We start from the raw sequence: 72,089 nt of genomic DNA, 5'->3' as shown, positions 1-72,089 counted from the left end.
ATAATACTAATATCTTGATATATATTATTGACACAATACAATATTGTTGAATTTCTATAATATGGGAAGTTAAATGCTCTGTTTTATTGAATTTATTTTAGCTCAAAGTAATAGTTTGTCCTAATAATCAAAATGTACTACTGCATCTAGAAAACTGTAATTAACATTTTAATTCATGTCTAAACCTTACCTGGAAACGTATCTCGTGTGTGTGTCCAGTGTTCGTGTGTCCAAAGCTCGAAGCACTCGTGCTATTATAATAAACTTCAGCCAATCAGAATATGGACTGGAATTATTAATTAATTCAAGATTCCGTATTAGATTCTTATTAGCTATGGCGGATCCACAGGTGTTCGAAACCCCAGCAAATCTATTTATAATCATGGTGAACAGTATAGCGCAAGGAGAGGTTGCAAGATATATATAGCGCTTTCCACAGAGTACACAATCATACATTATACAGTTGATTTCCACCATGGCCATCTTGAATTTAAAGCTGCAGTGTCTGGAATATTTTTATTATTTAAGCATTTAGAATAGATGATCCAGTTCTGTTTGGTACATAAAAGGCCCACCACATCGCTATAGTTTCGCAATGCTCGCTTATCTACATTATGTAGATCGACTGCAAACCCAATGGCCAGCATGTTTTTCTTCAATTCGCGGGACGCCAGTAGAACTGGGAATTTACACGATTTTCTCAGGCGCTGAGCTTCTCACCTGATTTTGAACAAATTAAACTGTCTTGATTGAGGGGTCGTCTCATACCACCAAACTATATTTATATCCATAGAGGTATGGTACAATACCGTTCCAGGGGTCGGTGGGGGTTTTGCCTTGAAATTTTGACAGTGACCAGCGGTTGGCATACGCGTTACATGTAAGGAGGTGTTAATAATTAATTAACGCTTTAGGGGTAGAGGAAGAGGGCGGTATGTTTGATATACGTAACATTTATGAAGACTATATGTTATTTCTATTCATTACTTAGACCTAAAAATGTGGTGTTTTTTTTAAATGCGCGGTCGGTCTAGGATCGCCCGTTTCCTCTCTTAGATTATATGTCAAAATTACTAAACGTTTGACATCCAAAAGCAGATGATTATTAAATCAATATGCTCTAACATTGATGTCGTTAAACAAAACAAACTAACTTTACCCTTTCCAAACGAAATAATATTTGTTTGAATTTGTCGATTTTACCACACGTAAAATTAAAAAGTGAAAATGGTCATTTTCTACTTTAGTATATTTTATTAAAAATATATACATGATCAATGTGTTATGCAAACTAAACTTTGAAAGTTCTACTAACACTTTATGAAATATTAATTCTTAAATAGGAAGGTACGATTGTCGATAGTACGTTGTCAAGATCAAAACCGGTTTTAACGAAAGAATAGTACGTATCCTTAACCGATCGTTCTTTGTACAGTGCAAGAATTCTCATTTTATTTTTTGAGACGAACCCTACAATTTCAAATCCGTAAACGCACCTGTTAACTGACATTGACAACAGGATGTCGTGTGTGGCTTGCCGAGCAATGGCCGCACAGGCGACGAATCGAGTATATACTTTTGACGTTCTCCGTTCATAGCGAACAAATACGATTTTTTTTTAAAAGTGCAGTTGAACTTGTATTTCATATTTGTACATGATATTATTATATGGTAACCAGACACTGTAACTTTAAATGGTGATGCTATATCTCAACTAGCAAACTGTTGTTATAAATGGATCTCTTGGCTCACAGAACTCAATTGCTAAAACCCCAGTCTCACATACACGAATTATATCCCGAATGGCCCGATTTAAGAATTCTTGGTGATTCTTGGATATACGTGCTGAGACCGTAGGGTATTCTTGGCCTTTCGAACATGTTCAAAACTGTCGAGAGCAATCGTGAATGAAGGGATATTCGTGGTTATACGTGGGGTATTCGTACGACTATTGAAGGGTATTTCTCTACCTCTGGTTCTCCAAGGGTACGCTGGCTCTTCCCTCGTCCCTTGCAGCCCGTTGCTGACTTCTTGAAGAGTGGCATGGTGATGTTCCCTGCATGCAGGCAGAACGTCGAATGAAATTTGGCCTGTTCGGCAGCCTTCATATAGGCGTCTTGCGGCAGCCTTCATATAGGCGTCTTGCTTCAGTCGTACTGATTCGTGAAGCAGTCGTGTGGATTCGTAGTCGTGTCGTAGTAATTCTTGACGCGTTCCGCATTAATCGTCTTGATTCGTAGCGTATTCGGTAAGGCAGAATAGAGTTGAACTGCGAACTCAGCCCTTGATGTTATAACTCTTGCAGCTGTCGAGCAGTGAACGTTTAATGTGTTGGGCAACGCTCACGGAATATCTGCGCCTGATTAATGAAGTATATGTTATAGGAAGGAAGGAAATGTTTCATTTAACGATGCACTCAACACATAAGAGAGAAAACCCGCTGTCGCCACTTCATGGGCTACTCGTTTTGATTAGCAACAAGGGATTTTGTATATGCACCATCCCACAGACAGGATAGTACATACCACGGTCTTTTTGTATTTTGTGGAGAACTGGCTGGAATAAGAAATAGCCCAATGGGTCCATCGACGGAGATCGATTCTAGACCGACCGCGCATCAAGTCCCGCCCCTATATGTTATAGACGTGCAGACTGAGGCTCATTTGGGAGGTCACGTGGTAACTACTCTATTACGAGCTAATTTAGGTATATGTTGATAGTATTATGTCCTGACTGTGTCACAGATGAAAATTACCCAGAATTCCTGTGTGGGAACATGCTCAAATGATGTCATCAAAATGGCGACCATATTTCGTATTTTTTTTTCAAGCAGCCTAGTAAAACGACGTGAACATTCCAGACAAAAACATCCAATTTCGTCCTCGAGTTGCCCATTACCATAAACTTTTAATATGAACAACTTGCCCAAATTACATTATGGTGGATAAGTTGAATTTTCAAGATGGCATCCATGTAAAATCTATTAGTACCAATATCTCAGCACCATGCCACCTAGGATCGTAATTGTTTGGTCTAGCCTAACACATTTAGGGGCAAGGAACTCAATTTTATAATTACAAATATTACTAGCTAGATTTTTTATAAAAGGAACGAAATACAGAGAAATACTATCGAGGAAAACAAAAGTCTATTGTTCATTACCAGCTTCTCGCTTCAGTAGTGTTGTGTTTTAGATAGTCTTTAAGACGAAAAAATTTACAAATAAAGAAAACAATCTTTATTGAACGGCGCACAAAAAATATAATGACGTCTGGCATATCGATAAGGACCACATAGATAATTAGAGAAGAAACCCGCTGCCGCTGTCCATGGACGAGCCTTTTCCATATCCGATCAATACATTCATGAGAACACACTTGAAAATAGATCATATATTGTTGTCGCAGCATAGATTTACCCAATTAAAAATTGCAATATGTATATGTATATATATATATATATATATATATATATATATATATATATATATATATATAATTGACGATGCTTTGCTGATTTGATATGCCACCTCACAGGCATGGAGTTTCTATTGAACCTTTAATTATCACAGTAACAGATACATTCCAGTAGACTCTGGTGCATGCACAGCTATTGCCACATCCCCTCAGACTTGAAACCACACATAATGGTTCACTTCCATTTGGTTGGACAAAATATAAATTGTAGAAATGGACGGGTGAATCGCTAATCACCAGTCCACATTTTATTAACAGAATAACAAGAAAAATATAACAATAACAATTTACAAAACTATTACAAAACATTACATTTTAGTGAAACTTTTAGTGAATAATAATTGATGAATTGTTTGACGCTTGAATTTGAATGTTTGATTAACGTTAATGCTATCCGACTTTAATATTAATATGAAATAATATAGTATTGCAATATACGTTATAGGATAAATAGTAGTTTACAACAGAATAGAGTTGAAACTGCGAAATCAGCCCTTGATGTTATAACTCTTGCAGCTGTCGAGCAGTGAACGTTTAATGTGTTGGGCAACGCTCACGGAATATCTGCGCCTGATTAATTAAATATATGTTATAGGAAGGAAGGAAATGTTTTATTTAACGATGCACTTAACACATGAGAGAGGAAACCCGCTGTCGCCACTTCATGGGCTACTCTTTTTGATTAGCAACAAGGGGTTCTTTATATGCACCATCCTACAGACAAGATAGTACATACCACGGCCTTTGTTACACCAGTTGTGGAGAACTGGCTGGAATGAGAAATAGCCCAACGGGTCCACCGACGGAGATCGATTCTAGACCGACCGCGCATCAAGCGAACGTTTTGCCACTGTGCTAAGTCCCGCCGCTATATGTTATAGACGTGCAGATTGAGGCTCATTTGGGAGGTTTTTGAGCAAGTATTCATTCAATGCCACCATGCGACTACGATGAATCACACACCACAGTTTTAATTCATGTACAGGACGTTACTCTGAACGGCTGTACCGACTCTTTTGTGCACACTGTTCACACAAATATATGGGCATTTCGCTGATATTTTCTTATAGAAATAGTATATCATCGATATTAGGCATGCAGGCAAATGGCATATTATTGGTATCAACTGTAACTGAAAGAAGATATTGTTCAAATCGGAATTTTTTGAAAATAAAATATGGTTTTAAACAAAAAACACAACTAGTTTTTTGGGGGCAATAAAAGAGCAATTTTTTTTTTAATTACTTACCATGCCACATTAAGAAAAGATAGAAAACACAAATAAAAGGTTGTTTTTATAGGGAGACGAGAGCAGGCAATGCACATGCAAAAAGATTTCCATATGCAATGTTGTGTTGTTGTATTAAACACACCAGTTATGTTTTTTGCTGAAAACTCATTTTATTAAAACCATTTTTTTATTTGACCAAAATCCTATTTCACTTACAGTTGTTACCAATATATCTTTTGTCCACATACTCAGTATGTATGATTTGATATTGCTGTAAGAGATTATTCGGTGAAATGCCCATTGCGTTATTTATGCCTCTCAGTATATATGTCGTCGCAATTGGCAATTCCCATCATTTGTTTATCATGGGTAAAACATCTTGAGAATATGAGTTGCCTTTGCTACACAAGTTCCATATCACACGAGTGGTATATAACACGTCCTGGGTAAAGAGTAATATCTGTACCTGCTTGTTTACCACAGCTTAACATGATGACATACTACTTCTGCTTTCTTTGATGGAAGATAAAAGGTAACCAGTGTCTTTACCAAAATATTTGCAAATGATCCGCACTCCATCTACTAAAACGCTTCACAGTAAGATTGTATGTACGACCAATGCCCTGGAACATGTTGACGTAGCAAATAATATATATACTATTCCAATTACCTAGAATACAGCACTCAAAACGAGTTGCCTACCAAGCTGGAATATGGTTCACCAGTGTACAGAAATAATATCTTGCGTCTACCTCAGAGGGGTTGGGATCATCTTCTGATAAAGCCAGTTTTGAGATCCTGTATGCAGTACCATATATGTGATCCCAACCCCCAAAAAGCCTGCAGTGTTTTTTTTACAAGAGTTTAAGCGGATGTGACACTAGATGTATATGCCAAAATAAGCCCGATGGAAGTGCGCTGAACTATGTACTTGCTATTGTAAGAAGTAAAACGTTCATTAGAAACATCGTACATCTTCATGAGTGTATTGAATCAGTGACGCATTTTGTATGATGTATGCTTGTACGTATTGCAATTCTTAATAGGGTTAACATATGACATGACTATATTTTATTCTTTATTTCCAAAGGAAGTTCTCATGCATACATTGATTGCCTAGTGTTCTGTACTTAAAGAACAAAATGATACCAAAACAAGAAACTGGCAAGACTCACAATAAACACTGCAGCTTTACAGACATCAGTACCCATTTTATTATCCACATTGTTCAAGATAACCGAGTTAATGATAATCACACGCAGCACATGTGTAATACCAAGTGTAATGACGTAATTTTGGCAAGCGACGTTATAACATGACGTTGTTTTCCCCAGCCCTAGCCCAGACTGTGCATGTGGAATATAACGCCATTTCGTCGTCTCCTTCTAGTTGTGGTTGAAACATTTTGAGACGGCCCTTGGGCCTTGCTATTCATAAAAAAAAATTGTAATAATATTATGGACAATAAAGAAATTATTACACTCGCGTGTGTGTCGTACTGATTTCAGGAAACACGTGTCAGGATTTATGTATTACCCTCGCTCTCGCTCGGGCAATAAAAAAATACTGACACTCGTTTCGCAAAATCAGTACGACATACACGCGAGTGTACTAATTTCTTTATTGTCCATATTATTATTATAAATTTATAACAATAATATATATGTATTACTCGATGAATATCTTCTTTACATCACACATATGATTCACAATAGTTCACAGCTCATCCTGAAGATGATGTTGATCTTCCAATTATTTCAAAATATTTGTAATAAAGATCTGTATAAGGGCTTCATATACCAGGGTAAGACTTCTTGTGTCATGATGAATCTAGAAAACTAAAACCGGTGACAGGAGCATATGTTCTCTCTCTCTCTCTCTCTCTCTCTCTCTCTCTCTCTCTCTCTCTCTCTCTCTCTCTCTCTCTCTCTCTCTCTCTCGCCCTCTCTCTCTCTCTCTCTCTCTCTCTCTCTCTCTCTAATATTATATGATTGCATGTGTAGGAGTGTTTGAAACAAAGTTATTTACATGACTGCATGTGTAGGAGTGTTTGAAACAAACTTAATTACATACATAGCTAGATATCTTCAAACGTACACACGCTTTTGACTAGATTAATACTAACATATTTCTTATGAGGATACCATCGGTCACTAAATATCAGGAACCAAAGTATAAAACAATGTTTTTAAAATGAATTTGTATTAGTATCCAAGACATTGTAGTATCTACAAGCTTACAAGCTAGTACGGATTAATTTTAATAAGTTTTATTTCAGCATTATTGGTCTGGAGACAGCCGTATTGGAAACGCTCTCTACTGTTTAAAAAAATATTAACACCAAAAAATTAACAAATGTTGTTTTTAAACTGTAATATAACATGTTCAACCTTTGAACAGGCTTAAAATGTCAAACAACTAAATATAATGAAGACCCTATCGGAACTAGATGTAAACATATCAAATTCCAGAATGCCATATTGATGACGTCATTTTACCAGATTCCCCCACAGGCATTCTAGGTATGTTTTTACCCAGGAAATGGTCAGGACCTATACTTGAATAATAATTTTACAAAAAAATAGTTGGTAGTATGATAGTTGCCACTTCGGTAATTTTTAGAGCACTTTTGACCATCAGGCTACAACTGTACGCTTTCCATGTAAAATTCCAATTGTTTAACCTGTCATTTTAATAAAAACTATTTTTTATTTTATTAAATTCGCTGAGTGAAGGAAGGTATGAAGGCAATGGTTTAGTTAACGACACACTCAGTACACTTTATTTACGGTCATATGGCGTCGGATATATGGTTAAGGACCACACATATATTGAGGGAGGAAACCCGATGTCGCCACTTTATGGACTACTCTTTTCGATTAGCAGCAAGGGATCTTTTGTATGTACCCTTGCCTCTCTCTCTCAATACCTATATGATTCTTAACCATATCTCCGATTTTAATATAATCGTAAACTTTATGGACTACTCTTTTCGATCAGCAGCAAGGGATCTTTTGTATGCACCCTTGTCTCTCTCTCAATACCTGTATGATTCTTAACCATATCTCCGATTTTACTATAATCGTAAATAAAATGTGTTGAGTGCGTCGATAAATAAAACATTTCCTTCCTCCCTTGTCTTTGTTACCCCTGCGCGTGCTGTAACCTCACCGTGGTGCAGGGGTGTAACATTCTCTTTGAGAACCCCTGCGCGTGCTGTAACCTCACCGTGGTGCAGGGGTGTAACATTCTCTTTGAGAACCCCTGCGCGTGCTGTAACCTCACCGTGGTGCAGGGGTGTAACATTGTCTTTGAGAACCCCTGCGCGTGCTGTAACCTCACCGTGGTGCAGGGGTGTAACATTCTCTTTGAGAACCCCTGCGCGTGCTGTAACCTCACCGTGGTGCAGGGGTGTAACATTCTCTTTGAGAACCCCTGCGCGTGCTGTAACCTCACCGTGGTGCAGGGGTGTAACATTGTCTTTGAGAACCCCTGCGCGTGCTGTAACCTCACCGTGGTGCAGGGGTGTAACATTCTCTTTGAGAATGGCCAATACAGCACAAATTGAAGTTTAGAGTAAAATACAGTTCTTTACACTGTTTTTGTTTAGACTTTGAATTTTTATGTTGATGTTGATCATCGCTTTGTTTATTTGCATTGCCATGGTGTGACGCCCGGTGGCCGGTGTGTTTTTCGTGCTGGGGTGTCGTTAAACATTCATTCATTCATTCATTCATTCATTCATTCATTCATTGTCTTTGTTAATTTCCTTCACGAGGTCGAGAGCACCATTGCAGATCACGAAGGCAGATCACAATTGCGAGAACTGAATAAGCAATTGTATACAAATTAGGACTACACTAATCATGATATTCGTTGGATAACATATTTAGATCTATAGAAACAATAAACGTGATTTTCGGTGAAAAGTAATATATTCACTGTTCTTTCGTTGGATTTATATTTTAGTGAACAAGTTCATGATTGAATTATCTCCCTTGTAAATGATTAGGATACATATATTGAGGTCAGAGTTGCATCGTTGATTTTGAGTTTGATAATCACCAATGCATATGATCGAATTTGAAAAAAAAGAGTAATTTAAACAAGTGTAATTTTAAAAGCATGGACAAACTTCCCATCACCTCCACATGACATGGTTGTTTGTGTCGTGCGATATTTCGTAACGAAGTGTAGAGTTGTTATAAAACCACTCTCTACAGAGCTCTGTGTTCGCGTTGCTGGCTAGAAGCACCAGGAAGCCAGGATCCAGTTTCTACAGAGCTATGTGTTCGCGTTGCTGGCTAGAAGCACCAGGAAGCCAGGATCCAGTTTCTACAGAGCTCTGTGTTCGCGTTGCTGGCTAGAAGCACCAGGAAGCCAGGATCCAGTTTCTACAGAGCTCTGTGTTCGCTTTGCTGGCTAGAAGCACCAGGAAGCCAGGATCCAGTTTCCACAGAGCTCTGTGTTCGCTTTGCTGGCTAGAAGCACCAGGAAGCCAGGATCCAGTTTCTACAGAGCTCTAAGTTCGCTTTGCTGGCTAGAAGCACCAGGAAGCCAGGATCCAGTTTCTACAGAGCTCTGTGTTCGCGTTGCTGGCTAGGAGAAACAGGAAGCCAGGATCCAGTTTCTACAGAGCTCTGTGTTCGCGTTGCTGGCTAAAAGCACCAGGAAGCCAGGATCCACTCTGTACAGAGCTCTGTGTTCGCGTTGCTGGCTAGAAGCACCAGGAAGCCAGGATCCAGTTTCTACAGAGCTCTGTGTTCGCGTTGCCGGCTAGAAGCACCAGGAAGCCAGTATCCAGTTTCTACACAGCTCTGTGTTCGCGTTCCTGGCTAGAAGCACCAGGAAGCCAGTATTCAGTTTGTACACAGCTCTGTGTTCGCGTTGCTGGCTAGAAGCACCAGGAAGCCAGTATCCAGTTTCTACAGAGATCTGTTTTCGTACAGAGATCTGTTTTCGCAAGGCTGGCTAGAAGCACCAGGAAGCCAGGATCCAGTTTCTACAGAGCTCTGTGTTCGCGTTGCCGGCTAGAAGCACCAGGAAGCCAGTATCCAGTTTCTACACAGCTCTGTGTTCGCGTTCCTGGCTAGAAGCACCAGGAAGCCAGTATCCAGTTTCAGTTTTTTCGCGTACACCAGCTCTGTCTGTTTCGCGTTGCTGGCTAGAAGCACCAGGAAGCCAGTATCCAGTTTCTACAGAGATCTGTGTTCGCGTTGCTGGCTAGAAGCACCAGGAAGCCAGGATCCAGTTTCTACAGAGATCTGTTTTCGCAAGGCTGGCTAGAAGCACCAGGAAGCCAGGATCCAGTTTCTACAGAGCTCTGTGGCTTCGCGTCTGCGCGGCTAGAAGCACCAGGAAGCCAGGATCCAGTTTCTACAGAGATCTGTTTTCGCAAGGCTGGCTAGAAGCACCAGGAAGCCAGGATCCAGTTTCTACAGAGCTCTGTGTTCGCGTTGCTGGCTAGAAGCACCAGGAAGCCAGTATCCAGTTTCTACAGAGCTCTGTGTTCGCGTTGCTGGCTAGAAGCACCAGGAAGCCAGGATCCAGTTTCTACAGAGATCTGTTTTCGCAAGGCTGGCTAGAAGCACCAGGAAGCCAGGATCCAGTTTCTACAGAGCTCTGTGTTCGCGTTGCCGGCTAGAAGCACCAGGAAGCCAGTATCCAGTTTCTACACAGCTCTGTGTTCGCGTTGCTGGCTAGAAGCACCAGGAAGCCAGTATCCAGTTTCTACAGAGATCTGTTTTCGCGTTGCTGGCTAGAAGCACCAGGAAGCCAGGATCCAGTTTCTACAGAGCTCTGTGTTCGCGTTCCTGGCTAGAAGCACCAGGAAGCCAGTATTCAGTTTCTACACAGCTCTGTGTTCGCGTTGCTGGCTAGAAGCACCAGGAAGCCAGGATCCAGTTTCTACAGAGATCTGTTTTCGCAAGGCTGGCTAGAAGCACCAGGAAGCCAGGATCCAGTTTCTACAGAGATCTGTTTTCGCGTTGCTGGCTAGAAGCACCAGGAAGCCAGTATCCAGTTTCTACAGAGCTCTGTGTTCGCGTTGCTGGCTAGAAGCACCAGGAAGCCAGGATCCAGTTTCTACAGAGATCTGTTTTCGCAAGGCTGGCTAGAAGCACCAGGAAGCCAGGATCCAGTTTCTACAGAGCTCTGTGTTCGCGTTGCTGGCTAGAAGCACCAGGAAGCCAGTATCCAGTTTCTACAGAGCTCTGTGTTTGCGTTACTGGCTAGAAGCACAGCACGTAGCTCAGTGACAGCGCTTGCTTTGTCTACACCAGAGACAATATGTAGCTCAGTGACAGCGTTGGCTTTGTCTACACCAGAGACAGTACGTAGCTCAGTGACAGCGCTTGCTTTGTGTACACAAGAGACAATAAGTAGCTCAGTGACAGCGCTTGCTTTGTCTACACCAGAGACAGTACGTAGCTCAGTGACAGCGCTTGCTTTGTCTACACCAGAGACAGTAAGTAGCTCAGTGACAGCGCTTACTGTGTCTACACCAGAGACAATACGTAGCTCAGTGACAGCGCTTGCTTTGTCTACACCAGAGACAATACGTAGCTCAGTGACAGCGCTTGCTGTGTCTACACCAGAGACAGTACGTAGATCAGTGACAGCGCTTGCTTTGTCTACACCAGAGACAGTACGTAGCTCAGTGACAGCGCTTGCTTTGACTACACCAGAGACAATACGTAGCTCAGTGACAGCGCTTGCTTTGTCTACACCAGAGACAATACGTAGATCAGAGACAGCGCTTTCTTTGTCTACACCATAGACAATGCGTAGCTCAGTGACAGCGCTTGCTTTGTCTACACCAGAGACAGTACGTAGCTCAGTGACAGCGCTTGCTTTGTCTATCCAGAGACAATACGTAGCTCAGTGACAGTGCTTGCCTTGTCTACACCAGAGACAATACGTAACTCATTGACGGCGCTTACTTTGTCTACACCAGAGACAATACGTAGCTCAGTGATAACGCTTACATTGTCTACACCAGAGACAATACGTAGATCGCTTGGGATACCATTTGCCATTAGGTGCCTCCCCCTCCCCGCTCCCCCTCTTCCCCGATACAAACGAATTGATGGATACACTGTGTATTTCCCGGTCCCAACGAAATCGACGTTCCTCGTGGGCCGATATTCTAGTTCATGTCATGTATTGTCTTGTCTGTAGGAAAGTACAGATAAAAAAATCAACTGCGGTTATTGCATTGTTTCAACTATGCTAAGATTGCATTAAAGGTAGTGTCAACTCAAACAAGAGCCGTATATGTTGTAAAGATGCATACACGGACCACCAATAAATTATGACACTTTAACAAATGAAAAACGCGTAATTTTAGAGTTAATAAAAAAACAAACATGATTATTCCAGCTAACTGGGGGCAGCCATTTTGTTTCGTTTTTTGTGACGTCCGGTGGTATAGCTTGGGGCGAAGTGACGTCAGCTCCGTCAATCTCCTCTATGCACAGTGTAAACAAACGCTCTAATTTACGACAAGGCGCTTCGCTTTCATCAACCCGACTCGTGAAACAACATAAATAGCTTGATAGTATAATAAACTATTAAGCAAAATATATTTCAATTTGCATCAATAGAACGAAATGGAGTTATAGTATTTTTATTTTTCAAAAAAAATCCAAAGAAAATATGCATATTATTATACGTATTGGTAGGGTACATTCGAGCAAAAACGACCACTCACGATACCCAAGTCATATTTTTCTTTTCTTTGGGATGACGTAATTGGTCAGTTTTGTGATTTTAGATGGGAAAGTCTACTTAATCAAGGCTTTTAAAGAATTACTTAGAGTAATAAAGCAGGACGGCTGATAATGTCCATTACGATTTGAGGGGTATCCGTGCGGTTATCACACAATACCCTGTGATCTTAATAAAATAGGCACGTCTTTTTAGTGTGTCTGGACACAATGTCTGGGGACCGTCTAAATATATACCTGCTAATCAGGAACCACAGGTACAGGCCACGGAAAAAAAAAACAATTAACCAAGAAAACACTCCGACTATTATTTCAGTACAAGGGTTAATTTATGTACATAACATAATACAGTTATTTCAACACTTTGACAATGGTGGTTTATTATAATATATAATTGTTGCTGGCTTTCTGGGATAGCTTTTATTACATCCGCAAAAAAACAGGTATGTTGGGTTTTTTGTGTGTTTTTTCAGTTCGAAGACTAATTACTGACGTGACACGTTAGGTATTACGTAACTACCAGTCCGCTAGATGGGATGGCACAAAATGGCTGCGCCCATTATATATAATAGCCGTCACATTTAACCGTTTTATTAATTAACTATACGATTATAATTGTTGTTATTAAGCAATAATGTGCATTATATATCGTTGAATATGCATACAAGGCCAAATGTCTTAATTATACCTTCCTTTAACAGGAGTTGTTTCCCTTTAGAGTCAGCTTACTTTTCCCGAGTGATTTAGGAAGACCGATTGCGTCTTGAGAATGTTTTTAACGTTAGTCTTGTGCATGTCGTCTAGACAGTTGAGAATGGGAGGGAAAACTAGAGTTAAATAGAGTTATTTCCCTTCATAGTCAGCTCATCTTTCTGGGGAGATTTAGGAAGACCCTCCTTTAAGCAAACATTGTTTTCCTGTCACTGCCTAAATGAAGTATCTTAATAACAGTATTTTCGACAACAAATATAAAACTGTGCCGAGGTGTCGTTAAACACGCATTCCTTTCTTTTATTTTCTGTTCAGCTGTCCGTCTCAGATGGTGGGTAAACTGATGAAACAGGATCCATCCAAAATTACTGACAACCAAGTAGTATTCAAGATGCACCCATTCAAGTTCAACCACAACAACGCCATCTCGATAGAGTGCACGGTTAAAGTGTGCAACGGGAAAAAATTCTCGGAGTGTTCGGACGTAAGTTCAACCGGTGTAAAAGGAATTTAAGTCTGGTGGGAAAATATGTCCTATGTGTTGTTGTTGTTTGTTTTTTGGGGTTTGTTTTTTGGTAACCCAAGCGCCTCTTTTGTTTCTATCTTTGCCTTTAACTTTAGATATGATACTCTATGAAGGATAATTCAACAGGTTACATCATCTCTACAATAAAACATCAGTAGACAGGGTAAGAACTGCCCTCTGTCTCCGCGTCAAACATAAACATCTTGGTTAGATATGATACTCTATGAAGGATAATTCAACAGGTCTCTCTCAGAGACAGAAACAGAGACAGAGGGAGGGACAGAGACAGAGACAGAGACAGAGAGAAAGAGAGAGAGAGAGAGAGAGAGAGAGAGAGAGAGAGAGAGAGAGAGAGAGAGAGAGAGAGGAGAGAGAGAGAGAGAGAGAGAGAGAGAATGACATTTTGACCCAGGTACCACATTAATTGTAAACGTATTGACCATTGACATTTTGTCCACTGATATTTTCACCGCTGACATTATGTCTGCACACCGCACACCAATGTAAGCCGCTGTTAATTTGCAGGTGATTGCGAAATATTAATTACTGCATTTGAACAGTTTAAACATGCACTTTTGAATGAGTTTAAACATGCAGAAATAGACAGTGAACACATGTCTTTCATTAAGTTTGATCAACAAAAAACGTCCAAGGAGTTATTGTCCGTAAAGATGAAGTCCATGGTAAATTAGTCAGTTTGTTTCCGACACTTTTACAAACTGTACCTTTGTGATACATAATTATAATTTAGTATAATCACTAAAGTTGTAACTGCCGATACCTACGCATGTGTATAAGCTAACCTTCAATCCGTAAATTATTAATTACATTATTGAAGCAATGGCAATGGCAACTCGTTTAGCGTGCCCCTATCCACTAGGGTTCAGGCACGCCCACCCCGGATTCAGCCTCTGACTTCGCCAGTGACTGACTCCGGGGCGGGGGGGGGGGGGATTTGTATGAGAAAAGGCAGGGGACAATTTTGAATAATGTGGTATGACCACTTAAAAAAAGAAATCAAAAATTAAAGTAATTTGGGATCTATCATTATTGAATATTATTTAATATATTACTTATAACGCACCATATATTAAAAAATTCCTATATCATTCTATTCTTTTAATATGTATTTAGTAGGTGCAAAATTATTGAAGCTATCCATCCCATAACAAAGACAGCTTTTATCCAATTAGCCAGATCCTAGGTGGAATTATCTACAGACTGCTTGGGGCCTGTCTAAGGTATACGGAAAAGCCCTAATACGTTTGGGCTGAGGATTTACAGTCATGAACAGTAAATACGTCTTCTTTAGCTTGAAGGGACTCAGTCGGTTTACAGTCATGAACAGTAAATACGTCTTCTTTAGCTTGAAGGGACTCAGTCGATTTACAGTCATGAACAGTAAATACGTCTTCTTTAGCTTGAAGGGACTCAGTCGGTTTACAGTCATGAACAGTAAATACGTCTTCTTTAGTTTGAAGGGGCGACATTTAGCTCAGTCGGTTGAACACTCGCCTGATGTCTTCTTTAGCTTGAAAGGGCTCAGTCGGTTTACAGTCATGAGCAGTAAATACGTCTTCTTTAGCTTGAAGGGACTCAGTCGATTTACAGTCATGAACAGTAAATACGTCTTCTTTAGCTTGAAGGGACTCAGTCGATTTACAGTCATGAACAGTAAATACGTCTTCTTTAGCTTGAAGGGACTCAGTCGATTTACAGTCATGAACAGTAAATACGTCTTCTTTAGCTTGAAGGGACTCAGTCGGTTTACAGTCATGAGCAGTAAATACGTCTTCTTTAGCTTGAAGGGACTCAGTCGGTTTACAGTCATGAACAGTAAATACGTCTTCTTTAGCTTGAAGGGACTCAGTCGATTTACAGTCATGAACAGTAAATACGTCTTCTTTAGCTTGAAGGGACTCAGTCGGTTTACAGTCATGAACAGTAAATACGTCTTCTTTAGCTTGAAGGGACTCAGTCGGTTTACAGTCATGAGCAGTAAATACGTCTTCTTTAGCTTGAAGGGACTCAGTCGATTTACAGTCATGAACAGTAAATACGTCTTCTTTAGCTTGAAGGGACTCAGTCGATTTACAGTCATGAGCAGTAAATACGTCTTCTTTAGCTTGAAGGGACTCAGTCGGTTTACAGTCATGAGCAGTAAATACGTCTTCTTTAGCTTGAAGGGACTCAGTCGATTTACAGTCATGAACAGTAAATACGTCTTCTTTAGCTTGAAGGGACTCAGTCGGTTAAGCACTCGTAGGGTGTGCTTGCGTCGTACGATCGAACCACCTCGGTGGATCTGTTCAACTGATTTGGGTTTTTCTTGTCCAACATGTGCACAACAAGTGGTACAAGGTCGTGGTATGTGTCTTTCTGTTTGTGCGAACGTACATCTATTTCTTGTCCCAGCCAGTGTACCATGACTGGTACATCCAAGGCCGTGGTATGTGCTATCATGTCTGTGGGATGGTACATATAAAGGATCCCTTGCTACTAATTGAAAAATATTGCGGGTTTCCTCTCTAAGACTATATGTCAGAATGACCAAATGTTTGACATCCAATAGCCGATGGTTAATTAATCAATGTGCTCCAGTGACGTCATTAAACATAACAAACTTCTTCTTGCAGCCTGACTGCAGTGGATCGAATCGTCGGAAACGAAGATCAGCGGAAATCTCTGATGAACGAGTTAGAAGGACGATCCTCATCCTGGACCCAGAATTCGAATCTACAAGTGAGCAGTAACAGTAGCTTGGTTTCCATTTAGAATGTTCCTCTAGAAACCAGGCCCCGTGCTTGTAAAACATTTAAAGTCTAGACATAAGACTAATAGAATATGACACTTTAACATTAGTGCAACACCATACAAACTGTATGTGTCATTTTATGGGAGCGACAAAACCGTAATGTATTCTCAAAATCATATCTCTGCATAAGGCAGATTCCAAAGGGTGTAAGGCGTCCGTGATCCACCATCAGGTGTTCGTCCTTAGGAGGACCGCCACTCCCCCAGGAGATATGCAATACAGTGTTTCATCCATCCTGCACCAACCGTATGAAGACTGCTAACCCCAGGACTAGCTTAGAAAACCCAAACTTACACAGAATAGAGCTCAGTGGAATATATACAGATTTGAGTCTAGACTCTAAACAGTTTTATAAGCACGGGCCATATGCTAGTTCGACAAGTGAGTTCATATATATATCTTCAAACAAGCGAGTATTAATCTATTTTGTGTTTGCCTCTAGAAATAGAGTAGCTTGAAATCAATATATACTCTGTCAAAAAAGAAACGCATAAGCGAAATATTCATGGAATTATCTCTTTAATACAAAGTGGCATAATTTCGTTATTTATGATCGTATCACAGAACATTTTTACATGAATATGTGACAGTGTTCTTGCTATGGACTGACGGCAGTCGAGCCGTTTCCGTCACAAAACAGCGTTGCACGAGGGTGCTGAAATCAGTACCTTGTGTGGCCACCAGCAGCAGCAATCACTGCGCGACATTTCCTTGGCATACACTGAATGAATCTCTGAATCCGGGAACGTGGAATTCTAGCCCATTCTTTCTGCAGTGCATGTGACAGTTGCGGAAGCGTCTGAGGCTCCGGAACACGCTGGCGTACACGTCCGTCCAGTTCGTCCCATAGATGATCATTGGGGTTGAGATCTGGCGATCTTGATGGCCATGGCAGCACATTAATGTTCTCACTTTGTAGGAAATCCATTGTTACACGTGCCGTGTGCGGCCTGGCATTGACCTGCTGAAAGAACTCTCTGTCGATCCAAAATGGGAAGCATGTGGCGGCGAAGAATTTCATCCCGGTAGCGTACAGCTGTCAGGTTGCCTTTTACAAACACAAGTTCACTTTTGCCGGCGTATGAGATGACTCCCGACATCATGACACTCCGTCCACCGAATCTGTCAATTTTGGCGACGCAGTTGTCGGCAAAAACGTTCATTGCGGCGTCTGTAAACACGTTGTCGTCCATCACGTCGCTGTAGAAGGAAACGTGACTCGTCGCTGAACCATACTCGCCGCCAGTTTCCCAAGTTCACCCCCCTGTACATTCGCGCACCAGAGAACACGTAAATGTCGATGTTGACGTCGCAGGACGGGGCCAACATACGGTCTCCTAGCCCGTAAACCAGCTTCTCGAAGTCGGTTCCGAATGGCTTGTGCAAACACCCTTCTCAAACCAGGTATGCGTCCAACAGTGACGCAAGTGCAGAACCCGGATGTAGCGATCTTGTGCTGCAGTTGTTATGCGAGGTCTTCCACTTTTCAGCTGATTGAAACTGGTGGTACCTGTCCCAGAGACGTGAAGTAGTGCTCTGATGGACGTTCACGTGGCGTGCGACTGCTGACTGTGATCCACCTAAATGGAGGCGGCCTATTGCAATGGTTCGATTCGGTAGGCTTAGTCTTGGCATCTTGTAACTTGTCTACGTCGAAATGGAAATGAGGCATCATTGCGAAATTTGCAGCTTTAAATACCCATCACTACTCCAATCTTTTCCCCGAATTGCATGTGCATTCGCCAAAATTTAACCATTCCACGCCGATGTCCTGCAATTGTCGGAAAACGTGCCACAACGTGCGTTAAATTCGTTTTAGGGTGCATTTGGGGATGATGTCCCATTAACATTAAGGAACATTAAGAAACATGGTCATTTATCAACATTGAAAAACAAACAAAAACAAACAAACACCCGAACGCTTTTCTTCGTTTCCTATCACCTATGCGTTTCTTTTTTGACAGAGTATAGTAACTAGTAGTAGTAGTAGTAGTAGTAGTAGTAGTAGTTGGTAGGTAGGTAGGCAACTGTCGTACAACGTGCGTTAAATTAGTTTTAGGGTGCATTTGGGCATGCTGTCCCATTCCATGAACATTAACAAACATGGTCATTCAGCAACATTGTACGATATTTTGTAAAATCAAACACGTTTGTTCTGTCTATATTACCTATGTGTTTCTGTTTTGACAGAGTATATTGTCCCTCTAAAGGTAGTATTAAACCAAATAACTTCCGGCTGGGTCAAAGTTCGAGGTGCACCGAACTTTTGATAGAGACGTGAACACCACAAGTCCTGTGATTGGTGATAAATGTGAGTGTGTTGTTTGGGAAAAAAAAGAAGTTTCATCTGGGCAAAAAATGTATGCAATTTTATTTCATCTGGTACCACTGTGTTAATAACCTTGTGCTTGAAAGATGTGTTGGGTACCTGTGAAAAAAGTACTACATTTTGTGCGGATCTAGGGTAGCCATTGACGCTACCGGTTATTTAAAAAATGAGCAGCTTGATCACCCATTTTTCTGATTCACTTTAAGATTGAGTGTTGGTAGTATTTATATCCGTGGCGTTTATGTCGATTGATTCGCTGCAGGTAGGAGGTTTAGCCACATATGTTACTACTGTCGTCTAAGGGATTTGATTTCGTAGTATACTCCCTATAAATAAACGAGGAGCTTGATATTAATCTATTTTAAATAACATATTTGGCAATAAGTGAGTAGCTTAATATTAATATAGTGTATAATATCCATCCACAAATATGTCAGTTGGTTGATATTATTTGTTTTAGAACAACTTTAAGAATATATAGAGGATTCGTCACGAGTATTGTTTTAATATGGAAAATATCAAACGAGTCTATGTTAATTGGTATTTGTCTAGGCTCTAGACGAGGTTGATATTTTACATATTAAAAAAAAAAACACGAGTAGCGAACTATCTTTATGCTATAACACTTCTAAAATGACATTTTAATTAAATACTTAGTAAATCACAGTAATACAATCGCCGCTATCGGTAATATGACGTCACAAATTAGTTTGACGTCACGCATTTTATCTAAATCTTTGAAAACGTTACGCTCGGGTATACAGGTCATGTTTGGTTTCTAAACAAATGACCCATTCACAGCAACACATTACCTAGATTTGCATACCATTATTAACCAGGTTAGTACACTGAATTATAACATAGGTTTATTACATGGATATCATGGGTAAGTTATAGGGTAAAATACTTTAACTGTTTTACAGGGACGTCTGACTCTTCGAAGAACAAATCTGTTTCTGTGAATGACGTCACAACCCCGATTGTGGCTGGCGTTGCCATAGTGATCATCCTGCTGCTTGTCATCTGCATTGTGGTCTTGTTGGTTGTCAAGAAGAGAAGGTCCAACCAGAAGTCTCAAGACGAGGGCGTGAATACTCACACCATTTAATCAGCTTCTCGGGAGAAAAAAACCCCACACGTTTGATTTTATTTGATTTTTTTGTAGCAGACACATGACGGAACCGTGCTAGCTTAACCACTATTATATGGACTATATTTAGAGAACATTATTAAATATTTCGTTGAATTTTTCATTCAGTCATTATGTTCTTTCAAAACCTTGTAAGTCAGATATATCTAAGTTTAAAGAAAACGATATGTTTCACTGGCATTCCCCAGTCAGAATCAACTGATTAATTTTGAAAACGTTATACCAGAACATTTACAGACAACTGTTAATATACAGCACAGTGATTTATTGGATGTCAAACATTTGGCCATTGAGACGCAGTCATAAAGAGGAAACCCTGTTCATTTTTCCATTTGTATTAAGGCATCTTTTATATGCACGATCCCACATACAGGACAGCACATGCCTTTGGTATACCAGCTGTGGTGTACTGACCGGAACGACAAATGGCCCACCGACTGGGATCGATCCCAAACCGATCGTGCATCAGGAGAGCGCTTTCCCACCGGACTGCGTCCCGCCCAATATTGAGAAACATTCTGGATAGTAAATCTGAAATGCAAAACCGTAATGCGTGATCTCTAAATAATACAGTGGGCATGTCACGGGGATTCTATAATACCCGTAACTGAATAAAACACGATTATCCAAATATCTCTCCTAACTGTATATCTATTAGATCTCTCTGTAACGGGCAGTTCAAACCCGCTTTGGCTCGTCTAGGTATGATCAGAGATACGATCTTATATAAAGTATATATTATTATAGCACGTTTAGTTCACTAGAAAACACAACAAAAACACAATACACTTTGGAATCTGTATTAACCTACGCTGACAAATGTACAGCCGCAGTAGTTAATTAATAACAACAATAATAACAACCCAGAACTGATCACTTAATTAGTTAATCTCTAGGTGTCTAGTTTACACAATATGCTAATCACTTCACCGTGACACAACACCCACACGTGTAATAATTGAGAAACGCTTCTAGGGGAACTTAATTAATAAAGGAATTACAACACTATTCCTAACTGGTTAATTTTTAATTAACCCTTAACTACTCGTTCAATAACGTGTGATAATTGAGAAACGCTGCCAGGAGAACTTAATTAATAAAGGAATTACAACACTATTCCTAACTGGTTAATTTTTAATTAACCCTTAACTACTCATTCAGTAACCTTGTAACACAAAATTAATACTGGTACCTATCACAATAAAGACAATAACCAACAGTTTACCTAGGTCTTCTAGGATGACTGGCTAAGCTTTATATTACCAAATACTCGTATAATGTTAGAACAAAAAGTTTACGATTTACTTCGTCAGATGACCGAAGACACAGTCTAAAGAATATTGGTATAATACAGTATTAAAATATTTAAAAGTCACATCAATCACATCAAGGTTATACAACAGAGCAGAAATAAAATATTTACCAAAGTCCAACTGGACTAACGTTCCCCCGGGATACCTTCCTCTCGTTCTGTCCTTTTTGCTTCTCCCCTATATCTCTAAACCCTAGCTATTTATTATAAAATCAGAAATCGCCTGGGGGTATAAGGCGGTCCTCCCCCTATCATCTGATATATCCCCAAATCCCAGAGACGCATTTTTCTCTTTGATCGCCAGACTTACTGACGCCTTGGTCGCCAAAATCACGGTCGTCGAAACCGCACTCGCAGAGGTATTACGTAACTACTCGCCACATGGCCTCCGCACCTCGCTAAGTGTATTAGAAGGTACGGTCGCGCGGAGGTATTACGTAACCAAGTGTCCACCTGGGCTTAGGTGCTTATTGGACTGCACACGGCCGTCTAACACAATTAATATCGCCACAGGCGAAAACAAAAATTAAGAGCATGTACAGGGCACTAGGCAAACTAATGGTCGACACCATGAATCACTATCTAGTACCTCGTCTATAGGACAGCCACTCAAGAGAAGATCTTGAATCACTATCTAGTACCTCGTCTATAGGAGGACAGCCACTCAAGAGAAGGTCCTTAATGAACATTCGTTCTCACAAACTGCCCGAGACAGATAACATCACCTCCATCATGGTCCCATAGACCTGCTCAGTCTTTTATTTTAGTGTCCTCAACATTTTCACTTACGGGGTTTTCAAAGAACAGTAATATGTTTTAGTCTAGAATTATAAACATCGCTTCTAAACTGAATCGTAATAAACAGATGAGCAATACAACTTTCAGAATTTGTTATTCTGTTCACGCTCAACTTAAAGTTTGTTTTGTTTAACGACACCACTAGAACACATTGGTTTAGTAATTATCGACTATTGGATGTCAAACATTCGGTGATTTTGACATACAGTCTTAGGAAACACGCTACAGTTTCATGCATTAGTAGCAAGGGATCTTTCATATGCACCATCCCATAGACAGTATAGCACATACCACGGCCTTTGATATACCGGTTGTAGTGCACTGGCTGGAACAAGAAATAGCCCAAAGGGCCCATCGACGGGGGTCGATCCCAAACCGACCTCGCATCAAGCGAGCGCTATACCATCGGGCTACGTCCCGCCCCTCTTTACTTGAGACAAATCTTTTGTGTTGTTTTCGTTCTATGAGGTACTACAGTGCTTTCAGAATGTGTGTTGTTTCGTTCACTGTTATCTATGAGGTACTACATTACTTTCAGAATGTGTGTTGTTTCGTTCACTGATGATCTATGAGGTACTACATTACTTTCAGAATGTGTGTTGTTTCGTTCACTGTTATCTATGAGGTACTACGTTACTTCCAGAATGTGTGTTGTTTCGTTCACTGTTATCTATGAGGTACTACGTTACTTCCAGAATGTGTGTTGTTTCGTTCACTGTTATCTATGAGGTACTACGTTACTTCCAGAATGTGTGTTGTTTCGTTCACTGTTATCTATGAGGTACTACAGTGCTTCCAGAATGTGTGTTATTCTGTTTACTCTGAACTATCAGGAACTATGTTTCGTTTATTATTTTGTCGTAATGTAGCATATCAGTTGTAGAGCGCCTGTCCGACTAGTATGTCAAAGGTCATTGTATATGCTATCCTGTCTGTGGGACGGTGCATATAAAAGACTCCTTGGTATTAATGGAGCAATGTAGCGGGTTTCCGCGAAAAAACTATATGTCAAAATTACAAAATGTTTGACATCCAATAGCCGATGATGTATAAAATACTCTAGAGCACTTTGATTAATTAATCATCGGCTATTGGATGTCAAACATTTTGGTAATTTTGACACGTAGCCACCAGAGGAAACTCGCTACATTTCTCCTAATGCAGCAAGGGATCTTTTCTATGCACTTTCCCACAAACAGGAAAAGACATACTACGACCTTTGGTTGGAACGAAAAAACAAACCCAATCAGTTGAATGGATCGACCGAGGTGGTTCGATCCTGCGACGCACGCACCTCAGGTGAGTAATCAGCCGACTGCGCTAGATGACCCCTCCACTCCCATCTTGAATATTTCAATGTGCCCTAGTGGTGTCGTTTAACAAAACAAACTTTACTTTTAACTTTTCATTCCTGGCGATATTAAACACCGCAGCTTAACATATTCTGACTGAAAATGTCCAATCGTTTTGTACTGATATGGAGACAAAATATAGTTTGGTTTAACGACACCAGTAGAGCACATTGATTTATGAATCATCGGCTATTGGGTGTATTAACATATAGTATCAGAGAGGAAACCCGCTCCATTTTTTCCATTAGTAGCAATGGATATTTTATATGCACCGTGCCACAGACAGGGTAGTGCATACCACGTCCTTTGATATACCAGTCGTGGTGCACTGGCAGGAGCGAAACACATCCCAATGGGCTCACCAACGGGGTGTATGAGGATATGGAGATAATGTAAAAGTTTGTTTTGTAGGTTTTAAAGAGGAAACCCTGTACATTTTTCATCCCACAGGCAGAATAGCACATACCATGGGCTTTGGTATTACCAGTCGTGCAAAGTACAGAGCTGTAGTTAGCGTGAACAGCCCGAGTACTCTGACTGTAAGAGAGCTAGACGGACATTTGGACATAAATACGATCTCATTACAGTCAGAGACCAAGCTATGTAATTGTTTAACAATCGCCGACCACCAAAAAGTAGTTAAAGATTTCCGCTCTAACATCACAACAGTCCTATGTTTGACGTCAAATACATTTACATCGACTATTTTCGAGTTCCTTGATTAAAACAAAAAATCAGACATTAATCACTAATACACACACTACAGAAAGAAACCCGACAGCATCCACACTCAGCTAAGCTTCGGCAAATTCCGGACAGCAGACTTCTAAGATCGCCGACTTATATCGTGACGTTGCGTCACATGATCGCCCTCTCAGCCATTCCGTCTTCCAGTTGCCTTCTCATACAATAATACGACACTACTAGAACACGTTGATTCATTAATCATCGGCTATTGGATGTGAAATATTTGGTAATTTTACCATAGAGGTAGAGAGGAAACCCGCTTCATTTTACCATTAGTAGCAAGTGATCTTTTATACATTATGCACCATCCCACAGACAGGATAGCACATACCACGGCTTTGATATACCAGTCGTGATGCACTCGGTGAAGCGAGAAATAGCGCAATGGACCCACTGGCGGGGATCGATCCCAGACCGACCACGCATCAAGTGAGCGCGTTACCACAATTTGGCTCAGTGGGTAGAACGATCGCCCGAAATGCTTGCTTCGTAGAATCGAATCACAAAACATTGGACTAATTCTCTGATTGCATTTTTCCTTTTCTAACTAGTACACCAGGAATGACATAAGAAAGGCCATGTCTCGGAAGAGGGGATGTTAAAGGGATATTCTTGAGTTTGCTGCATTTTTTAACATCGTTATTGTCTAACAAATACTTTTTAACGATTGTAATTACATATCGATTTGTTTCTGCATTAAATATTAGTGGTTGTACATTCAACGTGTTTCTGATCGTTCTAATATTTGTACCAGGTTAACTTTCATTTTATTTCCTAAAATATATTTCTTTCGTACGTACGAAATTATTTCAAGACATAATCCAGTGTGGGTTTCTTACAAATATTAAGACGACCAGAAACGCACTGAATACAGACACTGATATTCTAAACAAGAAATGATGTATCATGTAAGTCGTAGAAATATTTTATTAGTCGGAAAGATTCTACAATGCAACAAACTCAGGAATGTCCCTTTAAAGTTTGTCTTGTTTAATGACACCACTAGAGCACATTGGATCATATTCATCGGCTGTTGGATGTTCTCCATTAAGCGCTCGCTTGATGAGCGGTTGGTCTCGGATCGATCCCCTTCAGTGGGCGCATTGGGCTATATCTCGTTCCAGCCAGTGCACCACGACTGGTATATCAAAAGCCGTTACAACAGAATTAGCAAATGTTAGACATTTAACAGCCGATGCTTAACAAATCAATGTGCTCCAACAAAACAAATGTGTAACTGTTTGGCTGTAACGAGACTCGGAGTTTGATGTACTCGGTAATACTAGAGTAATGATGGCTATGCACACACACACACACACACGCACGCACGCACGCACGCACACACACGCGCGCGCGCGCGCGCACACACACGCACGCACGCATACAAACATATTACGATAGGACGTTAAAGTTTTCTTAGGCATAAATATTCCACGATTGCAGAGTTGTAAACATTAAAGTTAAAAAATACCAATTTAGTAAAAAGAAAAATAATTACATAACAGGTTATTGTGGAACCGGGTTTCATATTACTTTTTATTATTCGTTCTTCTTCTTCTTCTTCTTCTTCTTGCTCTTGCTCTTGTTGTTGTTGTTCTTCTTCTTCTTCATATTATTATTATTATATTACTATTGTATTTCTTTTCTTATTATTTAAAAAATATTTTTTCTTTACACTTTACATTCGATAAATCAAATATATTAAAACAATAAACACTCACATACAAGAACCGTTCACTGGCTTACCCTGTTCTATCACTCTGATACATACACTCGTATTTCCTTAAAGACAAAAGTTAAAAGTAAATATGTGTGGATTAACGACACCACTAGAGCACATTGTTTGATTAATTATCGGGTATTGGATGTCAGTAATTTGGTATCTAATTATGAGGTAAAACATATAGCCTGTCTGTCTTTGTCTGTCTGTCTGCCTCTGTCTCTCTGTCTGTATCTCTCTCTGTCTGTCTCTGTCTCTATTTGTCTGTATGTCTGTCTGCCTCTGTGTCTCTGTCTGTCTGTCTGTCTGTCTGTCTCTGTCTCTATTTGTCTGTATGTCTGTCTGCCTCTGTGTCTCTGTCTGTCTGTCTGTCTGTCTGTCTGTCTCTCTCTCTCTCTCTCTCTCTCTCTCTCTCTCTCTCTCTCTCTCTCTCTCTCTCTCTCTCTCTCTCTCTCTCTCTCTCTCTCTCTCTCTCTCTGTATGTTTGTGTATTATGTATATGTATATAATGTGTGTGTGTGTATATATATATATATATATATATGTGTGTGTGTGTGTGTGTGTATGCCTGTATGTCTGTCTGCCTGTATGTATGTATATATGTATGTATATTATTATTATTTATTATTATTATTATTATTCACCAGTCACCATTCCCTGTTACAAAAGGAACAGGTCAACTCGCCCCAAACCCAACTCACACCCAACGCGGTTGGACAGCTCGCCCCACACTGTTTTGTCAACTCATGTCATTACCATTTTCTTAATTGATATACCAATATTTAAAGCAGTAATGTACATTAAATATTATTGAATATGCACAGTAAGTCAGACTCTAAAAGCCTTGCCTGATCATTCCTTTAAGAAAATAAGGGACAAACTCACAAACGTCGTTAAAATAGGCTTGCCAGTTTGCAGTAATAGATTATAATTTAAACAAACAAACAAACATTTAATAAGTCGTCGTAATAACGGAGTTTCACTGTAATATTAATAAATAATATGACACCAAAGTTGTAGACGTCCATTTTTAATTGTGTCACACTTATTTACGAACAATAAAGTTTCGAAATTACATACTTATATGCACATGAACTAATATAGCATGCATTTACCATGCTCAAAGTATATCCAATATACAGTACATATAGTAAGTACACATTACGTAAATACGGAATAAACTATGTGTTTATTATATACTATATACATAATATGCTAGGCACATCAGAAATACCAATCCTGCATCAAATATGTACTGTGTACGTCAAACGTTAGATTGTCATGAAGTTTACATAATTGACATGAAGTATTTGGATCGTAGAGTCTAATTCTCTTAGTACACTAATTCCCTGGTTGGGGTTTCCCCGTCTCAACCAGTGGTCAATTACTGACATATCAAAGTCTGTGGTGTGTGCTGCTCTGTCTGTGAAAAAGTGCACACAACAGAGACGATGGAGACTATTTGAAAAGCGGACCCAGGAGGAGTTTTCGTAGCAAAATATCTGGATCACGTGTGAATAATGGTGTAAAGGAACAAAACACGTTTTTCTTCTCTACGTGTGTGCTCGAAAGAGAAATTAAACATGAGACAGTAAAATAAAGAAACGACAGGCAGAGGGAGAGGAAGGGACAGATAGAGACTGAGGGAGCGAGAGGAGTAGATATGAGGAACGGGGAAGAAAGAGAGGTACAAAGAGACAATGAGATAAATAGAAGGGTTGAGAGAGAGAGAAGGAGCCAGAGAGAGTCTCCATAGTTGTGTCTGTATATAAGTACGCATTCTTTATCTGGAGTAGGCGAGACGTAGCCCAGTGGTAACGCGCTCACTTAATGCGCGATCGGTGTGTGGTCGATCCCTGTCAGTGGGGCCATTCGACTATTTCTCGCTCCAGCAAAGGCCGTGGTATCTGCTATTCTGCCTATGGGATGGTGCATATAAAAGATACCTTGCTCATAATCGAAAAGAGTAGCCCTCCCTCAGTATATGTGTGGTCCTTAATCATATGTCCGACGCCATATAACCATAAGTAAAATGTGTTGAGTTAAATAAAATATTTCTATTTCTTTATCTGGTTTTGGCAAACCAGTTCATCCCTCAGTATCTCTCTGTCTGTGTTTATCCCACCCATCCTCCATGTCTCCCTCTCTTTTTTTTCATCCAACCATCTCCTTGTCTCTTTTTCTCCATCCATCCATCTGTGTGTTTTTCTCCATCCATCCGTCTGTCTCTTTATCTCCATCCATCCATCTGTTTTTTATCTCCATCCATCCATCTGTCTTTTTTTCTTCATCCATGCATCTCTTCGTATGTCTATTTTTCTCCGTCCATCCATCTCTTCATATATCTCTTTTTCTCCGTCCATCCATCTCTCCATGTGTCTCTTTTTCTCCGTCAATCCATCTCTCCATGTGTCTCTTTTTTTCTCCGTCAATCGATCTTCCCATGTCTCTTTTCTTCTCCGTCCATCCATCTCTCCGTGTGTCTATTTTTCTCCGTCAATTCATCTCTCCATGTGTCTCTATATCTACGTCAATCCATCTCTCCGTGTGTCTGGTTTTCTCCGTCCATCCATCTCTCCATGTGTCTCGTTTTCTCCGTCCATCCATCTCTCCATATGTCTATTTTTTCTCCGTCAATCCATCTCTCCATGTGTCTCTTTTTTCTCCGTCCATCTCTCCTTCCAATTATCCTTTTCTCTGTCCATCCATCTCTACATCTCTGTCTGTCTGTCTGTCTGTCTGTCTGTCTGTCTCTCTCTCTCTCTCTCTCTCTCTCTCTCTCTCTCTCTCTCTCTCTCTCTCTCTCTCTCTCTCTCTCTCTCTCTCTCTCCATGTCTCTCTAGCTCCCTCCACGTCTCTCGCTCTCCATCCCTCCCTCCGTGTATCTCTCTCTGTCTCTTCTACGATTTTGGTCCGAACTGTAAAGACATACAGCTCAAAATGTATATTTAGCTTACTGGTATTTTATTCTGGGACAAAATCAAAATATATCTTGTCGTTTTAACTCACACTAACAATGAAATTGTCCATTACTACAGGGATTATTTCAAAAGTCAATTAATTGGCATGTAAATACAAAAGTCATACACAAAATATTATTAATTTATTAAATTTTAAAGTTAAACACATTTCATCGGGAATAACGTTTTCTTAGTGTAAATAATAATATATATATATATATATATATATATATATATATATATATATATATATATATATATACATATATATATATAAACTGCATAGTCTAAATCGGATACAGGTTTTAAGGCAATTGATAGCACATCGAAGATAATCTGAACGACAAAACCGTAGTATGAGATCAGGGCCTTATTTCTGCAGAATCGAATTGGTATTTGGCGAAATAGTGGATGATTCCATCAATCGTTGTCTAGTGCCTTGTCTATAGAAGGACAGCCACTCCCGAGGAAATCCTTTACTGGAGAGTGCATCCCTCTTGCATCGCCATAAAGAGGACTTCCACTCCCAGAATAGTAAAGAAAGAAATGTTTTATTTAACGACGCACTCAACACATTTTATTTACGGTTATATGGCGTCAGACATATGGTTAAGGACCACACATATTTTGAGAGGAAACCCGCTGTCGCCACTACATGGGCTACTCTTTCCGATTAGCAGCAAGGGATATTTTATTTGCGCTTCCCACATGCAGGATAGCACAAACCATGGCTTTTGTTGAACCAGTTATGGATCACTGGTCGGTGCAAGTGGTTTACACCTACACATTGAGCCTTGCAGAACACTCACTCAGGGCTTGGAGTCTGTATCTGGATTAAAAATCCCATGCCTCGACTGGGATCCGAACCCGTACCTACCAGCCTGTAGACCGATGGCCTAACCACGACGCCACCGAGGCCGGGCTCAGTGGGATGAAGCCAGAAATTAACATAACAGCATCTATCTTTCTGTCTATAAAAACACCTGAATGAATACAGTGTTCTTGCTGGTAATAAATAGTGTGTCGTTAGCTGCGCCCCGTCGCCGTTCTGTGCCGCCATGATGGTTGTTGTCTCCATAACCCTGATTATCGGCGCCCTGTCATTATTCTTTGCCACATAAGAAATAGTAATAAAATGAAATAATATAATTTAAAATATTAATTTCCTCTCAAACCGCAGACAATGCTATCACTGGTCTGCATTATCAACTAAGAAACGCGGCAAGATTTCGAGGCAAGATTTCGTTTCTTTTTCTAGTGGTTACGACAGCAAACGGGCAGGCAGCCAGTCATGTTATGTCATGGCATAGGGTTTTACGTGCACATTCAGAACAATCTGTTGTAGCGCACGCCTGTCGTGGGCACAAGAGCCGGCATTGGCCGGTTCCTCCGTCCATGACAGGAAAGATGGGGGAGGGGAGAGGAGGGACCGCCTGCACTGGCAGGTGCAAGGGAGCACCAACAGCCCGATCAAATCGGTAGCAGGCGGGTGGGGGTGGGGGTGGTGCTATGGAATTTGAATGGAGCAGTTAAATGCCAAAGAGAAAAGGGTGCGCAATTTTGATTGAGGGAATTTGGCGCAATTTTGAACGGTCAGTCGAAAGGTAAATGGCCGAGCTAATATAGGTTTTGATATTAGTGAATCGATAATAGCTCGTTAATTTTATCCTTTACGATCCTGTGGTGTCTCCCTAGGTTGCCCATAAGGCCCTTTTAGGCAGCCAGTCGTATCAAATTTGATTATATAGCCAGTTATCCCCAACCTGTTACAGGTACAGCCCCCACTCACTTAATTAAGCAAACACCTGTGTGAAAGTACTCGATCAAAACAAAGCTTTCTTTTTTTCTTCTTTTTTGTTGTTGTTGGGGTTGTTTGGGGGGGGGGGGGGGGGGGGGGGGGTATTGTGTAATGTAATAATAACATGACTGCATAAAGCTGTTGATAAAATTGATCTCGAATTGATATAATCATGAAGTAGACGTTTGCTAACCCGGCAGTAGATTAGCAAATGATGTCATAAGCCATGCCCTCTGCGTTTCTGTTGGCATGTGTGTATCTGTATCTACTTTTCTTTATCTCGTTCTCTATCTCGTTTACCCCAATCCCCAACACCCACCCCAGAATAGTTAATGAAAATATGTGTAACTAGAAACGTTCTGTTGGACGAGAGCAACTGGCTTGATATGTTTACTATGAATAATTACTGAACAATGAAGTTCAAGTTTAGGTTGAAGTTGAAGTTCAAGTTCTTTATTTGCTTTGAGTTTTACAACTCATCAGCTGAATACATAACATAAATAATACAACATAGCTATACAAAATACACACGTGCAAAACAATGGAGAATGTGATTTATATATAATACATTAACTATCATCCTGCATTAACCGACCTCTAATTGTATTCGCTTGCACTAAATATTTGCCTAGGTTATTCATTTCCTTATTGTTACCGGTGATTAATAACTGTATAAATCGATACACACTTGGCTGCTTATAATAATACATGTTTATATATTTACAACGCATATCTTTGTATTGTGGACACTCTATTATAAAGTGATATTCGTCGTATATAACATTAGGATTACACAGAGTATATTGTTTGATCTTTCGATACACGCCACATTCTACATTCAATTTATGAGCGCTGATTCTAATCTTACATATTTCTTTTATATAACGCGTTTCCATTGGCAATCTTAGCCATTGTTTTTCTTTAACATAACTACGTAAACATATCTAATATCGTTTCTTTGATTATAATGTAGATACTGTCGTCAACATACGATACATTCCAAATATAGTTTAATCCAAGTGAATACAGTTCGTGCCTAATGCTAATTAACCAATTATCGTTATAGTGTGCCATTTCTTCATATATACCCCTTAGAATACAATTTGAAGTGTTACGTAATTTTATCCAATATTTACAAAATTATCAGTTTTCTTGTTACTTAAAGTGGGAATCGTCCCATTTCGCTATAAACAAATTCGCTACACGTTTCTTTTCTTACATCCAATATTTTTTTTTTACAAAATTGTATATGTACTTTTTCAACATCATGACCCGAGTGAAAGGCCCAAACTTTAGCACCATAATCCAATCCAATAGGGTTTAACGTGCACATTCAGAGCAAGCTGTTTTAGCGCACGTCTGTCCTGGGCCTCTCCGCCTAGGACAGAATCAGCACCATAACTAAGGATAGAGTTAATATATGTATAAAATAAAATAATAATAATAAATAAATATAATACCCCCCCCCCCCCCCCACCCCCCAGCAAGCATTGCTTTGATATTGAAAAAATTGAGGAACAGTAGAAATAAGACACTTTATGCTAATTAGGTACTAGCTAATGCCAAACTGTGGCAAATGAAACTAATGGACACACGACTGTTCATTCCATGTAAGTCATACTAAGCCATGCTAAAAACGTTAAAACTTCATTAACACGTTTGCCCTTTTTAGGTAGGTAGTTATGATACACACCCACGGTAATGCCATTGATTAGCACAAAATAAACGAAAATGTTTGTTTTTAAAGTGTGTTTCTGTTTAACTACTTTATTTAGTTGCATACCTTAAATTTTTCTTTTAATGGTCCTGATGAAGGTTTTTCATGCCTGATATATCAACGTCATGATGCAACTTAAGCTGTAAAAGTAATTGTGTACTTATTTCTATATATTTCTCATGTACTTTCGTTTTATAAAATTTGCATTATGGGTCGGGTAAACTCGTCACTTCGGGCCGGGTAAAGTCCTTATTTCGGTCCGGCTGGGAATAAAACACGGACCAAAAGGCTTTGTATAGGGTGCAGTTAAAAAAAAAAGAGAAAAATTGTGCTGACAGTTTATCGGACATTGGGGAGGCATTGGGGAGGCATCTATCTATCTGTCTATCTATCTGTCTATCTATCTGTCTATCTATCTCGCTCTCTCGCTCTCTCTCTCTCTCTCTCTCTCTCTCTCTCTCTCTCTCTCTCTCTCTCATTAACACGAGAGAGAGAGAGAGAGACAGACAGACAGAGAGAGACAGACAGACAGAGAGAGACAGACAGAGAGAGACAGAGACACAGAGAGAGAGACAGAGAAAGAGACATAGAGAGAGACAGAGAGAGGGAGAGAGAATGTTTTTCCCAGTCATTTTGATATTGGTCAAGAGTGGTTAATATGCAGTAACCGTAGTCCTGTTGAACCTCCATAGCTTAGGAACCATAGTCCTAGCCGGACTTTCATACCTGATTTATTTTTAAGTTGTTTTTATTTGTATTCCTACCGGACTTAAATTCCTTCTACAGCAGTGACAGAAATACTAGTCCGGCAAATTAAATAGATCTCTTGTGAGGTCAACACTAGATTATGGATGCATTGTGTATGGGTCGGCACGCTAGTCTTGCTTGCAGATGCTAGATCGTATACACAACCAGGGACTGAGGCTTTGTCTTGGTGCGTTTAGAACATCTCCTGTAAAGAGCTTGTACGTTGATGCACACGAATCTTGCTTGGGTGCTAGACGTGCAGAGCTTCCTCTGCAGTATGCTATAAAGATTAGGTCGTTACAAAAACATCCTACACATGATGCGGTGTTTGACAAAAAAATTTGTTTTAATATATGAAGTTGTCTGATGCAAGACCGAATGCTATACGTACTTTTGGTCTTCGCATTCAGCGTTGTTTTTGGGTTGTTTTTTTTTTTTTTTTTTTTTTTTTGGGGGGGGGGGGGGGGGGTCGCTTTCCAGCATTGATTTAACTGACACTTTGGAAACTCCTTCATATTTTGCTTTACCACCTTGGTATATTACACCACCTAAAATTGTGTTTCATCTGGCGCATCTGAAAAAAGATCGTACAGATACTGTGGTGTATAAACAATTGTTCATGGAAATTCAAGACAGGTACCGTGATTACATTCCTGTGTATACAGATGGATCACGGGATAGGAATTATGTGGCTTGTGCTACAGTTTTTCCGTCAGACACAATCCTTTCCATGAGACTGCCTGACTCGGCATCGATCTTTAGTGCTGAAGTTTGGGCAGTCATTAAAGCCTTAGAGGAAATGAAGGATTCGATTGCAGCCACATTTATTATTTTTACTGACTCACTTTCGTGTCTCCAAGCTTTACGCAATATGAAGCTGGACCATCCCTTAATTCGGATGGTGATACGAAAGTGTGTCTTTTATCCATTGCCAATAAAGTTATTGTATTGTGTTGGGTGCCCAGCCATGTTGGCATCAGGGGTAATGAAAAGGCAGATTCAGCTGCCAAGTCCACTTTGGATTTGCCTCATGCCAGGGTTGGTGTGCCTAATACTGATTTTAAACGTAATATCAACGAATTTATCTTCTCGACTTGGAAACATGATTGGGACGGTGCGATTGCGAACAAGCTTCATTCTATCAAGCCAGTCTTGGGAGAGTGGCAGTCCTCCTATAGGCAGTGCAGGAAGGATGAAATAGTCTTGTATCGTGCTCGCATCGGTCATACATACTTGACCCATATTTTGGTGGAGTGTGAGTATTTGAAAGAAACTCGAAAAGATATATTTGGTCAGAGAAATGTGATGGAATCATTTTGATTCCATCCAGAATTTGTTTTACAATTTCTTCGAGATACTGACTTTTACTCTAAATTTTAATTGTATCTGTCTGTGATATTTGTATTTTTAGCACAGTTCTTTACACTGTGTTTTTATTTGTCTCTTGAATTTTTATATTGATGTTGATCATCACTTCATGTTTTCGTTAAACACTCATTCATTCCGGCAAATTAGATGTTCGTTTATTATACTCTGCAATTTGCACGAGCTGCCAGAAAGACACGAGAAAAAAGTGAGGTTTTGGCATCCTTCCCTCGTAGTGTGATGGATAAGTGTACGAGTCTCTTAACATTATTTTGGGTTCAAATCTTCATGTCAAAAAATATTGTTAAGTTTGAGTATTAACTTAATTATTGTTTTACGTTACAGACTTGTGGATCAGGCACGTGTGCATTTTTGTAATCGTCTTACATTTTTGTTAGCATATTGAAGTAGGACAAATATCTTGCATTTTTCAAAAGTATATAATGTAACTACAGATATAAAGTAGGCTATATGTCCATGTGTTCAACACGAATAAATATACCACCACCACCACCACCCCCAATATGTACCCCACAATATTTAAAAAAATATATATATGAAAACTGGTAACTCCAAAAAACTTAACATTTGGTGAACAGCAAAAGACAATTTTTATATACACTAACATTTTTAATAATATGTTTTGTAAGTTTATATTTTGACGGCAAGTCACAATATGATTAATTGTGATTTTCTTAATCTTTGTCCGATCGAACTTCCATTCTATGAATTTAATGGACACGTTCGGGCAAAATGTGCTGGCCTAAAATCTTCACCATGTATTTTCATCATTTTACTCACAATATTAGTTGTAATCCATGTAAAAATGCAGACTGATTTGTTTGGAATCCTATATAGCGTCTTGGTAGTAATACGAATATAAATATACGTTATGTTCCAGATTTGGACATTTTCGGTTCATTCGGGCAATAAAAATCAGCACCCCCCCCCCCCCCCCCCCCCCCCCCCCCCCCCCCACACACACACACACACACACACTTCCAAAAATGGAGTCTGAATGCCTATTGTTACCAAAACTGTCAGGTGTAAAAGTGTCATGAGTAGTTAGTCTGTTTAAAAGGATCTTTGTAAATTGTATGTGCATATTATTGACAGTATGATAATTGTTCAGGGGTTACTGTTTTGTTTTAGTCGGTGTAGTAGACCATTGAGCTGCTAAAACCCACTCTTAGTCATTGATATTTCTGTTAATTGATAAACATTATTGAAAACCATTTAACATATTGTTTATCGATGGTATGCTTTATTGGGACTAAAATATCATAGAGACTAGAGTCTGATATTTTCATATGTTAGACCAAATCAATTTTTGAAAATGAGCAAAATTGACAAAGCAGGCACATGTTCAGTCAGCTATGCAGGGGGAGGTCTAGACTGTGGCAAGTAGAAATTTGCTTTGAAAAGGGGTGTTTAGTCCAAGACACCCCACCCCACACCCTATGTACACGCGCCTGCAACATTATTGACAAACATTTTAACAAACTTAAAATTATATAATAACAAGATAATTTATGTAATGCAGATATAATATTTTTATAGTTAAGTTATTATTATTTATTATTATTATTATTATTATTATTATTATCAAATACCAGTACATAATGATAATGATAGTCGTCAGAGTTCAGAGGTAGGCAGCGAAGCGCACGCTTCTTACAATATTTTAACGAAATCAACCTGCTGCAATGCAGTTTCAAATTGGAACTGCTATATATTAATTTCGAAAACTCGAACTCCCTGAAACTCGAACTATTTCCTCGTACCCTTCAAGATCGAGTTATCGAAGTTTGACTGTATATATATTATATTATATTATATTATATTATATTATATTATATTATATTATATTATATTATATAAATAGAGATTGATGGACACTATACTATGTTTTGAGTTATGTTATTTAACAACACAAATAAACAACAACAACAACAAAAAAATAATAATATTAAATCAAACAAGAAAAACTACTCATGATAGCCAATGTTTGTAATTAATCACAGATCTTATGTGCTGATTTTCATGTTTCCATCTACCTCAGTTTCACACCTAATAGCTGATGTATTTCTCGTGCTGGGGTGTCGTTAAACACATCAGTCCCGGTTTTATTATTAATTTACTTCACTTTCCTGCATTGTTTTCTACGGGTACACATAATGTCGTATTCCGTATATCAGGAAATGTTATCGTTGTATCACTTCAAACGATACGAACAGAGATATTATATTAAGATCAGTTAAACAACATACATAATTGTTGTATCACTTCAAACGATACGAACAGAGATATTATATTAAGATCAGTTAAACAACATACATAATTGTTGTATCACTTCAAACGATATGAACAGAGATATTATATTAAGATCAGTTAAACAACATACATAATCGTTGTATCACTTCAAACGATACGAGCAGAGATATTATATTAAGATCAGTTAAACAACATACATAATCGTTGTATCACTTCAAACGATACGAGCAGAGATATTATATTAAGATCAGTTAAACAACATACATAATCGTTGTATCACTTCAAACGATACGAGCAGAGATATTATAATAAGATCAGTTAAACAACATACATAATCGTTGTATCACTTCAAACGATACGAACAGAGATAATATATTAAGATCAGTTAAACAACATACATAATCGTTGTATCACTTCAAACGATACGAACAGAGATAATATATTAAGATCAGTTAAACAACATACATAACTGTTGTATCACTTCAAACGATACGAACAGAGATATTATATTAAGATCAGTTAAACAACATACATAATTGTTGTATTTGTTTGTAATGTTGAGTGTGGAACGTAGCCCAGTGGCAAAGCGTTCGCTATTTCTCGTTCTAGCCAGTGTACCACGACCACGACTGGTATATTAAAGGCCGTGGTATGTGCTATCATGTGTGTGGGATTGTGCATATGAAAGATACATTGCTACTAATGGAAAACAATATAGCGGATTTCCTCTCTAAGAAATACTACATGTCAAATTTCCCAAATAGGTGACATCCAAAAGCCGGTGATCATTAACTCAATATTTGTATTATTATTTTCAAACACATTTGGTCGTCAATCAGAAGTGCACTGTTGAGCTGTAATAGCATGAAAACAATATTGCGATCATTATTCAGTCATTAATTTGTTTCAATACTTTGTTATTAGCAACACTATTATCTTGAGTTGCATTGTACACATACCTAATATAATACGAGACCTCGGACCCTCCTGTCTATACACGTCTGGATCTTTAATTAACCGTTAACATTTCCCACCTGCTTGAGACACCTGTAGATGTTGATGACGTCAGTGAGGCTGTTTGTTTTTCATTCTGTTTGGCTATAATCAGAAATACACGACGAAAACACATGTATAATAGATTTTTCACAGCGTGTGTCGTTCGATACGAACGACATATATCGGAGGTGGCGACCCGGGTGGAATATAAGCACCTACATAGAGATTTGGTTTCATAGTAGATTCCACACGGTACCGGAAACACTAACAGCTAGAACGGGTTCAAGGTAAGATCCACGGTTAAAGTGAAAGCGACAGGTCCTAGTTTTTAAACGCTACGACTTGTTTTTCACTTTTAAAGCCGATTTTGACAATTTACATTAGACGTACTTACACTTGCGTACTATTAGAGTTGTTTTAGATAATTTACATTAGACGTAGGCCTACTTACATTTACGTACTATTAGAGTTGTTTTTGATAATTTACATTAGACGTACTTACATTTACGTACTATTAGAGTTGTTTTTGATAATTTACATTAGACGTACTTACATTTACGTACTATTAGAGCTGTTTTTGATAATTTACATTAGACGTACTTACATTTACGTACGATTAGAGCTGTTTTTGATAATTTACATTAGACGTAGGCCTACTTACATTTACGTACTATTACAGCTGTTTTTGATAATTTACATTGACGTACTTACATTTACGTACTATTAGAGTTGTTTTGATAATTTACATTAGACGTACTTACATTTACGTACGATTAGAGCTGTTTTTGATAATTTACATTAGACGTAGGCCTACTTACATTTACGTACTATTAGAGTTGTTTTTGATAATTTACATTGACGTACTTACATTTACGTACTATTAGAGTTGTTTTTGATCATTTACATTAGACGTACTTACATTTACGTACTATTAGAGTTGTTTTTGATAATTTACATTACGTAGACCTACTTACATTTACGTACTATTAGAGTTGTTTTTGATAATTTACATTACACGTACTTACATTTCCGTACTATTAGAGTTGTTTTTGATAATTTACATTACACGTAGGCCTACTTACATTTACGTACTATTAGAGTTGTTTTTGATAATTTACATTACACGTACTTACATTTCCGTACTATTAGAGTTGTTTTTGATAATTTACATTACACGTAGGCCTACTTACATTTACGTTCTATTAGAGTTGTTTTTGATAATTTACATTAGACGTACTTACATTTACGTACTATTAGAGTTGTTTTTGATAATTTACATTAGACGTACTTACATTTACGTACTATTAGAGCTGTTTTTGATAATTTACATTAGACGTAGGCCTACTTACATTTACGTACTATTAGAGTTGTTTTTCATAATTTACATTAGACGTACTTACATTTACGTACTATTAGAGTTGTTTTTCATAATTTACATTAGACGTACTTACATTTACGTACTATTAGAGTTGTTTTTCATAATTTACATTAGATGTAGGCCTACTTACATTTACGTACTATTAGAGTTGTTTTTGATAATTTACATTAGACGTACTTACATTTACGTACTATTAGAGTTAATTTTGATAATTTACATTAGACGTACTTACATTTACGTACTATTAGAGTTGTTTTTGATAATTTACATTAGACGTACTTACATTTACGTACTATTAGAGTTGTTTTTGATAATTTACATTAGACATACTTACATTTACGTACTATTAGAGTTGTTTTTGATAATTTACATTAGACGTACTTACATTTACGTTCTATTAGAGTTGTTTTTGATAATTTACATTAGACGTACTTACATTTACGTACTATTAGAGTTGTTTTTGTTAATTTACATTAGACGTAGGCCTACTTACATTTACGTACTATTAGAGTTGTTTTTGATAATTTACATTAGACGTACTTACATTTACGTACTATTAGAGTTGTTTTTGATAATTTACATTAGACGTAGGCCTACTTACATTTACGTACTATTAGAGTTGTTTTTGATAATTTACATTAGACGTACTTACATTTACGTACTATTAGAGTTGTTTTGATAATTTACATTAGACGTACTTACATTTACGTACTATTCAGAGTTGTTTTTGATAATTTACATTAGACGTAGGCCTACTTACAGTTACGTACTATTAGAGTTGTTTTTGATAATTTACATTAGACGTACTTACATTTACGTACTATTAGAGTTGTTTTGATAATTTACATTAGACGTACTTACATTTACGTACTATTAGAGTTGTTTTTGATAATTTACATTAGACGTAGGCCTACTTACATTTACGTACTATTAGAGTTGTTTTTGATAATTTACATTAGACGTACTTACATTTACGTTCTATTAGAGTTGTTTTTGATCATTTACATTAGACGTACTTACATTTACGTACTATTAGAGTTGTTTTTGATCATTTACATTAGACGTACTTACATTTACGTTCTATTAGAGTTGTTTTTGATAATTTACATTAGACGTACTTACATTTACGTACTATTAGAGTTGTTTTTGATAATTTACATTAGACGTACTTACATTTACGTACTATTAGAGTTGTTTTTGATAATTTACATTAGACGTAGGCCTACTTACATTTACGTACTATTAGAGTTGTTTTTGATAATTTACATTAGACGTACTTACATTTACGTACTATTAGAGTTGTTTTTGATAATTTACATTAGACGTACTTACATTTACGTACTATTAGAGTTGTTTTTGTTAATTTACATTAGACGTACTTACATTTACGTACTATTAGAGTTGTTTTTGATAATTTACATTAGACGTAGGCCTACTTACATTTACGTACTATTAGAGTTGTTTTTGATAATTTACATTAGACGTACTTACATTTACGTACTATTAGAGTTGTTTTTGATAATTTACATTAGACGTACTTACATTTACGTACTATTAGAGTTGTTTTTGTTAATTTACATTAGACGTACTTACATTTACGTACTATTAGAGTTGTTTTTGATAATTTACATTAGACGTAGGCCTACTTACATTTACGTACTATTAGAGTTGTTTTTGATAATTTACATTAGACGTACTTACATTTACGTACTATTAGAGTTGTTTTTGACAATTTACATTAGACGTAGGCCTACTTACATTTATGTACTACTAGAGTTGTTTTTGATAATTTACATTAGACGTACTTACATTTACGTACTATTAGAGTTGTTTTTGATAATTTACATTAGACGTAGGCCTACTTACATTTACGTACTATTAGAGTTGTTTTTGATAATTTACATTAGACGTACTTACATTTACGTACTATTAGAGTTGTTTTTGACAATTTACATTAGACGTACTTACATTTACATACTATTAGAGTTGTTTTTGACAATTTACATTAGACGTACTTACATTTACGTACTATTAGAGTTGTTTTTGACAATTTACATTAGACGTAGGCCTACTTACATTTACGTACTATTAGAGTTGTTTTTGACAATTTACATTAGACGTAGGCCTACTTACATTTACGTACTATTAGAGTTGTTTTGATAATTTACATTAGACGTACTTACATTTACGTACTATTAGAGTTGTTTTTGATCATTTACATTAGACGTAGGCCTACTTACACTTACGTACTATTAGAGTTATTTTTGATAATTTACATTAGACGTACTTACATTTACGTACTATTAGAGTTGTTTTTGATAATTGCAATCAGACATTACTTCATTTTATTTTGTAGAGTACCCAATTCCGTATATACGAAGTGTTTGTCGTCATCCTTGTGTTTTTAATACCGCGAAATACATTTTTCATGTTTTTGTTAGAGCACGTACCTCTGAGAAGTAACGGTTATGGAGGCGAACTCGTGTCTGTGTTTAAGGCTATGTCAAAATTATGACGTCATGGACTCTTGTTTCACTCCGTTGTAACTTCATCCAAATAGTTTTACTGGTTTGTATATTAATCAAACTTAGTGTTCATTTACACTGGTTGAAAGTGGCTTCTGTGACTTTAATCTAAAAACCTGCAACATAACAGGGTCAGGTAATGACAGAGTCAATCTGAAGTCTGTGATGTTTTAATCTACAAACCTGCAACATACCAGGGTCAGATAATGACAGAGTCAATCTGAAGTCTGTGATGTTTTAATCTACAAACCTGCAACATACCAGGGTCAGGTAATGACAGAGTCAATCTGAAATCTGTGATGTTTTAACCTACAAACCTACAACATACCAGGGTCAGGTAATGACAGAGTCAATCTGAAGTCTGTGATGTTTTAATCTACAAACCTGCAACATACCAGGGTCAGGTTATGACAGAGTCAATCTGAAGTCTGTGATGTTTTAATTTACAAACCTGCAACATACCAGGGTCAGGTTATGACAGAGTCAAGCTGAAGTCTGTGATGTTTAAATCTACAAACCTCCAACATACCAGGGTCAGGTAATGAGAGAGTCAATCTGAAGTCTGTGATGTTTTAATCTACAAACCTGCAACATACCAGGGTCAGGTAATGAGAGAGTCAATCTGACAAAAAGATGCATTTTGGGGTATTACAAAAACCTGAATGATCTGAAGCACTTCAGCTGTATGAAAATGAATATACTAAATACATGTAATAAAAAAAGTAAGTACTTCTAATTTAAATGATCAAAGACGGCTTTAACAGTGAAGACTACGTCGTAGTGCATAAAAACTGAGGTCTGTCACTTTAAGGTTGGGTTTTGGCAGTTTTCTTGGGGTTTTGGGGTTGTTTTTTTGTGTTAGTTTTTTTAGCGACAGCACCACGGCTCATTTATTAATCATCAGCAATTGGATGTCAAACATTAGGCAATTCGGACATGCGCTCTCTCTCTCTCTCTCTCTCTCTCTCTCTCTCTCTCTCTCTCTCTCTCTCTCTCTCTCTCTCTCTCTCTCTCTCTCTCTCTCTCTCTCTCTCTCTCTCTCTCTCTCTCTCTCTCTCTCTCTCTTTGCAGCAGGTGATCGTCAATATCCACGTTTCCTACAGACAAGACATACCGTGGGGCAGTAAAATGATAACTACATTATTTTATGTTTAGATGCAATAGTATATTGTGTTGTCCTGTTTAAGATCGTTTTCTTTTTTTAAGCCCATATTACGGTAAATCGTAGTTTTATCCCCTCTTGCCTCGAGAATATTAATATACCCACGGTTGTTGTTTTTTGTTGGGGGGTTTTCGGGGATTTTTTCTTCTTTTTTTTACGCCTAAAAATGCTGTTTTACACTGTGATTATTTCCAATTTAAAAATATATACATAAAGATTGATTGCTGTCAGTAGGTCCATTAAACTATTCTCGTCTCATCCAGTACCCCACGATGGGCATATCAAAGATTGCGGTATGTGCTATCCTGTCTGTGAGATGGTGCATATGACAGATCCCTTGCTACTAATGGAGAGAGAGAGAGAGAGAGAGAGAGAGAGAGAGAGAGAGAGAGAGAGAGAGAGAGAGAGAGAGAGAGACAGACAGAGACACAGAGAGAGAGACAGAGACAGAGAGAGACCCAAATGTTTCATGCCCAATAGCCGAAGATTAATAAATGTGCTATAACTTTAACTTGTTTTATTTATCGACGCTCTCGGCACAGTACAATCAGCGTTATTACAAAAATTGACAAAACAGGCACATGTTCAGTAAGCTATGCAGGGGGAGGTATAGACTGTGGCAAGTAGAAATTTGTTTTGAAAAGGGGTGTTTAGACCACGCCACCCCACCCCACACCCTATGTACACGCGCCTGTAATATTATTGACAAAAATTGAACAAACTTAAAATTATATAATAACAAGATCATTTATATAAAGCAAATATAACATTTTTATAGTTAAACTATTATTATTATTATTATTATTATTATTATTATATTATTATACCAGTACATAATGATAATGATAGTCGTCAGAGTTCAGAGGTAGGCAGCGAAGCGCACGCTTCTTACAATATTTTTTTGTTTTTTGTTTACAATATTTTAGCGAAATCAACCAGCTGCAATGCAGTTTCAAATTGGAACTGCTATATATTAATTTCGAAAACTCGAACTCCCTGAAACTCGAACTATTTCCTCGTACCCTTCAAGATCGAGTTATCGAAGTTTGACTGTATATATATATATTATATTATATTATATTATATTATATTATATTATATTATATTATATTATATTATATTATATAAATAGAGATTGATGGACACTATACTATGTTTTGAGTTATGCTATTTAACAAATACTAATACTACTACTACTACTACTACTACTACTACTACTACTACTACTACTACTACTACTAATAATAATAATAATAATAATAATAATAATAATATTAAATCAATCAAGAAAAACTGCTCATGATAGCCAATGTTTGTAATTAATCACAGATCTTAATGCGCTGATTACAAAATGGGTTATTGATGGGTTACGTTTTAATTAGAAAATGGGCACCTATTTTTTATTACAGAATGGGCATCTATTTTTTATTATAAAATGGGCACCTACTTTTTTATTACAGAATGTTTACCTAGTTTTACTACACAATGTTTTATTACAAGTATGAGTATATAGTACAAAATGGGTCAATTATTACAAAATGGGTACATGTTACAAAATGGGTAATTTATTACACAATGGGTACATATTACAAAATGAGTCGCTTATTATAAAATGAGTACATATTAAAAATGGTACATATTACAAAATCGGTCGTTTATTACAAAATGGGCCTCAACAAAGAAAAAAAAGACATAGATTAAGAATGTTTTGATGGGAACAACATGAGTTTTTCACTCCAAATTCACAACAAAATGTACTTGTGTGTACTTGTGTTTAATAACTGCAACTGTCCATGGTTAAAGTTAAAGTGTGTTATGTTTAACAACTCCTTGAGTATATTGATTTATTAATCATTGGATATTGGATGTCAAACTTTTGGTAATGTTGACATATTGTCTTAGAGACGAAACCCACTATTTGGTAACGTTGACATATTGTCTTAGAGACGAAACCCGCAATTTGTGTTCATTAGTAGCAAGGGATCCTGTATATGCACCATCCCATAGACAACATAGCACATACCACAGCCACAGCACATACCAGTCGTGGTTCACTGCCTATGACGAGAAATAGCCCAAATGGGCCCAACGACGGGGATCGATCCTAGACCGACTGCGCATTAAGCGATCGCTTTACCACTGGGCTACGTCCTCCCGTAGGTGTATCGATGATTCAGCTAATTAAAAACAAATAGAATTAGAATGATTAACACCCATGATGTACTATATCAACACCCGTGATGTACTATATCAACACCCGTGATGTACTATATCAACACCCGTGATGTACTAAATCAGCATGCATGCCAACGAAGATAATGGAACTATACATCACAAATGTAGGGCCCGTTGTCCCATTGTTTGACATTCGCGACTGTGTCATGAGATTCAAGGCACCCTCTGAATATTAATAACTTAATTCATTAGAAAGATATCACGATGCAATTTGCTGTATGAGCTAATTCATACCTGACGATTTTATAATGGTACTCATGCTGTACATATCTGTCATAGTTTCTGACCAGGATACCCCTAAAGTTTAGTTTTTTTATCATTCCGAAATGATATGTTTTTTTATATTTTGGGGGACTATTACTCCCTGCTTATTTATCACAGATACAAACTGTTATTTGATTTGAAGTATATATCTATATATGTTTCTTTATGAGAAAGCTTATCTGAAGTGAAATGAAATATTAATTTGTAGCTAGGGTCCAAGGTTGAGTTGAGAAAAAAGATATAAAATGTTAAAAATATACCTTCATATCAGGGGTGGTTTGACCATGTGGGTAATTACCTAGCACCATAAGCTTTTAGTATGATTAACTAATGCATATTTGATACATATTTTGTCGCTCAACCCCTTGTTGTTTAATGAACTTGGGTTTCTACCCCTCGTCACGAGTTCGAGAACAAAGTAAAACACTGTATCAATGCACAAAGACTTCACTTTTTATTTATAAAAATCAAAATTTATCCAGAAAATATTCATATTAAGAATATGTCAATATTCATGTTTAACTTCATATTCATTTTTAAATGTTCGTAATTATCCCCTCGGGATGAGTCAGTTTGCCCATATGTGACATACAATGTCATCACATCATTTCTGGGGCTGTAGGTTCCATTAAAGATAAGTCGATAAAAGTTGTGTTCAAAAAATTATTCTCTCAAATTAACTTCAAACATGTTAACCTTAAAACAGTTCCCAAAATCAATAAGTTGTAATTAAACTAAAATAACTTGAAATTCACTTCTGAATTTGTGTATCGTACTGTTTATCAGCTATGGTTAACATTACTACACTAAAAATATCTTGGTGAGCTCAGAACAGACTAAACACATGTTGTTCCCAAGTTAGTGAGATCTAAGCTATGGTTTCTCATCCAGTTTTCACGAAACGCAACATATAACGAATAGAATCACGGTATCTTGGAATGACTGCTTTTTGTCTGTCAGAGTTTAAAAATAGAATTTATGATATCACTGCTCTACTGACTTCATTTCTCATCTGATTTTAATGAAACTTCACATATAGGTATAGTCCCTGATCGTATCGTGAACAAGTTCACGTTTCGCTGCTCTCCATCAAATGTCAAGTATACAGTTACTAAAAATTATGTCTATAGATTATCATGAAACGTCACAATATTATTACGAACATGCAAGGGGATTTTCAGTGTTTTTGCCTTTAATCTGAAAATCATCCTGGAGAGACAGTAAGATGTTCCTGCATTTGAAAGGCCGAGATGTTTTCAAACTGCACACAATACTGATTTTTTCTGTAAAGCTGAAGGTGAAGGCCAGGAGAGAAATCCTGCACTGGAATGCTTCATACTGTCAATATGCATATCAATTTGATCATTATGGTGTTCAACAATAAATCCTGCACGCCATTCTGTGTTATAAATATATGCAATCATACTTCTCAGGCTACAACTGGCCATAGGTTTTGGAATCAGATTGCGAAAGTGATGGTATATTGTATTGTTTTCAGTGAGAGAAAAAAAAACTTTTGCTCACAAAACAATATATTACAAGTGAAAAGTAACAGAGGATACATACATGAAATTTATGTATTTATTAGTTAATTTACTTTATGAACATGTTTAAAACGATTAGAGTATGTAGGCAATATTTTCTTAAATGTATCATCTTTTGAGGATTTTATACCAGGTTGTGTTTTCCCTAGAATATTAAAAACAAAAAATCCACAGTATCCAGAAGCTAATCAAATAATACGTTCTAACAACTTCAACATACCATTAAGCATTTCATCTACATGGAATATAACAATGCACAAAGGAGATCTTACAAACTGTCTCACAAGGATGACATTTGTATGTAACAAAAATTACTTTCATTAAAAAAAAAAATATTGCATTAAAAATGCAACTGAATATGAAAATATATAACTAAGATATGGTTAGTTCTTTTGAATCTGTATAATTTGGAATGGAAAATGCTGGGGGGGGGGGGGGGGGGGGGGAGGAGGTTATGCACTGGAAAAAAACACAATTGCTTGCTTTTTTTTTCTCAGACTCTGGAATAGGAGCGAGAAACGTAAGTCCATTTACCTATCAATGAGTCCAGTCACAAATTAAAAGTCAATATATTATATTATATTATATTATATTATATTATATTATATTATATTAATGTTATATTTATATTATGCGTATATACCCATGTATATAGTAAATTCATATTAGTTACTCAGTCATATTAAAAGTTCACGGTTCTAGGTAATTACCCATATATTCAAACTAACACTGGTATGCAGGTACATTTTTCACATTTCATAATTATTTGTCAACTTTGGACCCTAATCACACATTGATATTTCATTTGATATTACAAACTATCTCCCCAGGATGATATTCAGATTAAAAATAAACAACACATAAAAAACAATTCCCTTGTTGTTTGGCAATACTAGAGCAAATTTTCATGCAAATAGAATAAGAAACGAAGTCTGTAGACATCATAATTTCTAATTTTAATAACAGTAACCTGGACCTTTGAAACAGGCAAAACACGCGAACCCGTTTAAGATACCATGATCCTTTTCCTGTAGGTGAAATGTGAAAATTAGATGAGAAATGAAATTGGTAGAGTGGTGGTGTTGTGAGTTATATACATGTATACAAACAAGTGTGTATACATTAAGAATATATCAACCCCAACGACTCATAGCTAGAGGGTTGAGGGGTAAGTACCAGTATTTTTTTAATTGAAATTTAATTGAAATTTAATACAAACTTGAACCTGAATATTAACACATTTAAAATATGAATCCTTTGTGGATACATTTTGATTTAATTTTTTAAATGTTTACTCCGTTCACGAACTCTTGTACGGGGGTTATAAATGCAAGTTCATTTAACTATCAAGGAGTTGAGCCACAAACCTTGATGCATATATAGCAAATGCACATGAGTTACTTATGTTAAAAGTCCATGGTGCTGGGGAATTACCCACGTGGTCAAACCACCCGTGATATCCAGGTATATTTTTCACATTTGAATTTTTTTTCTCAATTTTGGACCCTAACTATACATTAATATTTCAGTTGATTCAAATAAGCTTTCTCATAAGGAAATATCTGCAGGCGTGTACTTCAAATCAAATAACATTTTGTATCTGTGATAATCAATCAGGGAGTAATAGTCCCCCAAAATATAAAAAGATATCATTTCCGAATGATAACAAATTAAACTTTAGGGCTATCCTGGTCAGAAACTATGACAACTATGTGCAAAATGAGTACAATTATAGATTCTCAAGGTATGAATTTGGTAATACTGCAACATCGCAGCTTGATATCTTTGTAATTAAAAAAGTTACTAGCATGAACATGTTTTCCAAAACCACATGACACAGTCGTGAGTGCAAAAAAATGCGTCAACGAACCTTGCATTTGACCAGTCATAATTACGAAACTACCTAGAATTTGGACTTCAAATTTTGCATGCACCCATTATTTATATCGATGCACAAATCGGAGATGGTCACCTGGGAAAATTTCTGGAATTTGTTATCTTTGGCGTGGAATGACCCATCGCTGAGTGTTAATACAATCCGATACCACTACAGCCTAAACTGCATCAAATCACATCGCTGTATCCCTAATGCAGTCTATACATGCATCAGGCAGTAAATGAAGAGGCGTTGCCTTGTAGTTGAGGGTACACATGGATGCCATACGCTACTGAACCTGTGACTTCATTAGACGACCCTGCGTGTGAATTACCATTTTGACTGTTTGTGGTTTTGACGAATGTTGTGGCCGCACCGAACAGATTTTTGACTCAACATTTATTCCTATTCCTTCTTTGGACGTCATAAAAATACCTTATTTAACACGCTATTCTGTCATATTTGTTAATTAGCCAAAATGAAACGGTTGTGAAGTTTTTAATTCGACACATATATACATATACATATACTCTTCAAAAAAAGAAACGCAAAAGGGTACAAATGGGTTATAACTCCGATTTTATGTTTCCTACCGGTTCATGCTTTGTGAATATAAGGTCATTGCATGTCCCAAACACATTCCCACGGTTACATTCGATAAAACGCAGCTACTGTAAAATAAAGTTTCAAAATGTGAATATTCGCAAAAACGCAGCCACGTGCAAACCATGTCACCACTGCACGTGCGTTGTCTGCACATGCAACATGAACACCGACAGTATAAAAGTACAGGGTGTTCGCTTGCCTGGCCTCTGTATCTGGCCGACAGTTGACAATCCAGGACATGCCACGTCTCAGTGAACCGCAGAGAAACAATGCCATCGGCCGACTAGACGCAGGCGAATCCAGAACGGCCATTGCCAGGGCATTCCATGTGTCCCCAAGCACCATCTCCAGACTGTGGGACCGTTACCAGCAACATGGATCAACACGTGACCTCCCTAGATCCCGTCGACCACGGGTCACTACCCCCGGGCAGGACCGCTACATCCGGGTACGCCACCTTCGGGAACGATTGACTACTGCCACCTCCACAGTCGCAGCAATACCAGGTTTGCGCAGGATATCCGACCAGACCGTACGGAACCGCCTACGTGAGGTAGGAATTCGTGCCAGACGTCCAGTTCGAGGTGTCATCTTAACACCACAACACTGTCGACTCCGACTGCAGTGGTGCCAGATTCATCGACAATGGCCTCAACTGCGATGGAGACAGGTGTGGTTCAGTGACGAGTCCCGATTTCTGCTCCGACGTCATGATGGAAGATGTCGCGTGTATAGGCGTCGTGGTGAACGTTATGCGGCAAACTGCGTGCAGGAAGTGGACAGATTCGGCGGGGGTAGTGTCATGGTGTGGGCAGCCATCTCACACACTGGCAGAACTGACCTGGTCCACGTGCAGGGCAACCTGAATGCACAGGGCTACATTGACCAGATCCTCCGGCCACACATCGTTCCAGTTATGGCCAACGCCAACGCAGTGTTCCAACATGACAACGCCAGGCCTCACAGCACGTCTCACAACGGCTTTCCTACAGAACAACAACATTAATGTCCTTCCTTGGCCATCGATATCACCGGATTTGAACCCAATTGAGAATCTATGGGACGAGTTGGACCGACGCCTCCGACAGCGACAACCACAGCCCCAGACCCTGCCCGAGCTGGCAGCAGCCTTGCAGGCCGAGTGGGCCACCATCCCCCGGGACGTCATCCGTACTCTGGTTGCTTCAATGGGCAGGCGGTGCCAGGCAGTTGTCAACACACGCGGAGGCCACACCCGGTATTGACTCCAGATGACCTTGACCTTGGTGGTGTGTCCTATCACTTACTCACAATGGACTAGAGTGAATTGTGAACAATCCTGCAACATTTGGTAATTATCGGACTCACCATTCAATAATGAAATCAATTCTCCAAATGTTACGACAATGTGGTTTTGCGTTTCTTCTTTTTTGAAGAGTATATATACATACACATATACATATACATATACATATACATATATATATATATATATATATATATATATATATATATATATATATATATATATATATATATATTATATATATATACATTTCAGAAAATAAGAACACCATGTTGAGAGCAGTGCTGTGTATTCTGATCGTCTGGCTGGCTGTAGTTGTACCGGAAGTAGCCGGTGATACGTGCAAGCGCTACATAGTAAACGGATGTAGCATCCCCGGTGATCTCCCCTTTGTCTACAAGGATCGATTCACGGCCGCTTGTAACAGACACGACGTGTGTTACTATTGTGTGAGTATTTTATTTGTAACAGACACGTTGTGTGTGACTTATGTATAAATATTTCAAACTGGCCTCGGTGGCATCGTGGTTAGGCCATCGGTCTACAGGCTGGTAGGTACTGGGTTCGGATCCTAGTCGAGGCATGGGATTTTTAATCTAGATACCGATCCAAACCCTGAGTGAGTGCTGCAATGGCTCCAAGCTCAGACTCCAAACCATGAGTAAACCACTTGCACCGACCAGTGTTCCATAACTGGTTCAGCAAAGGCCATGGTTTGTGCTATCCTGCCTGTGGGAAGCGCAAATAAAAGATCCCTTGCTGCCTGTCGTAAAAGAGTAGCCTATGTGGCGACAGCGAGTTTCCTCTAAAAAGCTAGTGTCAGAAGGACCATATGTTTGACGTCCAATAGCAAATGATAAGATAAAAAATCAATGTGTTCTAGTGGCGTCGTTAAATAAAACTTTACTTTTTAGATATTTTAACACCACGTATTATTGATGTGACATCAGGCACGATGGAGAAGAGCTAACATTTCAGAACATCTAGTTTTCAAAACTGTACGGGGGAGCCTATCCCTGTACCCCTTGAAACTTTGCTTTCCGCCCTCGATCTCAGCTCCCCCCCCCCCCCCTTTCCCTTTCTAATAAAGAAGAATAACTTCAATTAATCCTACAGCACCTTCTCGATTGGATACAGTATCACCAGTAGTTGGTCCAAAACAAACTGTTCATCCATCCCATTGCAAAACGGTAACATAGTTAGAATTGAATCATACTCGTAACATATTTATTATTAATATCTATGGTTTTCCATCAAACTCCTGACGGGCGTATCATGTACCTCACCGGTATTCTTGTTATTAATAAGCATAACAAGGACATATAAAAACATGATATATGTTTTGATAAAAGACTGAGCAGTTTTGTTTTGGTTTGAACAGCTCTGTCTGTATTCCAATCCACTAAATGTTTCAACTCTGCTACTATGTATGGACGATTATGAGTGGGATCGATTAATTACTAGTTATTTATTACATTGTAGTTTCAATCCTGACATAGGACCTTTAAGCAACCTTTAAGTCTATAGTGGAGGACGCATATTAAGTTAATACGTTCCTTCATGTGCAGGGCGAGTTGCTTCCCTCTATTTACTAAATTTAAAATGGTGGGGAATTTTTTATGTTGTTGTTACTAATGATGAAAGTAGTTCAATCGGGATTTAGTGAATACGGTAGGATATGCATTTTTGGTTTGTGTGTCCATTTGTTGCACTATTTCGGTTGAGAAACGGTTGAAACATGGTACCATACATTTTGAATACCAGCTATATATAGGGTACGTAACACTATTCGGACGTAGAAAGAACCACACTTTCAACGCCCCTTCGGACTACGTGCTCTAGTAGTGTCGATAAACAAACACAACCCTTACTGTCCATTGCAGGGCAAGTCTAGAGGTGTGAGTCGGGGCACCTGCGATCTTGACTTCTTCTTCAACATGATGAAAACGTGTCGTTGGCACACTTTCTACTGTCAATCGACTGCCAAAGTGTATTACCTCGCCGTCAGGGCCGGAGGGTCGAACGGATACAATAAGCCGGCGCAATGGTGGTGCGGCCAGAGCTGGGTTTCCGGTTGCATGAAATAGACCAAACATTCGGAAGCATGTCTGTCCAAAGTTTTGTTTTCTGTGGAGAATAAACTAAGTAACAAAATTGTTTTTGTTTTAAGTTTCACTTATTATAGTCTGTAGTATAAATATCAATATATGTATGCACACACACACACACACACACACACACACACACACGCACACACACACACACGTCTGTCAAAACAGGGCCCAGCTTCTCAAAAGACTGTCAACCTAGTTTTGATTGGATTTGATTGATTGACTTATTGAAACATATTGTATTTCTTTTCAAAACGAGCAAATGCATTAGGTACAAGTTACACAACTTACTGAGCATTCTCCATAAAAGACTAGTTTTGCACGTAAACGTAAATCTACGACTAAACTACAATTCGTATTACTATTAACAGTACAGCACACGTAATTCGAAGTATTTTTTACTTTGTCCTTAAAATGCTCCATCTTCCCTAATGATGCAAGTGTCTGCGTGACAAGACATGTAAACATATGGCCGGTGTAAATGGATGCCAAACACATGTACACATATGGCCGGTGAAAATGGATGCCAAACACATGTAAACATATCGCCGATGTAAATGAATGCCAAACACATGTAAACATATCGCCGGTGTAAATGGATGCCAAACATATATGGCCGGTGTAAATGGATTGCAAGGCCATGGGAACAGTTGTAAAAGGAATTGGAATCCGGTAAGAGTACAAGTCCTAGGGAAAACAAAATGAAATTAAGCCACATATAAAAGTCCGGGTAGGACTAGGGTTCTAAGAACTGGATGTCCAATAGGTCTACTCTTCCCACAGACCTGCCTTCCTGTTATACCGGTATAACTGTCAGTCACAAACGTATATTTGTCACTCTCGACTTGGGACACGGTTGGATCACACAAGTAGGAGCAGTTCTCGGACTTACGATTACGGTAGGCAATTTGTTGTACTTAATTAGCATTTTCCATTAGGATTTGTGTACTTATTGCTTTCAGTCGAGACATTATATTATTTAACTGTAGTTTACTGTATTTAGTGAGTGCATATATTTTGGTGTTTACGCGTTCTAGTCTTAAGTAGCATACCGATCCAAACCACGTAACGCTCTTAACATTACTATTTTCACGCATTTCGATTACACACCCTAATAAAAATGGTAGCCATTGCTACCCACCCCAACGTTAGCCAGGTAGAAGGGCTTAGACCGCTAAAACCCGAGAGACTGAGCGAGATTACAAACAGAATAATGACAACTAGTGAGGTAATGACGGACTCCCCCCCCCCCCCCCCCCCCCCCCCCAACGACTAGGACATTGACCACCGGACCACGGGCGGCCGACTTGGAATACGTAATTGACGAGAACGTGGAATTCGTTCCAATCTGTCCAAATCTCCGTGCCAATGACTTAGCTATCAAATTAGCGCTCAACTCCTCTGTTAGGAAAGGAAATATCAACCCCCCCCCCCCCCCCTCGGAGCGCCTCCAAACGGAAGGGATCCCCCGACCTAAGAGTGGAAATCAGTTCAGATGAAGAGAATGATATTGACGTAGGGACCGAAGTAGTGCATCCAGAGATAGAAACTAGCAATCAATTCCAGATTTCAACTAAAAAAAAACATGTCAAGTTAGGGCACTAAAACGAGCGACGAGAGCTGCCAAACCCATCTCTTCGCCAGTCCCCAATAAAATCGTAGGGATCAGGAAAGTACTTTTCAGTCAGACAAATCCCACTCTATACCAGTACATTTACTGGCAGCAGGCTGTAGCGGCCATTCAGGAGGAGAGAACTCAAAACAATGTAACTAAAGTAGTATTTCACACACGCCTAACCAACGGCGAAACCTTCATCAAAGGTGACGAGGAGGCACTAGTAAACGTAGACACTTTGTTCCAGTTCATCTCAGAGCCCAACTTAGAGGACACATCTACGGTGAGATTGGTAACCATTTCGATCTCCCCCCCCCCCCCCCCCCGGTACCAAACCTACTTTCGCCAACTCAATTTCAACTCCCCTCCCAAATGCCAAATCCCACTACAAACCAACCAGTGAATGTGGTAGAAAGATCCATGATAGCATAAATGAAGCTATGAAAAAAAGTCAACGTAGAATTAATTTTAATGAAGGCAGAGACCAGGCTATCCAGGCTGACTTGATAACCAAACCCGCCATGACAGTTCGGGTAGACAGCTCAGTGTGAGTGCGGGTGCGAATAATTTGTACATGCTCATATACCACTAGAGTTTCGAGCATGTCCGTCCCGGGGCCTGTCTCTGGATAGTCAGGGGCTTGTCCCGGGACAGACCAAACATTAAGCGGACAATTTTGAAATTTACATCCAAAAATTAAATAGTGGGACTTTAAAATGTTGATCTGCATCTCTAATTAATATAATTAATAAAGAAAATTCTACTCATTACATTTGGGCGCTAGATTAGATCAGGTGGTCAAAAAGAAATTAGATAAGATCGGTGATCTGACTCGGGGTGGAGGTGGGGGGGGGGGGGGGTAGAGTTGAAAATGGGCAGAATTTTGAAAACAGCAATTAGTAAAAAAAAAGTTAATCGAATTTAAAAAAAAGAAAAACAAAGTTACAAGCCAAAAATAAAAAGAATTGACTGCTCGGTCGAATATTTATATAATTTGGAGCATTTTAGGACAGTCCAAAAATAAATAGGAGAGGATCGGACTATTTAATAACATTTAAAAAAAAAGAAGTAATTTCGAAATAAACTTTTGAACGAAGGTCTAAAAGTTTAAAGTCCTATTTATATGTCCACGTGAGTGGCCTCGTTAAGGCCGTTAGGAAAACTCCTAGATTGACAGTCAGTAGACGTTGACCACTCCATTATAGTAAACGGTCGCATACACCAGCTCATCCAATTTGAACGGAAACCGAGAAAGTGTCAACATTGCCAGCAATGGAGACACGGCGCGGCGAAATGCCGTCATCACAGGGGACTTCCCACCTGCCACAGGTGCGGACAGAAGCACGAAAGATGCTCACGAAACTCTCCTTGCACAAGGCCGATGCAGTGTCCTAACTGCCTCAGCCGCCATATGGCCTCAGACCACAATTAATTTCACTATGTATTCTCATGTAGCCCCAGTGGCTGTAGCACTTTTATTAATTTCACCAGGCCATTAGCATTTCACGGGAAACATTACCTGCCTGGGCCCATTGAACACTCGAAAGGACGACATCTGTTGTCCAGCTCTTTTCCGCGTTATATCAATGTAAATAAACACACGTGGGCCAAGGGACCGAATCACACCCATTTCTCTGCATTTTACACAAATTTTGCATGACTTCAATGTGCTCTGGGGGACATTATGCAGTATCCAGTGCAAACCAAGTGCACATATTCACTAACTGCATCCTCTTACCTGTCAAACCCAGTGTAACAATCCAGTATACTAAGCAGCTCCCCAGCCATTAATCACATCACAAGAAAACTATATTTTCTCGCATTAGTTTCCGTATTTTGGACAACCAAATGGGTGGATAACTCTAGTCTGAGGCCTATCAGACCAAAATTGTTTTCACCATGACACTCAAACTCACATATGGCATTTAAATACATATGTCAAGTTGCATACAGGCAATAAAAAGAATATTTGATACCAAATATGGCTATTGGAGCCTGTGAAATGGGGGACTGCCTGTGCTGCAAAAGGCGGCAATCTGCGTCAAATTATTCCCAATAGTGGACTAGTAATTATGCAATAACTTTAAAAGTTACAGACATTTTTCTGAACAACAAAAAGAAACTTGCTCCTTATTGTGTTCTCTGCAATTGAAATATAGCAGTTGGCAGGAATATGATTTTTTCCAAAAAAAATTCAATTTAATTTAAATTGATACATTTTCAAAAAAAAAAATCCCACAAAGTTCTCTTTTTAAACAAAATTTAATCTTTAAAACTGTAAAATTTTGGATACTGCACACAGTCAACATATGCCAATTACAAATTAGGACTGCTCGAGTGTCATTCTGGTGACGGTAATTAGCAAGGTGTCTGCACACCGTAACAGGTCACACCTGAATGCAGAGGACAGGGCACCAGTCTGCAAAGATGCAGTACCGAATACACAGTGAACAAAAAAAGCTGTCAACTGCCACTGCACTGAAATGTTTTAATGCATCAGAACTGAAAGTGACATCACAGATGAACATATATATAAGGGTGGACATGCATACCACAATAAGTATTTCACTGTTTTATACACTACGAGTCACATCCATGGAAGGCAATACAAGACGAAAGACACAGTTCAAGAAGGGGCATGCACCTTGGAATAAGGGTGCAACTCTGCTGCATGAACATGCAAGTCCAGAATCTCACACTGAGAAGTTGCGACCAGTAGTCCGGATGAATATAGACGAGTTTGCCTTGGTCACGAAGTCGAGTTCCACTTCAGCCACCATATCCACTCCAGATTGCGAAGGTGCGTCACAGCCAGTCCGCCTGCTACGTCCCATTACGAGTACATGTACTGCGTCTGAAATGAAAGAAGAACAAACAGTGTAAAGACAAAGAAGGCATGAGAATAATGGACAATGACAGAATGGTAGATGCATGGAATGCAGCTTTCAGATACCACTCAACAGCTTCCCCTGAGTGCGACGAGCCTGAAATGCAAATATTAAAAGAGGTTAAGTGGGGTCTTTGTTGGAAAGTCACACTACACTGTGTGAATTGTGACTTCACTGCTCCTGAAAGCAAATTGTACAATGAGGTGAAGACAAATAAACCTGGCCCAAATGCAGCAAAAACTAATGTGGGTCTTGCTATCGGTCTCCAAGATACTCCCGTCGGCAATACGAGAGCGAGAGTGCTATTGGCAGGCATGGACATTCCACCACCGTGTCGGAGCAGCATGCAGAGAACATCATACAAGGTATCAACGGCTGTAACAGATCTAAATGAAAAAGATATGGCACAAAAAGTTGAGCTACTGAAAGACATTAACATGAAACGTGGAAATGAACGTGATGAAATTAACATAGCCATGGATGGGAGATACAACTCCACGACAATAACAAGTCAGAAGAAACCGGGCCAGAATGCATCACAAGCTATAGGACTTGATGTGAAACAATGACTGAAAGAAAATTCATTGTAAGTGCCTGCTTCCAGAATAAACTTTGTTGGACCGGAGCCTGGTTAAGAAACAAAGGTATTCATGTGACATGTCCCGGTGGTCATCCTGACTGCACAGCAAACTTGCCGCCATTTGCTCCGCTGTCGGAATACGAGATGGGAAAAGATATCGGAACAGACTTGGCTCTACAAGGTATTCTCATAAAATACGTCACAACAGATGGAGATTCCAGATCATCTGCTGGAGTTGATAGTGCTTTGAAACTTCTACATCCAATGTGGAAAGTGCAGCGGCTAGCTGATCCAACCCACTTAGGTCAGAGTCAGTTTCGTAAGTGTTACAAAGCTAACTTCAGTCCCGACATGTTTACTGGGTCCACCCGTGAACAAAAGCGTGAAGCACAGAAGGTATTCAGCCAGGATATGAAAGCAAGGTGCAGTTTAATTCTTAAAGAACTGATGAAACTACACACTGGTAATGTCGGTGTACTGAAACGAAACTTACCAAAGGTCCTGCAATCGACACTTTCGTGCTACGGTGGTGACTGTTCAAAGTGTTCGCGGTACTCGGTCGTCTGCAGTGGAGGAATAACGAACAACTGGTGGCACCGATCCATGTTCCTGGCTACACACAGAATCACAGAGCTGAATATGAATGAAAATAACAAAATGTTAGTACTGGAACTTCTGAAGATTAAACTAAGTATTTCAGCTGTAGAGCAAATGAAACTGTATACAGACACACAGAAATGTGAGGCTGCGAACCGTTCTCTCAGTGTTTCCTTACCTAAGAATGTGAACTATTCACGAACGATGACTGGGAGAGCTGCATCCACCATCCACAGGCTGAACAATTCCCCGGGAACATCGATGATAGAAAAGTGCAAGTACTGTGGCATCGAACTGTCAGCTCGGGTGAGGCGTTCACTGCGGTCAGATGGACAAAGAGTCGGACTATCAAAAAAGATATCAAAACAATCCACAGGTGATTAAAAGGCACTTAGTCCAGCAAGGAAGTAAAATTAGAGATCACTTACGATATAAACATTTGCACAGAGATCAACAAGCTGACTACAAGAAAGGATTATTAGATATTGACAGTCAAAGAACAGACAACTCCTGTGACCACAGTTATTCAAAGTAATTTTTGTCACAAACTTTCAAGTGATACATATAATATAGGAAATATCAGTTTGCATGATTGCATTTCTGCTGTGGACATGAACCCTAGACATTGAAGACTGACTTTAAACAATAAAAAATAGTAATGTGAATAAATGTATGCTTTTGAATAAATGTATCATGTGATATTTATATGTGATATTTATATGTGATTTTATGACATAAAATATTTCTTTAAATTAAACTTTGTTATTGTTTTACATTCTTATATGTTATGCATTCTGAGATGCAAGAGGCAGGGAGGGTATTGTCCATGTCCCTGACAGACATCCCGGTTCACACATTGTATGCGCGAGCTGTTAATTGCATGTGGCTCAGCAGATAAGTGATCTTTAAACATACAAAGACGGTTATGGCACAGGTGACTGATGTCACTGCCATCTATGTCCATCTTCTTATTAAAGACCATGAAACTTAATCTGTGAGCATTTACTGTACGATACTGGCCTGTGATTGGTGATTAGAACTTAATAGCACCATATCCATTTGGTCTGGGAGGCCCATTCCATATTATACATTCACCATTTGGCCCAGGATCACATTTTGAAAAAATTACCATCTGGTATTTTTGAAAAAAAGCCTCCATTTTCACTTATTCAATTAGCTCAATTACTCAAAGTGAGGCTCTCACAGGGTGCAGGGATACATTCTGATTGAAAAGAATGACCTATCACCTGATACGGGTACAATGCAGGTCAAATCATGTTATAATTTGTGAAATTACAAATTTCAAAATATAAATATAATAAAATTTAATTTAATTTAAAGAAATAAAATATTCATCACCCAAACTGATAACTTTCAGATTTCCACCTATCTGCACAATTAGCATGTACATTTTGAGTGTTGTAACTGTCATAGTTACCTTACAATTAGGTATCAAAGTGTGTCACCCTATGTCAAACATCATTGAAGAAATCCTCCATATTGACTTATTTGACCTTAACCTTCAAAGTGAGGCTCTCATAGGGTGTAGGGATACAGTCTGATTGAAAAGAATGACCTATGACCTGATAGGGGTACAATGCAGGCTGAATCATGTCATAATTTGTGAAATTACAAATTTTGAAAATATAAATATAATAAAATTTAATTTAATTAAACAAAATAAAATATTCACCACCCAAACTGATTAGTTTCACATTTCCACCTATCTGGACAATTAGCATGTACATTTTGAGTGCTGTAACTGTCATAGTTACCTCACAATTAGGTATCAAAGTGTGTCACCCTGTGTCAAACATCCTACTATATCAGGCCTCAGACCACAATTAATTTCACTATGTATTCTCATGTAGCCCCAGTGGCTGTAGCACTTTTATTAATTTCACCAGGCCATTAGCATTTCACGGGAAACATTACCTGCCTGGGCCCATTGAACACTCGAAAGGACGACATCTGTTGTCCAGCTCTTTTCCGCGTTATATCAATGTAAATAAACACACGTGGGCCAAGGGACCGAATCACACCCATTTCTCTGCATTTTACACAAATTTTGCATGACTTCAATGTGCTCTGGGGGACATTATGCAGTATCCAGTGCAAACCAAGTGCACATATTCACTAACTGCATCCTCTTACCTGTCAAACCCAGTGTAACAATCCAGTATACTAAGCAGCTCCCCAGCCATTAATCACATCACAAGAAAACTATATTTTCTCGCATTAGTTTCCGTATTTTGGACAACCAAATGGGTGGATAACTCTAGTCTGAGGCCATATGGCACATGGCACGCGGTCTCATCACTATCAAAAGGCGCTCCGCCAGCTAAATAATCGTAATAAAACCAACACAGATACCACTAACAAAAAACCTACAGCGGCCAAGCCAACAACTACATTCACAGCAGGTTGCACATATGCTGAGAAACTAAAACCCGCAGCCAATCAGGAAATCAACCAGTTAAAACTAGTCATTGAAAACTTAGTTTCAGAAATGGCCCTAATCAAAACCAACCTCAACTCGAATAATTAAATTAACTAATATAAACCTAACATAACTTCGGGCTAGCGTATGGGAGACAAATCTCCATGCGCCTCCAAAATAGAAATAACATAGGAAAAAAAGGCCTTAGCGTTCTCCAATGAAACGCTAAAGGCCTCCATTCAATGGAACATGGTGCCGAGCTCATTCAACTGATTAGCACTAGTAACAACAAGCCAGATATTATATGCCTTCAAGAAACTTGGCTAGGAGCTGGCACTAAAGACAACAACAACAAAAAAACCCACTAAGTTTTCAAAATTCCAGGTTATACTAGTTATTATATAAATAGAGAAAATAACACTAGGGGTGGACTAGCCATACTAATTAAAAATATCATACCACATACTGAAATTAAATACGAGCTTTCTAACACTAACCTAGAAGTCCTAGGGCTAACTATTCAAAATGATCAAATGCCTATTGACGTCATCAATGTTTATAGCCCGCCGGTAACAGCCCATAAAGAACTAACGTTAAGAGATTATAATAAACTCATAAACCCAACTAATAACCGAATTCGTATAGGAGATTTCAATTGTCATATCTCGCCGTGGGGAGGTCTGCACTCCGACGCACAGAGAGAAATACTTGAGGGATTTATCAATGCAAACAATCTAGTATGTCTCAACGATGGCAGTACCACTTTTATACATGATTATCTGGGAACATCTGCCATCGACCTAACTGTCATCTCTAACAACATAGGTGCAAACGCCCAATGGAAAGTGTTATAAAGCTCTCAATAGCGACCACCTACCCATACTAACCAGTTATAAATGTAATACTATCTATACAGAAGAGGATCAATTTGTACCTAAATTTAAATTTAATAAAGCTAATTGGGCTAGCTTTACAAACGACTGCAACAATATCAAGTTTTATGATAGATTAAACATTGACGACGCCACTACTAAACTTACTAATAAAATAACAGAAATAGCAGAAACAAATATCCCTAAAGCTAAACCTTTCAATAAAAGTAGACCAGTTAACTGGTGAACGGACGAAAGTAAATCCAAATGCGGCTTTAGGAATAGGATGCGTAAACTTTATAAGAAAACAGGGAAACAAGACTATCACACCAACTATAAATTAGCTAAAAACGAAGTAGGTAAGCTTATTGTTAATGCTAAACAAGCCAGCTGGCATAAATTCTGCCGTGAAATTAACAATAGAACATCTATTAGAGAAATGTGGAAAAACGTTAAGGCTATTCAAGGACAACGCGCAAATTCCACAGTCCTCCAAAATCATAAAATAACAACCACTAATAAAAAAGGCGACCTCCTCAGCAAAACGTTTAGTAAAAATAGTAGCAACGAACATTTCCCTAAACAATTAAAAAAAAAAAAACTCTTTCCCAACTAATGCTACTAGCACACCAAATCACCTAACCACTGATAACTTAGAATTTAACCAACCGATAACATTGATAGAATTAAAAACAGCTCTCAAAGCTAAACAAAAGTACTGCAACCGGGCCTGATCAGATAAGTTACACGTTATTTAAACACATGCCGGGCGTAGCCTTAGAGGTAGTGTTATCGCTTTGTAACTGAATGTGGAGGGAGGGTCAAATGCCCACTGCGTGGAAGCACGCAGAATGCTTTAGTCTCCCTAAAACGGGTAAAGACCATTCCCTCCCAGGGAGTTACAGACTGATAACACTCACGTCCCACATGTGCAAAACCTTAGAAACTATTATCAATAAACGACTTAATAATTACCTACTCGAAAATAACTTAATAACTAATGTACAGAGCGGATTTAGAACTAAACATTCAACAATAGATCAAATAGACTACAAAATAGTATTAATGATGCATTCCGAAAATCTCATAAAGTTCTAGCAATCTTCATAGACATTGAAAAAGCTTTCAATATTGTATGGCATCAAGGTCTACTAAATAAACTACAAAGTAACGGTATTAAAGGTAATATGTTTAACTTTATCAATAATTCCATCCATAATAGATCAGTTAGGGTTAACGGTCACTATTCGGATAGAATTGAAATAACAAATGGTATACCGCAAGGTTCGGTCCTCTCACCAACCGTATTTAACATTTTTATTAATGACATAACTAAAGTACTTAATGCTAAAGGAAAAAGAAAATCAACCACTCCTTTAAACACAGCACTCTTTGCCGATGACTGCGCCATCTGGCGCACAGGCTACACAACCACTAATTTATTTAGCCTAATGCAAGCTGATATGAATAGACTTAACAAATGAGCCCTGGACTGGGGCATCAAGCTATTCGAAATTAAAACTGTCTATATGCTTTTTAATAAAGTCAATAAACCAGATAATCACCAACTAAAATCAGACGACAAAATAATTGCAAGAGTCAACAAATTTAAATTTCTAGGTGTAACCTTTGACTCAAAACTAACCTTTAATGATCATATCAATGACATTGTTAAAATCTCAAAAAGAACTAAACTTATTAAGAGCTTATTAATCTCAAGTACCAGTTGGGAATTGCAAACATAGGCAATGCTTATGGTCTACAAAGCATGCATACTCTCCAGAATAGAGTATGGAGCCCAAGCCTACAGTTGCGCCGTCCCCAAACTGTTACATAAAGTAGATGTTATTCAAAACCAAGCTCTTAGAATCATAGCTAAAGTTCCATCAAACACCAGCGAACAAAGCCTAGAAGTTGAGTTTAACATTATGGCACTAAAATATCGCCGCAACCTTCAACATCTTAACTATCATCTAAAAATCCACTCTCTACAACTAGATCACCCAGTTCAGGAACTAACTCCGATTATAGGTAAACCAGGACTAATATTCAAAACCAATCAACATCTTAATTATTCTTTCGCCATTAAAGCTAGTAAACTAGAAATAGAAGTAGGAATAGATAACACACTAGTGGCACTATACCATATCAATCAGCCAGTCGAGTGCCACACACCATATCTAATTAAACAAGCTACAGATTCAACTCCATTTCCACCATTTAAGAAAATCCTGTTCGAAGCCGCAGCTAATGAAAATTACCCCGAGCACATCCATATCTACACAGATGGCTCTAAAACCCCAGATAACGGTAGGGTTGGCTTCGCAGTAGTTGAAGAAAAACTATCTTGACATTCTAAACTAGTTAAATACTCTAGGCTGTCAGATAATCTATCAGTATATACAGCAGAACTGACAGCCATACACGAAGCACTCATATGGATTAAAACCCAACACTACTACAAAAGCGTTATCTTTTCAGACAGTCTCAGCTCTATCCAATCACTTCAAACAAATAAATCCACTAGACCTGATATTATGACAGCTATCCACAATATACTCCACGAACTAAACCAACTTAACCTAACAGTAGTCTTTGAATGGGCCCCAGCTCACGTAGGAATAATTGGCAATGAAGTAGCTCACTATGGAGCCAAAACCGCACTATCAATCACCAGCAAAATTACAACCTTACCATTAGGAATCACAGAACTCATGTCACAAGCAAGAAAACATTGCATTAATAAATGGCACGAAAGCTGGGACCAATAACCTAATACATGGCACTACAATATTAAATCAACAGTCAACTCTATAAAACCTAAACATTCAAACTCTCATGTGGATAAAACTATCAGAAAACTTCGTGTAGGTAAATCAATGCAACTAAACAGCTGCTCATTCGTAATTACCAATAAAAGTACCGACTGTGGGTGTGGCACTCCGGAAAATATGAAACACTATCTCCTGGACTGCACGCTACGCCACAGTCATAGAAAACTAATGTTAGATTCAATAACCGAAGCCAACCATGAACCAATAATCACCCCTAATTCACTACTCAACCTAGATAAACACCATAAGTAGAACATCTTTAAGGCAGTATACCAATTCGTCCAGTCCACCAAACCTAAACTCTAAATGTCACGTACAACTCGCCTCATCAGCGTTCAACCAACGTGGATCCTCCAACCCGGTTGATCGCAGGTGGGATGGCGGAACCGTAACACATTAATGGGCTCCTGACACCCATAGACGAAAGCAAATCAATTAATAGGCAGTGTTCAATACCGCCCGTCTGTACGTCCTTTGGAGTGAGAAGCGACCATAAGCACTCGATCGACTATGCACTCCATTATATATATTTAGCCACTCATCACCCCTCGCCTGTACGTCCCTCGGATGGAGGAGCGACCCTAAGCACTCGACCAAGACTATGCACTCCACCCCGAGGGCCAAACGGCGAAGGGTAAAGGCACGATATTACAACCGTTAAACCTAGATATAACTATAGACATAAACGCTCTTTATTTCTTGTTTATATAAATCAATGTATTTGGATTCGTGATTGGCAGCTGGTATATTACACTTTCTAATGTTTTGGTGGCCCTTAAAAGGGCCGGATCAACACTACTGTGGCCTGATAGTGTTCTGAATGCGAAAGAAATACTTCCGCATTCCACTGACGTTGAAGTGGACTCTGTCTTCCAAAAAATCATCCGGATAGCGAGTAGACAGGGGCACCAGGTTGTGCCCTATGGCCCTCTTCAAAACACGATTCACGTTATTTAAGTATTGAACTGAGCTACTGTCATCTCGGTAGACTTCTTAAAAATCCCCCACCGACAAATCTCTACCATACATATTTTCTCCACACCTCCAGTCAGCAGCCATTGACGTAACGCCAACAAACGGTCAACTATGTTCCGGGTGCAATATCATTTCCGCCAAGGTGTATTATCACCAAAGATGGATGATAGTCTGCCACTGCTCGGAGTATCTCCTCTGGTATGCCATCAGATCGCATATCCCCCCCCCCCCCCCCCCCCCCCCCCCAAAGGCACTCAGCAGAAACACACATATCGTCACGGGTGTGTTGCCCTAGTCGCTTGACGTAACTGCTTCCAAAAATGGCTACTCTCGTCATGATGAATGGAATAGAATGGAAACTCGTTTAACGTGCCCATATTCACGAAGGTTCTGGCACGTTCACCAAAGATCCGACCTCTGGCTTCGCCAGTGGAGGGTTCCGTGGCAGTCATGATAAATGCAGACTTTCAATCCAGATCACTCCTTTTATTTAGCCAGATAGGATTGAGATTTACACTACTCCAATTGGCCAATTAGATAGCCAATCAACACCACCAGGTACTTAACCAAGATAGGGAGCCGTTAATTATAAACCTTTCTCTTTCAGCATTTTACCGGCCCCGGTGGCGTCGTGGTTAAGCCATCGGACTACAGGCTGGTAGGTACAGGGTTCGCAGCCCGGTACCGGCTCCAACCCAGAGCGAGTTCTTAAGGGTTCAATGGGTAGGTGTAAGGCCACTACACACTCTTCTCTTTCACTAACCATTGACCAACTAACAACTGACCCACTGTGCTGTACAGACAGCCCAGATAGCTGAGGTATGTGCCCAGGACAGCGTGCTTGAACCTTAATTGGATGTAAGCACGAAAATAAGTTGAAATGAATGAATTCAGCATTTTTATTGGTCCAAACCAGCCAACCACGGAACAGGAGCACCACCTGTACATACCTGAATGGTCGTTGATTTCATTAGAATAGGGACTTAGGACAATAGGTACAACCTCAACATGAAACTAGGGTTTACAAACAGACAGCATGCACTACCGCATCAGTTTATAGGGTGCATTGATATATGATAACAATGCACCCGCCCCCATTTAATGGCCCAGCACGTACTCTAATAAGGAGCCGGGCAAAAGAATACCGGCTCCTAGTACACACTTGCACTGCACCCAGGGGAGCTAGACAAAATAATACCAGCCTACGATACCCCACTCCCAAATACTTGCTGCTGGTAGTCTACTTGGTACTTGGTGACATTGAAGTGGAGGATGTCGTTGACTACAACAACAACAAAATCTGGAAAAAACCCGGACTAACAGCACCTTGCCTACCGGTGTCTACACAATTGCACGAGTCTCCCCTGGGTTGTAATGCCACGACCAGAAGCGGTCATGTCCTTTTTAAGGGTCATATGGGCAACCTAGGGAGACACAACAGCATCGTCGAGGTCTAATTAATGAGCTACTCTCGATTCACTAATGTCAAAACCTATATTAGCTCCGAAACTGTCTTCTTTCGGCCGACCGTTCAAAAATTGCGCCCAAATGTCTCAAACAATATTGCACACCTTTTCTCTTTGGCATTTTCTGCTCCATACAAAATTTCATAGCATCATTACCCCCAACCCCCTCCCCTCCGCCTGTTACCGACCACGTTCGGGCTGCTAGTGCTCTCTAGCGCAGACGGTCCCTTTTCTCCCCCCCCCCCCCCCCCCCCCCCTTTCCTGTCATGGACGGATGTGCTCAGGACAGGTGTGCACTACAACAGCTTGTTCTGAATGTGCACGTAAAACCCTATGACCTGACCTGACCTGTATAATTGTTTTGTGAAATTGGACCCAGGGAGGTAACTCCCGATTCAGTTTCCTGTGTACAACTAACAAAGGTAACCGAGACTCGTTTCTGTTCAGTGTTTACGTATTGTAGCCAGCAAGTAGATATGTTATTGTAAATTCTCTTTCTTGTAGCCAGCAACTAGATGTGTTATTGTCAATTCCCTTTCTTGTAGCCAGCAACTAGATGTGTTATTGTCAATTCCCTTTCTTGTAGCCAGCAACTAGATGTGTTATTGTCAATTCCCTTTCTTGTAGCCCGTAACAAGATGTGTTATTGTCAATTCCCTCTCTTGTAGCCCGCAACTAGATGTGTTATTGTCAATTCCCTCTCTTGTAGCCCGCAACTAGATGTGTTATTGTCAATTCTGTCTCTTGTAGCCCGCAACTAGATGTGTTATTGTCAATTCTGTCTCTTGTAGCCAGCAACTAGATGTGTTATTGTTAATTCTCTTTCTGTGGCGTGACGTAGCACAGTGTTCAGCTGATGCGCGATCGGCCTAGGATCGATCCCCGTTGGTGGGCTCATTGAGCTATTTCTCATTCCAGCCAGTTTACCACGACTGGTATATCAAAGGCCGTAGTATGTGTTATCCTGTCTGGGAGATTCCTTGCAACTAATTGAAAAATGTAGCGGGTTTCCTCCCTAAGACAATATGTCAAGACTACGAAATGTTAGACTTCTACAGTATTAATGAACTATAAAGAGAGCGTACACGATAAAAACAAAAAACAAAACACCTGCTCCTGTGGTAGATGGAGGAGCCGGTATGGGCAGACACCTGTGTCCATGACAGGCGTGCGCTACAACAGCTTGCACGTTAAACCCTATGACCTGACCGGAAAAAACCTTCTCTTTCAATTTGCACAATGCACGGATAGGAACTTACAGTGGGCTGGACAAAAGAAAACCGCCCCCTCTCTAACCGCCCTCTCTCTCTATATATATAATTGCTATAGTCGGAACTTACAGTGGGCTAGACAAAAAAAATGAATGAATGAGTGTTTATCGACATCCCAGCACAAAAATACACATCGGCTTTTGGGTGTCACAAATAATATGATAATATTATATATATATATATATATATATATATATATATATATATATATATATATATATATATATATACACACACACACACACACACACACACACGCATACACATATATATATATATATATATATATATATATATATATATATATATATGTATATGTATGTATATATGTATATATATATGTATATGTATATGTATATGTATATGTATATGTATATGTATATGTATATGTATATATATATATATGTATATATATATATATATGTGTGTGTGTGTGTGTATACAGTGGGCTGGACAAAAGAAACCCGTCCTCTCTCGATAGGTAATTGCTATAATCCCGCATCACTCGCCCACTCCCCGAGGTGCTGTTTACTTGGTACTCAAAGAACTACTCTGTAATGGCGGACAAGACATGATTCCTTACCAGTCCAAGAACAACGACGACTACCATCAACAAGATAGAGACAGGGCGGGGAGAAACGCAACATGCCCATGCAAGGGCTACAAACAACAGTCATTTTTAAGAGCCAAACATAAAAAAAGTCCAAATTATATGGATGCCTAAAACGTAAATGAAACCTATTGAAGCAAACCATAACCCATAACCATCTATCCAGTTTTAAAGGGATAGACCCTAGTTGTTTTTAAACATTACAAGATATATTTCAATTTTAGATACATTTATGATAACTGAAATTAAACATTACTTATATTTTATTGTTTGGAGAATCCATTTTCGTACAGCTGACGTGTTCCTGGTCATCCTGGTGTTTGTAGTTTCACAAATTGCACGTGCCTCTGAGACGTATGCGTTTATTGACTCGAGTTCTAGTCTAGCATATGTCATGTTTAATATTCCAGACTCTTCTTTCACTCTTGTAGCTTTATCCAAATGAGTTACAGGTTTGTAAGTTAACTAAACTTTGTGTCCATGCATTTGAAACACAGGGTGTGTTGGCCGAATTGTCCGACAGGAACATCCAAAGCTTCAAATTATGAATTGTTTACAAATACTGTTCAATTTGAGACATATCTCACAATAATAGAGAGAGAAGACTGGTGCCTACTATTACGTTTTAGAACGGGCAGATAGAAAAATCTACCAACAAAGTAGAATACGTCCATTGTGTAATAATTACGATATCGGAGTTATATAAATCGTCTGAACTATATATATATATACATGCATACATACATACATATATACATGCATACATACATACATACATACATACATACATACATACATACATACATACATATATACATGCATACATACATACATATATACATGCATACATACATACATACATACATATATAAATGCATACATACATACATACATGCATACATACATACATATATACATGCATACATACATACATACATACATATATACATGCATACATACATACATACATATATACATGCATATATACATACATACACACACACAGACACACACACACACACACACACAGACACACACACATAGACACACACACACAGACACACACACACACAGACACACACACACACACACACACACACACACAGAGACACACACACACACACACACAAACACACACATACACACACACACACACACCGAAGCCGGTTGCTGTTCAACGTTCACATCTATGTCATATGGCAAATCAGTAAGTAAGTAAAATGTCCCTAAAGTGACACCAACGAGGCCGGTTCTTTAGTACAGTGCAACCTACATGCATACTATTATCTCAACAGTCTGTTGTGATTCCCAATGCTCCATTGACCCTGTAAGTAGCACGAAATATCCTGAGCATGTTTCACCCATTGTCTGTCCGCCTCGTGAGACTTCGATCCAGTAGGATCACAATGCGTTGCCTCTACAATCCGTCACGAGTCTTTACAATCCGTTAAGTAAGTCAGTCAGTTGACGTAGTAAGCGTCCCCATTAATAAATGAGTCAAATAAAATCGAAATTGTGTTCAGATGGCGCTCATGCTTTTCCTTTTAACTTCCCCTGCGCGTGCTGTAACCTCACCGTGGTGCAGGGGTGTAACATTATCTTTGAGAATGGCCAATACAGCACAACATTTAAATTTTGAGTAAAAGTCAATATCTGTGATATTTGTATTTTTGCACAGTTCTTTACTCTGTTTTTGTTTAAATCTTGAATTCTTATATTGATGTTGATCATCAGTTTATTTGTTTGCATTACCATAGGTTGACATCCAATAGACGATGTATTTTTCGTGCTGGGGTGTCGTTAAATATTCATTCATTCATTCATTCATTCCTTTTAACTTATTTTCGTGATTATATCCAAGTAAGGTTCAAACACGCTGCCCTAGGCTCCCACCTCAGCTAGCTGGGCTGTCTGTCCAAGACAGTGGGTTAGTTGCTAGTGTTTAGTGGTTAGTGAGAGAGAAGAGGGTGTAGTGGCCTTACACCTACCCAATGAATCGTTAAAACTCGCTCTGGGTGGGAGCGGGTACCTCAGCTATGTGGGCTGTCTGTGCAGGACAGTGGGTTAGTTGTTAATTGTTAGTCGTTAGTGAGAGAGAAGAGGGTGTAGTGGCCTTACACTTACCCATTGAATCGTTAAAACTCGCTCTGGGTGGGAGCGGGTACCTCAGCTATGTGGGCTGTCTGTGCAGGACAGTGGGTTAGTTGTTAATTGTTAGTCGTTAGTGAGAGAGAAGAGGGTGTAGTGGCCTTACACCTACCCAATGAATCGTTAAAACTCGCTCTGGGTGGGAGCGGGTACCTCAGCTATGTGGGCTGTCTGTGCAGGACAGTGGGTTAGTTGTTAATTGTTAGTGGTTAGTGAGAGAGAAGAGGGTGTAGTGGCCTTACACCTACCCAATGAATCGTTAAAACTCGCTCTGGGTGGGAGCGGGTACCTCAGCTATGTGGGCTGTCTGTGCAGGACAGTGGGTTAGTTGTTAATTGTTAGTCGTTAGTGAGAGAGAAGAGGGTGTAGTGGCCTTACACTTACCCATTGAATCGTTAAAACTCGCTCTGGGTGGGAGCGGGTACCTCAGCTATGTGGGCTGTCTGTGCAGGACAGTGGGTTAGTTGTTAATTGTTAGTGGTTAGTGAGAGAGAAGAGGGTGTAGTGGCCTTACACCTACCCATTGAATCGTTAAAACTCGCTCTGGGTGGGAGCCGGTACCGGACTGAGAACCCTATAACTACCAGCCTTATGTTCGAAGGCTTAACCACGACAGAACAGCGTGCTTGAACCTTATTTGGATACAAGCACGGAAATAAGTTGAAATGATTGAAATGAATAATAGTCAACAGTGTCGTTAAAGGAGGCCGTTCGTATTGATAATTGTATTAGTTTACATGTAGTATTTGTATTCAATGTCTATGGTCTCTGAATTCCAGACGAATCAGTATCTCACGACCAGCACTCTTTTTTTTTTGTTATTGTTCTTTGTTGTTGTTGTTTTGTTTTTGTTGTTTTTGTTGTTGTTGTTGTTGTTGCTATTTTTGTTTGTGGTTGTTTTTTGGTTGTTGTTTTTGTTTTTTGGGGGGTGAGGGGGGTGGGGGGGGTGGGGGGTAGGGGGTAAGTATATCATTTTCAAAACACTACTAGATGGAGGTTTATAAAAAGAAAGAAATATGGAGACAAAATATTGAGGAAGAAAGCCGCATCTTCAGT

General features: G+C 38.9%; 1 protein-coding gene across 1 annotated transcript; it reads left to right on the top strand.

Moving 5' to 3' along the window:
• Positions 1 to 37,884: 37,884 nt before the first annotated feature.
• LOC121385764 (conodipine-P3-like) lies at positions 37,885 to 52,783 on the top strand. The gene is made up of 3 exons (XM_041516535.1): positions 37,885 to 38,038; positions 50,882 to 51,075; positions 52,510 to 52,783. Exons 2-3 carry the CDS (start codon positions 50,896 to 50,898, stop codon positions 52,711 to 52,713), a joined length of 384 nt encoding a protein of 127 aa, XP_041372469.1. The 5' UTR covers positions 37,885 to 38,038; positions 50,882 to 50,895; the 3' UTR covers positions 52,714 to 52,783.
• Positions 52,784 to 72,089: the final 19,306 nt, after the last annotated feature.

Source organism: Gigantopelta aegis, chromosome 12 (genome assembly GCF_016097555.1).
Source record: "Gigantopelta aegis isolate Gae_Host chromosome 12, Gae_host_genome, whole genome shotgun sequence".
NCBI lineage: Eukaryota > Metazoa > Mollusca > Gastropoda > Neomphalida > Peltospiridae > Gigantopelta > Gigantopelta aegis.
This window is presented reverse-complemented; position numbering and strand designations above follow the sequence as displayed.

Excerpts from the sequence above, each read along its gene's own strand:
- LOC121385764 (XM_041516535.1), top strand. The coding sequence starts at position 50,896 with ATGTTGAGAGCAGTGCTGTGTATTCTGATCGTCTGGCTGGCTGTAGTT. Across the intron at positions 51,076-52,509 it reads ACGACGTGTGTTACTATTGT|GGCAAGTCTAGAGGTGTGAG; the intron begins GTGAGTATTTTA and ends TGTCCATTGCAG.